Source organism: Lycium barbarum, chromosome 9, assembly GCF_019175385.1.
Source record: "Lycium barbarum isolate Lr01 chromosome 9, ASM1917538v2, whole genome shotgun sequence".
In the NCBI taxonomy this organism is placed as follows: Eukaryota; Viridiplantae; Streptophyta; class Magnoliopsida; order Solanales; family Solanaceae; genus Lycium; species Lycium barbarum.
This window is the reverse complement of record NC_083345.1, coordinates 113,867,914-113,933,320: the sequence shown is the minus strand read 5'-3', so window position 1 is coordinate 113,933,320 and position 65,407 is coordinate 113,867,914. Positions and strand designations below refer to the sequence as shown.

Genomic DNA, 65,407 nt, shown 5'->3' with positions numbered 1-65,407 from the left:
AAATTTCTTTGTATCACATCTAATGATTTGACGAGACTGTGCTATATCAGTTGTTGAAAAACTTAATTAACAACACAAGGATCGCAAGTAAATTAATAGACGATGATAAAGAACACTAAGGGCACTAACCTCGTTCTAAGATTGAAGGAGACATAATCTTCAAAGTCTGAATACTGCTCTTTATTTTGTCTTCTCATAGATAAGGTTGAAAAGAAAAGAACATAGTATCTTGACTTAGGGACCACTTCCTTATATAGTATGTTTGAGTGCCTTTTCAAATTTAAACTGTACCTTTTTAATAAGTCTCCATCAGACACCAAAAAAAGGCTAATGAGTTTCTATTTATTATTTAAAGTAACCCCATACTAATTGATATTTACTATATAAGTCTAAATATTTTAATACTTTATTAGATCTTAAAATGAACTCCTTTAATGATAGTATATCTTCTATAAATATATTAAATATATGAGTCCACTAAATAGAGAATTTCTAATATGTATAAACACTTAATGATGATAAAAGTGATTTTCAAATTGATTTGTGAAGTACAAACTACTTTTCCAAAATAAAAAACACTTATGATTATTTTTTTTATTTTTTTAAGCTTGACCAAACAAGCTGAAAAAGTGCTTAAATAACAATTTGATGAGAGCTTATAAGGTTAGTCTAATAAGTACTTAATTCTAATAAAAGAGAAGTAAAATTTACTTGGCATAGGTTCCATTATTACCTATTTATGGAACATAACTAAACTTTTCAATAATTATATTTAGTAGCTAAAATATATCATATTTACTTCATATAGCTACCATGTTTTTACCACTCATCTGATAACTTCCCACTCCCCTAAATTTAAGCAAAAAAAAAAACGTGTCTCTCTCCTACCTCCTAAATACACGCCATTATTCACCATATCCATTACTTTCCTCCAATTTCAAATCAGTTTTTCAATTATTCAACTTCCTTTTTTATCTCTAATTAACTATTCATTGATTTCTCTCACGTTTCAAATCTAATTCCCAAAATAAAGTAAGATTTTATACATATTTTTATTTTTTACCGTGTATTTAACCTATATTTTGGGTGTTTTTTTTTTTCGTTTGAATCAGGAATGCAAGTCTAAGTAATTAACTATCAGTGTTTGTTCTTGGTTGTTTTTTCTTAGATTCAATTGGAATGACTAAGAAAGCTGCTACTCCGATGAGAAATACATGTATAGAACCCGAATGTGCAATTCCTAATTTTTCTTTGGGAATTTCTCAACATGAAACTGCCATTGCAGGCTCTTATGCTGAGAATCGTTCAAAAAGAATTAACGATCCTAGGTGTTCTAAGAAATATGTTGATTCGAAGAGTAAACAACAAGAAAAATTGAAAAATGTTTCTCAAATGGAGAAACAAAAGAAGAGAAAGGCTGGTGACAATGTTGTTAATGTTAGGGGCAAAAAAATTGCTAAAGCCAAACGTAATGTGGATGAGGATGATGATGAAGAGGTATATTTTTGTTGTATTTTCAGTATATTTAGTTCTTTTTTTTTTTAGTTCAGTTATTACAGATCTGTGAATTAACCAGATCTATATTATATGTGCATTTTAAGTATATTTCTGTGTTTTTTTTACACATGTTTCTTCAGTTATTTTGTGTGTATTTTTCTTCACCATAACTGTGATTTTTAAGATTTTTAAGTACATTCAGTTATTTTTGTCTATATTTTGTTGACAGTTATTACAGTGATTTTTAAGATTTTTAAGTACATTCAGTTATTATTTTGTTGACAGTTATTTTGTGTATATTTTTAAGTACATTCAATCGATATATGTCAATCATACGTGTTTTTTGGCATTTTGTTTCAGGTATCTAAATTTTTGGTTACCAAGCACCCTGCTGTGGCACCATCTATGTGTAGATACACGAATGCTAATGTAATGCAAGATATTAGAGACAAACTAACAGATCCACAGATGGATATGTTTAGGAATTCTTGTTTTGGTAAATATCTTAGAATGCAGCAATTGGATGTACAAGCACAGATTTTTCGGTGCTTTATGGTCAAAGAACTTAAGGGCAGTACATATAGGTGCTTTACATTTGAAATAAATGGTAAAGTTCTGCGTTTTGGCCTTAGAGAATTTGCACTGATCACTGGGCTAGATTGTGTATCTGATGAAAATGATTTTGTTTATGATAACTCAAAATCGAATAGGCTTATGATTGAGTATTTTGGTAGAAATCAGGAGAACCAATTGCCAGTTAAAAGACACGAGCTTATTGAGTGTTTCAACAAGACTGTCTGGGATGATAAAGGGGATGACGCAGTCAAAATGACAATATTGTATTTCATAAATACGTGGGTACATTGTGGTGAACCGAACTCAACAAGCATACCAAGGATCCATTTTGATGTTGTAGAGGACGGGAGATATAATGAGTATCCTTGGGGTAAAGATTCGTTTAGAGAGTTGGTTGTAAGCATCGGGCAGAAATATGCTGGTTTTAAGAAATATTATAGGATTCATGGTTTGCCGCTTGCTATGCAAGTATGGTTGTATGAATGTTGCTCAAAAGTCCCGTCCACCATTGCAGTTAAGACGGGGAATTTAATTCCTAGAATTTTGAACTGGCGGACTACGGAAGGAAAACCAGAATTCAAGAGATTGATGGATGGCATGTTCAAAGACGATAAAAATCCGGTAAAACAGTCTTTTAACAGTTTTGTGTCTTTTACCATTTAACTGTTTTAATATGTTTGTTTTACATGCTATATGTTGATTATATTTTGTCTATATTTATGAAATAAGTCATTTGTGATCAATATATTTTGACTATATTTTCCTCATATTTTTAGTATGTTACCAATGTAGATATATACGGTAATATAGTTTCTATATTTTGTTGTTCATAGTCCTGTAGATTTGAGGAAGTTGTGCCAACACCCCATGAGTTGGAAACTCTTAAATTGCCTCCTGTTGCACATGACATACCAGACGTCAAACATGGAGTTGATGGTGTACATGGTACTGATTTGGTAGACGATGATTACGATAATTTTAGTACCACACCACCGCATCTGTCCAGTGGCAAACAGCAACAAAGGAGTGCCAACTCTGATTCCCCGCGAGGCAAGAAACGGACCATCACGGAAGGAATCTGGGATAAAAGGGACAAGGAAACCAGATGCACCTACAGCACCCCGAACAGATGAGTTTAAACTGATAAGGGAAGAGATTCGGATTTTCAAGAAAGAAGTAGGCGTTTTGTTTTCAATATGTTTTTTTTACTTCATATTGCTTGTGTCAAGTAATTAACAATTCTAATTCTATTTTTATCTTTCAAAACTGTAGGTGTTTGACTACATGGATAACAACTTCAAAAAGTTGTTAGATGCAATAAAGGGCAATCAAACACCAGATAAGGTAAAAATCTAACACTAAAAATGGAAATTATTTACTTTTTAAGTTATTTTGATATATTTATTGGAAGACTTTATATTTTCTTTTGGAAAATTTTAAAGGTCGGCGACACAATGTTAAAAGTTGACTTACATAGTGATGGTGGGATTTCTCAAGGCAATCAAAGTGGCGGTGCAGTAAAGCTTTCAACCAAAGAGAATCAAGGTGGTGGTGCCACTTCCGCGCAGAGGAGTCATCCAGTGGTACTCATTTTTTCTTTCACTTTTCTATATTTGCAGTATATTATTCAAAGTGAAAATATTGAATTTTTAGCTGTGTTTTTGTATTACCTATAGTGTATTTACATATATAGTTTTCACATGGTGATTTGTTAGTAGTGTTCTTTTTGATGTATCTATTTGTGCTATTTTTGTTATGATTGTGTTTATATATACTAGCAGTGCTATATTTGTTTTGGATTGATATTTTAATATTAGTTTTTCATATATGTTGTGGCTGTATTTTAATTGTATTTTGATTATTATGTTCAATGTTACTTATTCTGATTTCTGTTTACTATATTTCAGGCATATTTACCATATATTTTCTCTATATTTAACTGAAACTTTTAACTTTTAAAGCACTATTATATATGTGTATATGTGTATCTGTTTTGCTGATGCCTTTAAATTCATTTGAACCATGTTTTTATTGTTTTAGGTTGAGGGAGTTGGGTTGCCAATTAATGATCCGGTTTCTGTTGTTGATGTGGATAAAGAAACCGGAGTTAAAAGTGATGCACAAACAGATGGAGTGCCCATAACACCAATCCATTTAAATTTTGATGTAAGTACTGAAATGTGGCTTTTAAGTACTGAAATGTCATTTTGATAAGCAATAATTGACAAACACCAGTCGTTTTTTTCTTGTTTTTTATTTCAGGAATCTCAGCAAATCGGCGATATGGAGAATGCTAATGCTGAATTTACCGCATCAGAGGAAATGGTAGCGGACTTGCTAATCAACTGCCCTTTAGCATGTGTTATTCCTCTCGGTCCTCCTCCAGTACCACGCGATGATCAAACCGATTTGTCAAGTTTAAGGACTCCTCAGAATGTGGACAATAACCCGGTAACCATCTCTCAGTGGATGATTTCTGATTCTCAGATACCAATCCAACTTGGAGTACAACCAACAGCCGGACAAAGTTCAACTAATGAAACTGAACAGCAAGTTGGAGTACAACCGATAGTTGGCCACAGTTCAAGCGATGAAACTGGACAACAAGTTCCCGTACAACCAAATGCGGGCCAAAGCTCAAGTGGTGAGATTGCACAGTTTTCAAACTCTGAAAAATAGATCATTGTCCATCCAGGTGCTGCCCGAGAAAGGAAACCAAGCAAATATAACCTGTCCCCTTATTGTCCCAATTTCAGCTCAGCGGGTTCTTCTGCCAAAAATATCGGTCCTTGCATTTATCAGAAAAAACACCCATTTGTTGACCACCCTATAAATGCCCCGTTAGATACTTCGTTTCTTCAAGAATATCAAAAGTGGCTTGAGAAGGATCTGTTGAAATCATATGACAAAAGGTACTTATTGTCACAACTTGTTTTTTTAGTTTTCCAGAATTCAATTATCAATAAACTTAACGTATGTTCTTTCCATTGTTGATATACAGGAAGCCAAATGAAAATCATTACAGAAAGAACAAGGAAGGACTCGATCCTGCAGATGCCGAACTTCGGTTGCATTTAGGCGTTACAGCCGTAGCCGACAAAAACTGGTTCTACTTGTTATCTATGGATGGGCAACTTTGGACTGATGAGGTTTTGATATCTTTCTGCTTGTTATCTAATTTTTTTTATGTTTTATAATAGAATTACAATGTGATGTATCTAGAGTATATTTTTTACTATATTTGACATATATAGTAAAAAATATATTTCAGGCATATTTACCATATATTTTCTCTATATTTAACTGAATCTTTTAACTTTTAAAGCAGTACTATATATGTGTATATGTGTATCTGTTTTGCTGATGCCTTTAAATTCATTTGAACCATGTTTTTATTGTTTTAGGTTGAGGGAGTTGGGTTGCCAATTAATGATCCGGTTTCTGTTGTTGAAAATATATTTCAGGCATATTTACCATATATTTGTCCAATATATAACTGAAACTTTTAACTTTTAAAACAGTACTATATATTTGTATATGTGTATCTGTTTTGCTGATGCCTTTAAATTCATTTGAACCATGTTTTTATTGTTTTAGGTTGATGGAGTAGGCTTAGGTACTTATTGTCACAACTTGTATTTTTAGAATATTGTCATCATTATACTTGCACTATATTTAATATACAGACATTAATTTACTAGTTGAGCACAGTACTGTCCAGGTATACAAAATTGTATTTTTACTATGTTTAAGAGTATATTTCACTATATTTACTATATATACAACAATATTATTTTTGAACATAGTGTTGATTATAGTCACTGAATTGATGTTTTTACAGCATATTGATGTTATTTTCTACTACCTACGCAAGAAGGGGAAGTATCACAATAACAACAACTATAGATTCACCACTGCCAGCTGTATTTTTCACACTTTAGTTGCTGAAATTTACAAATCTTGGGAAAACCCTGATTCATCCACATGTGTCGCCAGTAAGGAAGATGAACTGTGTGAGTACATTAACGGGCACAGGCTGTTGGCTAATGTACCATGGTATACTGTTGACAACGTACTAATTCCTGTCAACATAAAAGAGGAAAATCACTGGATTTTGGTTGTGATATCATTCACTGACAGGTCTGCTCTCATCCAATGAAAAGACCATTCATTTTTCTACAAAATTTATATGTTTGTTTTTTTCTTATATTTTCTTTTTACAAACAGGTCCATCTACGTATACAACTCATACCGAGCTGCAGGGCATGATGCTGTCGTTAGAGTCGGAGTGAAAATGTTGGCTACTCTAGTGACACATAGTCTACAAATGACTGATTTCTATGAGAAGAAGGCGGATATAGATTTTGTCACACATCCTTCTTACAGAAATAGAGAACAGACCGACAACTTTGACATTGTGAATGTAGACAATCTCCCGCAACAAGCTCCCTCTAGCATGTAAGAATCTATTCCAATAAAAAACACAATAAATACATCTTTTTTTTCGTGGGTTTTGATAAGTAAATTTTTTGATCATTTTTGTTCCAGGGATTGTGGTGTGTATGTGGCAGCCTTCGCTGAATACTTGAGCTCAAGTGCAGTCATCCCAACCGAATTCGATGCAAAGTTACTCCGTATGAGATATGGTGCCCTTTTATGTGACTATGCATGGGATAAGTCAAACAACAATGCATCAAGTGATAACGAGCAGCCTCCAAGACCAATTAGACCGGTAGTTGATTACGATGCATAAAGAGGATCTTGATTAGGCCACCAATTCATTTGTGTTTTTGATTTTCATGTTGAACAATAGCATAGTTGGTTGCGACTTTTGTTGCTGTTTTTTCATTTTGGATATATTGTTTCATGTGTAGTAATCTTTTTTAGGATGATTAATATTGAACACCACCTTATGGTTTTTATATTGTTGTTTCTTTCAAGTATGTTATTTTTTCAATGCATAAATTCCATTTTTCATTATCTGTGAAATGTATTCATTTAACAAAGTAGTATATATAACCATTTAAATACAGTCGATATATACAGAAAATATAACTCAGATATATTCCATAAGTCTATTTTTAAAATTACAGTTTGTTACAAAATTTAAAATTTCATCTAAATACACTTCAAATATATGTAAAATATATATCAAATATAGTTAACAATAAACCAAAATAAGTATTATCTACCAGATCAGACAAAATACAACTAAAATATAGCCAAAATATATACGAAATACAACTATTAAATCATAAATCCAAAACAAAAGGTCAAATCAGTTAACATAGAGTAGACTTTCCAAATACCATTTAACCACCAATATAGCATTACATTGAAAAACATCGGATGTTCAACCATGTGAAATACAATCATACTAGAATAATATGAATTCAAGATGAATTCATTTTTTATTTTTAACTGAAATTTAAAGTAGAATTGTCTTAACAAATAAAATCAAAATGGACTTATTTATTCTTCTTATTGAGCGGCGGATTATCACACGAACGCCTATTATGACCAAGACGTCCACATTTACCGCAGGAATTTCTGCGTTTACCAATCATCAACTCCTGTAATGGCTTGTCCCTCTTCTTTTTTGGCCTCCCAGGGGGTCTCTTATAGATCGGTGGCATAACAACTTCATCTAATATACTTTTAGGAACTTTCCACTCGGTCTCATCGGGAAGAGGATCAACTGGCACATCATATGTGTTCACAACTGTTTCCGGCTTGAATAAATCCGAACAATATACATCAGCAGTCAAATTTTTATTCTTCAATACTGCCCATGCATGAGAACACGGTATCTCGTCCAGTTGGAACATCCTGCAGCTGCAAGTTTTCTTCTTCAAATCTATTATGAAACGCCTCGGTCCATCATTCACTGTGTAAACATATTCAGTTGACGCTTCAACCTGAGAACCATTTAACAAATAAACAAGCATTACCTGGGCAGTTTACCATATTGGGAATATATATAAATATACATTACATATAGTAAAAATATAGATTAAATTTTTGTGTTGCAAACAAAGATACCCTCATTCGTATTGATTTGTACTCGTTGATCGACAACATCTCTTGATACCGCCTCATCAGTGTTGTGAATGTGTAGGTACCATTTTTTCTATTTGTCCAATTCCATCTACCAAACATCTTCCTCACTTCTTCAAGGAAATCAAAAATATGTAACTCTCTTGTAGCAACCAGTTTTCCATTAATACATTTGGCTATATTCGAAGTCATTGTCCATCCTCTATTAACAGGTGAATAAAGCCTAGACCATTTATCTCTTCCAGCATCTTCTAGGTATCGTTTTACCCGAATATCAACATTCCCAATCTTCTCCATCAATTTATCGAACTCATCCTGGCTGTATGCTTTCGCTAGTGAATAAAATATAGGACTCAACACCTCACTGTTTGTTGTGTATTGCTTTGTCACATTTTTCCACAAATGCCATATACAAGCCAAATGAGGAACAGTAGGATACACCTTAGAAACTGCATGTATTATGCTTTCATGTCTGTCGGACACGACACACATATTTTGCCTAACACCATAAGCTTGCTTGAACAGTTCAAAGAACCACGTCCACGACTTATTATTCTCAGAATCTATCACACCATACGCTAGTGGTAGGATATTACCTACAAAAATCAGTATATATTTATAATATATTCAACACATATTTCAACTGAATTTGATCTCACACTGTATTTTTAGCACCATCATTTATAAAACAATAATATATATTTACAATATATTTACCTCATATTTACAGTGTATTTCAACATATAATATTCACAAATTTACACCAGCAATACATCCAGAGTATGTTTTTAGCAGCTTTATTTGCAAATCAATAAGCATAATGTTGTATTTATAAAAAAAACATTCATAGAATAGAATTACACATACCTGCTCCATCCAAAGTACTTGCCGACACAAATGTACCATTATACGTTGATTTAAGATGTGCACCATCCACTACAACTATTGGTCTACAACACTCGAATCCCTTTATGAATGCTTTGAGTGCTACAAACAAATACATAAACTCATTTTCTGGTGATTTATGCATTTTAACGAGCGATCCAGGATACGTTTTATCAAGTATGTATATATATGCCGGCAACTTCTTGTATGAATGAGCTGGATCACCTCTGAAATCTTTTATAGCCTTCTCTCTAGCTCTCCATGCCATCATATAAGAAACATCTACGCCGAATTCATTCTTAACATCATCTATTATATCCCCAGGTGTGACCTTCCTTTTATGGTTAGTTATTTTCGCCTTCACAACCGCTTCTCCAATAAACCAACTTGTTGCCTGCCTTTGTGAATACACCTTGTCCTTCAACGGACATGTATGTTCGTCATCGAAAGCTCTAACCCTGAACATTTCAGAATTCCCAATTCTCGACGCTCTGAATTTCCATTTACATTCCGGCGACCAACATGCCAGAGTGTAGCTACATAATACAATGCAAATAGTACATATTGAATCAATTAAATACAGTATAAATATACAAAAAATATATCAGAATATATTGCATCAAACATTTTTAAAATTAACAGTGTGCTAAATAAGTTAACAAATCATCTCAATACAGTACAAATATAACAAAAATACATTTGCACTTTCTGTTACCAGAATACATTTAGAAAATCATACCTTATAGCATTCGATCTCTCTGTTTTGAAATTGAATCTTTCACGAATTGCGTATTTCGTCATCACAATTTTCAAAGTTTCCTTATCCTGGTAAATTTGATCGACAAAAACTCCTTTCGCTTCCGGTTTCGAAATTACCAAATTGTTATCATTCCCAAACAAAACAACAACGTTTACAGTAGAATCACAAACTTTCATACCATCCCGATTCTCGCTATATCCAATTTGCAGCACATCATCTCCAATAATACGATTACCAGTTACACCATCCTCAACATCCAAATCATGAATACTAACGCACATTGGATACATCCCCAAAACTCTGTTTTCTCTCTTAAGCTCAACGTACACACGAACTCCCATATCGTTGTGTATTTCAATTGGTTGAAAATCGCCTTCAACAGTATATTTTATTGAAATAGTTTTCCTAACAGTATCCACGCCTAATTGATTTGTAATCGTACAAACTAATTCATCGTAATTGCAATTATCAATGAATACAACAGCATCAATTTTGTAATTCACAAAACAGTTCTGATCGTTTCAAAAACCAGAATGACGGATCAACGCAGTTACGCTTGTCATTATCCTGTTGTTTTCGAATACAACAATGTGTTATATTCAATTTAGCTGAAACAATTTCAGAAAAGACGAACAAAAAAAAAAAAGTTTGCAGTGAAAAAATCGTTACCTCAATTATGAACTCAACTTGATGAAATCAAATATATATTCGTCGTGATAATCAAGCTATGTTCACTGGTTTGATATTGTTATTTTTCAAAGGTTTTTCAACCTTTTTATTTTTGGTTAAAAATATGATTGTAAGGTTTGAATTCAATTTTTTTTGAATTTGTTAGCTGTTTGAATGAGATATGGAATCAGATATGGAATGGGAGGATATTTGCGTGAATCAGGGAACAATATAACTGATTCTAATTAAAATTGGAACAGATTTTGTTTCCATAAATATAACACTGTCAGTTAAACTCGCGTCTGTATTTCCGCTATATTTATGCTATATTTTGGTATACCCGTCTACTAGATAAATATAGGGTCATCTAGTTACGAATTGTAAATATAGCATATGTAGTTATAGGTTGTTAGAAAGAGTTAAAAGGTAGCTGTTTGTGAAAATTTTACTAAAGAGAAACCACCTATTGTTATTTCGTTTTCAGGAAAAATCCATGCATCCTTCAAGCTTCATATGCCAAATTATTGCGCCTTAACTGAAGCTTCTGTTGGAAACTTGGTAAAATCACAATAATAAATTATTATTTATTTGCAAAGTAAAATGACAGCACTTGAAAATATAAATATTATTATGATAATATTTTTAGTTAAGTCGTGCTAGGCAGTATCCTAACAAATTATGAAATATGTCTCCAGAACTAACAAGTCCATCTCTACATTTTAATTAAAGATCACAGAATTTAATTAACAAATTTTAAGAAAAATAAAAAAACTGTAAAAGAAAAGAGTAACAGCCAAAGAAAAGAATATGATGACGAGAGAAAATATGTAGCAACTTAAAGCTAATGATTTGCTTCTTTATGGTGGTTTCAATTGGCAATTGTTGGGGCTATTTATAGTAATGTTGAAATCGTGAAATCAAGATAAGTGGATTAACATTTGTAAATACTTCTTCATGCAATAGACACTTAAGCTTAGGAGCCGTTTGGACATGATTTAAAATCATGTTTGGATATGTAATTTGAATTTCTTAAATTGTATTTTTTTTTACAGACATAAAACCCCACAATTGTAAAAACCATCAAAACTTTACAATCTCAATTCTTACTAAATGAGCAAGTCATAGTTCACAAACAAAATTAAGACGCTACTAGAAGGCTAAAGAATAGTACATCAATTGATCAAACTTTAGTTCAATAAAATGAAAAATTAAACATGAGTTGTAGCGTAGCTGCTCTTTAATATAATTCTTCCACATAATTAGTAAGAGTGAATTTGTTATAAATATTTGATATAAATGGTTGGTAAAAATAATTGGTAAATATATCTACCAACTTATGAACTATTTTTATAAAATAAAATTATGGGTTTTACATTTAAAAAATTTGAAATCATAATTTAGAATTCCAAATCATGCATTTTTAAATGATTTGGAAGATGAAATCGCATGTACAAACACATAGTGTCTACTGTCTAAACACTTGCTGTACTTCAGAAGTTTACCCACGTAGCCACTTGAAATATCTTTTGAAACTAATTTTATAATATTAACAGTTTCAACTTTCAATTACATTAATCACAAACACACAAAGATCACTTTGCCTCCACAACACCTGCAATTTTTTGGCTACCAATGAAAATTCCACCAAAGAAACCTCATTTTTTCAAACCAATTCAGCCAGGTTTCAAGAATGGTCTTGTGAGTAAACCTTTCATTTATTTTTTCAATTTTTCTTTGTCTACTGTATGTTGTATGTATGATAAAACACTAAATTTTTATACCAACCTTTTATAATTGATTAACTGGGTAGAAAAATAGTATAGTTGCACTCTGAGGGTGTGGCCTAGTGATTAATGAAGTGGGTTGAGCTATGAGGTCTCATGTTCAATTTTCAGTAGAGACAAATGTTTTTTTCCCATCTGTTTTAGCCTTGATTAACAGAGCTACATCATACCTGTTGCTGGGTGGGAGTGGGAGGTGACACGTATCCTGTAAAATTAGTCGAAGTGTCCGCAAGCTGTTCCAGACATTGTTATATCTATAAGTGTTCAAATTAAATAGTTTACCACAACTTTACTAAAAACAGTAGTTTACTACAATCAGTAACTTTCCAGTAATTTCTAAAAACCAGAAAAATGTTAACGACAAAAATTAGATGAAATAGAAAATTTCCAAGCCCACAAGTTATCAAATCATTTGACCGAAGCCGAGCGATGACGACGGCGCGAGGCTATCCCTCTTCTCAACACTTTAAGAGCCAGAAGAGGTAGATTCTATATATAAGCACACAAGAAGTGCTTTCCCCAACCAAGTGTCACAAAGTGCCTTTGCAAAATGAAATTTATTTGAATTTCATTTCGCTCCATTTTATTTTTCCACCCTTTCCCAATTCATACTACACTCATCTTTAAAGCCGAATGGTTATAAAAAAAAAATAGTATAGTTTCAGCCTTTGAGGTCCTTAGAAAGAAAAATAGTAATAGTACTTATTTGGGGCAAATTTATGTTGTATTGCAGAAAATTCCTATAGGTTTCTTGAAGTATCTGAAGGGACACGACCATTTTAAACATGCAATACTGAAAAAGGCTGGTAAGAAATGGCTTGTGAAGGTGAATGGCCATCAATTCAAAGCGGGTTGGGCTGAATTTGTACAACAACATGATTTGCAGTTGGGAAATATATTGGTGTTTAGACATGAAGGAAACATGGAATTTGAGGTTTCCATCTTTGATTCAAGTCATTATGACAGAGAATATGCTGAGTATATGCAAGAAGAAGAAGAAGAAGAAACCAATAATGTTCAAGAGACTTCCCATAAATTTGCATTCAAAGGTGAATTTACTTTGGGCCCATTTATGATCTTCAAGTTTTCTATTTTTCTCTTCCTGTTATTTATGGAAATTATTTTTACGCAAGCTGTCATTATTAAAAAATTACTATTTTCCCACTGAAAAATGTTTAGTGGCATTCCCACTGAATGTCAGTGGGGAAAACCCTTAATAGTATTTTCACTTGAAAAAATCAGGAAGTTTCCACCATTCCAATGGAAACCTGTCCTCACTGTGCGTTTGTTCCATTAGAATGAGGTGGGAAAATTATGTTTTATAACACAAATTTTCACTGAATGTCGGTGGTGAAATACCTCTGTTTCTAGTATTGTGCAATAGAAACTACATAAATCAAATGATGCTTAATTTGTAACAAAAAAAAAAAAAAACTAATTTGAATTAGCCAAAAGGTGTGTTGGTTACTCCCTATGTCTCAATTTATGTGACATTTTTTGTTTTTCGAGATTCAAATTATATAAATTTTGACCTAACATTTTAAAATGTATTTTTTCATCATATTGACATTAGAGGAGTTGCAACTTATAATATTTTTTCATATAGTTTTTGATTATTTAAATTTTAATTTTAAAATATTAAGTTGATCTAATCCAATTTAGCTTAATAGATTAGTCAAATTGACTTTAGGGAAGCGAGAAGTGCCACATAAACTGGGACGGGGGAGTATAATTTAAATGTTGATAATTTTTTAGAAGTGTAGTTTGTCATATTTAATTTCTTGAGTATGCAACAGAAAAACCAAGCCCCAACATCAAGTTGTCAAAGAAGGCTTCTTCCCATGTAGAAGCTGCTACTCATAACAAGTCTTTTGGTCATTCTCGGTTTGAATACACTATTACAGAATATTGCCTTTCGAGTTATCGCTTGGTAAGTCTCAAACTCATTGTTTCTTGTGAACTCTTCAAGAATCGTCAGACTATTTATAGGATGAATGGGTTACACAATCAGGTCGCCTCTTAGATAATTACAAGTAAATATCTATGATAAGCATCAATTAGTTACATGGTAAAAATGATAACTAATTCGTTATCACATGTAAAACTAGACTGATACTCCGTCTCATTTTAACGGTTGTTTTTGCTCTTTTCAAGCCATTAAGAAAAATAATATATACAGGGTATAGTTTACTAAGTTGCCTCTATTTATTATTTTTTTTTTAATTTTTTTTTTTTTTAAGAATTGAGCAATCTTAAAAAGGACTACTTCTTTAATGTTACGGTTATAGTTGGCAACAATTGCCAACTTTGATCTTGAATTCCTGAAGTGACACTTATTTTGGGACAATTTTTTAAGCTAAAGCGACAACGAAAATGGGATGGAGGGAGTATTATAAAAACCTTTACAATGTCAATGTATGTAAATTAAATTCCTTTTGTCATTTTTTTCTTCGTAAAATGGTTGTACACCGTGTCAGTTCCTTCCTCAACAATTCACATATGCAAATGGTCTCACCAATAAGAAGTGTGGTTTGATTATAAGAGATGAAAGTCAAAGGTCATGGAATTTAAAGCTAGTTTGTTGGGAAACTCGAGCCTATATTGGAGGTGGATGGCTCAAATTCATTGCTGATAATTGCTTAAAGGAGGGAGATCGTATTATGTTTGAGGTTGTTACTGATGGAGAGACACCAATATGGAGACGTTACTAATAGAAAAAGTCCATTGCAAAAGTTTCAAGGCAAGTTTTCTCACCTAACTAGCCTCTTATGTTTTTGATGATCTTTTTCATTGTCATATATGTGTATTATTTTGTGTAAATAAGTATTACGTCTTCGATAGAATATTTTTTCTTTTGTTTGGGTTCTGTAGTGTGTAGGACATTTTCTTTTACTTTTTCACCTAATAGAAATAAAAGAGGGCGTTATTCCATTATAAATGTTTCTGTTCGTATTTCATATCACTTGTTTCGATCAACATATTAGTTGTTTCCGTCTGTATTTTAGCACTCAAGGGTGTGACCTAGTGGTCAATGAAGTGGGTTGTAAACCACGAGGTCTCAGGTTCAAATCCCAGCGGAGATAAAAAACGTTAGGTGATTTCTTCCCATTTGTCCTAGCCAACGGTAGAGATGTTTTGTCTGTAAAGCGCTTTTCATGTAACTATATTAAAGGTTTATATATGACTGTTATTTCTTTTTTATTATAGGGTATCTTTTAGCTACTTCTCCTCGTTAGTAGAAGAGTGCTTTATCTTCATGGGATTTAAATCAAAGACTAAAGTGCAGTTTGCTATATGCATTCACTCAACAATGCAGCTTGAAGACTTTGTTATACTGAAAATTAATATTCAGGGGGCCTGTTAGTTAAATTTTTATAATTTGCGTGTTTTTAGAATCTAGTCAAGTTCAATTCCAAACCATAAAATTCATTTTGATATCATATTCTCTTTTTCTTAATAGCCTAAATGGAGCGACGTCCTCAGTGACAATTCATATATCGTACCACAATTTGAGTTTGGATTAAGGCATAGTAGTAGTTGTTGTTATTCTCATTTTCTTGATCAATTCCTTGCAAAATGATCTGGAATTCGGAAAAGAATTCAAGAGAGGAACCATATTTAGAAAGCGGCGTCCTAATTTTTGAAACTTCAATATGTTGTGTCTTCCTTTTTATCCTAATGGTTACACTTATCACGTTTTCTCTTTCTTTTTCTATGTTTTTCTGAATAAGCAGACATTATGAGAAAGCCCTCAAACACGAGTCTTCTCAATGCACAAGTAGCTACTTCAAATACTGGTGATGATGATCATCCTTATTTCATTTCAACTATTCAACCTTATTGCTTCAGAAAGAAAATTTTGGTAAGTTATTTGAACTGAATTTTGTTAGGGTTTAAGTTAATTATAGACAATAATGTAGGCAACTTAACCTGATGATGTAAGAAATTGTACACTATTAAGTGTACAGGAGTTAAACTCTTTTGTTTTAGTCCTTTTCTTTGCTTTTTTTTTTTTTTGACAACTGAAACTTAATCTACTCAGTGGAATATTTTTTTTCTTGCATTTTTGGCCCGTCTGACTGAAATTAATTACACGCGCTAGCCAAAATGTAAAAACCTATACGCTAATTATGTATATTATATGTATATTTTTGGTATATGATATGTATATGTATATTTGTACTTAATATTACAAAACCTATACATTTGCTGGCTATTATTCTTTTGAGCGGTTCAAAAATGTAATTATCCCTAAAGCGGTCATGGCTGCTACTTCTCGATTTTGTGGCAATCATCTTGGTCTTTTTCTGACTTTTATGGTAGTATCTTCCACTGGATTTTGCAAAGTCAAATGGGTTGATGAATAGAAAGTGTGAGATGATTCTGAAAGATGAAGCACAGAGATGTTGGTCAGTGTGGCTTGGGAGACTCGATTCACATCATTTTGGAATTATAAGTGGATGGAAAAAATTCCGCAAAGCAAATGGACTCCAAGTAGGAGATTCTTACAAGTTTGAACTCATCAAGAATGGGGAAATACCTATAGCACATTTCCATTGTAAGTTTTCTTTCAGTTCTAATATGCTTTTGTCGAGTTTAAGTTCTATGCTTTGATGGCATAATATAATATTTAAACAATTAGATCACTTATAAGGTAATTGCAAATAGATTTCTATAGTTTTATGATTTCTATATAACATTTCTCATAATCGATCATGTAACTATATTGCAAATAGTTCATGTCAATGGTCTTTACATATTTCGTTTTAGTTTGCAAATTATATAACATCACTAAGGATGTCATTTTGAACACACTACACAATGGAGCTCCTTAGCAGATTTTGTAACTATTTTCATATGAAATAATGATTTTGCAGGCAAATATTCTAGAAAGGTTGCAAAGAGAGAGGAACGTAGAAGCAAGTTGACTAAAAAGAAAACTGGTTGATCCAATGTATGGTGTATGACCTCAAAAACTATGCATGATGTTTCTGTAAATCCCCATGTAAAGTAAGTAAATGTCTGAGACTAGGAAGAAATGACTGACTAGCCGGCTTTTGTCCAAGCCTGATGACTCAGGATGGCTTGGTTGTGGTTGTATAAACTATGTGGATCATTTGCACCATATGGCCTTTTCTGGGGCCATTCTTTAAGTGTTGTCTCCATTTGTCCAATGTGCTAAAATTTGTCTCTAAAAGTAGTTGAATGAATTTTTCTTTGTACAGACTACCCTCTAAGCTAGTGGGGAACATAGATGGATTGGTTAATGATATGTTCTTGATGCATGATAGGACATATATAGGTAAATTTTTAAAATGACATGTTCCAATTGCTAAACAAGCATCCACACTCATAATTTTGGAATGTGGTTATTAGATGATCCAGATCATATCTCTTGCTATTGTATAATATCTCTTAAGTAATTCTGCTGCATACGCCTTGTCCTTGTGCTGAGGGCCTACCAGAAATAGCTTTTGTATCTCCCAAGGTAGGGGGTAAGGTCTGTGTATATTCTAAATTCTACCCTCTCCGAACCCCAATTTGTGGGATTTCACTAGGTGTGTTGTTGTGTTGTATACCTTGTGGTCCATTCTCGTGGTCCATTCTCTATGAAAGAAAATAATTTTTAAATGAATGCTGACTTTGCCCCACAATACCATATATCACCCCTTTAATTCTCCTTGAAATGATCTTTGAGATTACATATCTTGTATATACTTGTACAGCAGGGAATAGGTCTGAAGTCCCACATAGTTTCTGTCTGAGAAGTTTTTGGGATTAAAGGTACCAGTTACATAGTGTTATTGACAGCCCTAAGCAATTTGTTGTGTTGAAAGAACTCCTGTACAGCTTGATATATATCCCTTAGAACAATAACTCAGGCTTTTTTGAAAACAAAGTTGCATTAAACTCATCTATTACAGAGGCTTTATTGTCATTAATATCAAACAAAGCTGCTTTGATTCCCCCCATAGTTATCTCAGCACACATGTTCCTTTGTTGTGACTGTGATACTAGGACCTTGCCTCATAATATGCAGGTCTATTGAAGGCAGTCCATCTGAGGAAGACCCTAATAAAAAAACCTTATAGAACTATAGAATTTCCACTTCAATCTCCTTCTATGTCTGTAATGGACTTCCACTTTCCCCTTTCAGTACAGATATATGATTGATACTAGCTCTTGACTTCACGCAATTGAAGAAGTATTTGTGGTTAGAGCCACCCACCACCCTCCGTGCCCGTCGTGCCTTGGATGGTGATGCCGGTATTGCAGTGTTGGCACGGGGCTAGAAATGGTCTAGCGCACAGCCGTGGAGGACTATAGATGTAGAGCGTGGTGGTCAGTTATGATATTATTCAAGGAATGGGACTTGAGTCCCACATCGGTTATGGTGAGCTGAGGGCTTATATAGCCTTGGGCTCTCCCACCTCAATAGCTAGCTTTTGGGGTGTGGGCTTATATAGCTTTTTGATGAAGTATTTGTGGTTAGAGTGACCCACTGCCCTTCGCGCCTGTTGGGCCTTGGATGGTGACGCCGGTGTTGCAGTGTTGGCCCGGGGCTTGAGATGGTCTGGCGCACAGTCGTTCAGGACGAGGGGGAGCATGGTGGTCTGTAATGATATTATTGCAAGGAATGAGACTTGAGTCCCATTGGTTAAATGGTGAGCTGAGGGCTTATAGAGCCTTTGGCTCTCCCATCTCAATAGCTAGCTTTTGGGATGTGGTTCTCTTAGGGTTGTATCCCTGACCGCTGAATGTTCTGTTCCCAAACTGTAGCTACTATATGCAAGAACTTGTCATTCTCAGCTATTACATTAAGGAACCTGAAAGGCATTCCTCTCTGATCATTATTTGTGGCACATTCTAGACAGATAGGAGATTTTTTGGTCTGAGAATAAGTAGTTCTCAATGAAATGAGCAGTCAAATTTCCATGTTGTATCATCCATTGATCATTGCATAGGGCTCTATATCAATTCTACTCCATACATGTCTATTGGTCCAAGTAAAGAATCTCCAATGGACTTCATATCTGTCAGACACCGTGAATCACATGTTTGTCTAAACTCTCTTAACTTCAAATTCTGCAATAGGCTGTCCACCTATCTTGTATCCAGAAAAGAGTGGAGTGTTAAAATCACCAAACACACCATGACTCGGTAACATAGGATCAACAAAAACAACAACATATCCAGTGTAATTCCACAAGTGGGGTTTGGGGAGGGTAAATGGTAGACTGGTGCACTAAGCTCTCGCTATGCGCGGGGTCCGGCGAAGGGCCGGACTACAAGGGTCTATAGTACGCAACCCTTTTCTACAAGAGGCTGTTTCCACAGCTTGAATCTCTAACCTCCCGGTCACATGGCAGTAGCTTTACCAGTTACGCCAATACTCCCCTTCACTGCTATTTGTAAAAGACCACAACATGGTGCTTTTGTACTAGCAAGATTGTGCTAATGCTAATAGGAATAGAAAAATTTTGTAGGAAATTTTTTGCTGGACTAGTTTTCCTTCCTACTTGATTCTAACAGTTTTATGGTTAATGTATCATCTCTAATCATTATTTTGCACTTATTATTACAAATAATTTATCTAAAAGAGCAATTTCTTTTAATTACACGTATAACAGCTTGAACACTTTAAAGAATGTTACACAATATAGTGAACATTTTAAACCCTTTGGCTTCTTAACAGATTTTGAGCCCAAGACTTTTGTAACCCCAAAATAATTTTTTGGAACCAAAATAACCTATTAAAAAAAAAAAAGAACGTAATTAGGCTTCACGCACAGATTATGTGCGTAAAAGGATCAAAGTATAGTTTTTCACTAAAGTCCTTTTACGCACAGAATATGTGCGTAGAAGAGCCAAATATATCGGGCCCGTCGTCTTCCCCACTGGTCCCCCCGAATTCGAAAAATAAAATGAAAATCAGCCATTAAAGGTCCCTTTCCGAGGTCCCACGCGATCAAAAACATCGTTTTCTTGTTGATTTCCAACCCAAAAGTGGTATATTGAAGTTTAGGAATAAGTTTCTTCGCAATAAAGCGGTGTATAATTCAATTCAAAAACTCAAAATCAAAGCTTCAATCTAGGTATTTCACTACGATTTTTCTATTACATTATTAACCTAAGCATTACTATGTGGACGAAAAACAATACTTTTACGCACTTTTTTTGTGCGTAAAAGGGCTGTTTTCAGCCCGTTTTTCATTTTTTTTATTCATTTGTTGTTAATTGTTAATTTATTAACCTAAGCATTACTATTGTGTGAATATGGACAAAACAAAAATAATTTACGCACTTTTTTTGTGCGCAAAGGGGCTGTTTTCAGCCCGTTTTTTCATTTTTTTTTTTGTTTAGTTGTTGTTAATTTGTTAATTGTTTATTAGTTGCTTATTTAGTATTTGGTAATTGTTAGATTAGTTATTTCAATTGTTAGACTAGCTAATTAATTTTTAGTTTTTGTTAAGCCAATTGTTTATTTGTTAATAATTTGTTAATTATTTGATTAGTTAGTTTCTCGCTTTATTTAATAATTATATACTAATTAATTTTTTATTATTTGATTAGTTAGTTAATTGCTTATTTATTAATTATATGCTAATTGTTTGCTAGCTAATTGTTAATTTTTTGATTTGTTAATTATTAATCTTTATATCTTTAATTGTTAATTTATTTATTTGCTAATTAGAAATTGAAAATCCTTAATTTAGGATTCAATCCTTTGTATAATTTCTCGGTAAAAGATTACATAACTAATACGTATTAGATATTAATTAAAAAAATAATGATTAATTTATTTGTGCGTAAAAGGGCTGTTTTCAGCCCGTTTTTCATTTTTTTTAAATTTATTTTCTTCATTTGTTGTTAATTGTTAATTTATTAACCTAAGCATTACTATTGTGTGAATATGGACAAAACAAAATAAAATTACGCACTTTTTTTGTGCGCAAAGGGGCTGTTTTCAGCCCCTTTTTCCATTTTTTTTAATTTTTTTTTTTAGTTGTTGTTAATTGTTTATTAGTTGCTTATTTAGTATTTGGTAATTGTTAGATTAGTTATTTCAATTGTTAGACTAGCTATTTTTTTTTTTTTTAGTTTTTGTTAAGCCAATTGTTTATTTGTTAATTATTTGATTTGTTAGTTTCTCGCTTTATTTAATAATTATATGCTAATTAATTTTTTATTATTTGATTAGTTAGTTAATTGTTTATTTATTAATTATATGCTAATTGTTTGCTAGCTAATTGTTAATTTTTTGATTTGTTAATTATTAATCTTTATATCTTTAATTGTTAATTTATTTATTTGCTAATTAGAAATTGAAAATCCTTAGTTTAGGATTCAATCCTTTGTATAATTTCTTGGTAAAAGATTACATAACTAATACTAAGTATTAGAGATTAATTAAAAAAATAATGATTAATTTAAAATGCGTAAAAAATATACCACTTTAATCCTTACTTCATTTATTAATGATTAATTTAAAATGCCTAAAATAGATAGGACACCACCATGGAGCCGGGACCCTTCGACAACAGAGAAGTACTTTATCCACAGCATGAGCATAGGTCCCAGTATGTATAAGATGCACCGGTATCCTCTAGTAGAGTGGTTCGTACCCGTTTGTGGGAGTCAGCATGGGATATTCTAGAGGCTATTCCTTCACATCCCCGTGTTATAGATATACTACGTCGGGGCGGTATCTACCGGTGCATCGAGGTTGGTCGGCTTATGCACGATACGGCTCTAGTGACAGCTATGATTGAGCGCTGGCGACCGGAGACCCATACATTTCATCTCCGCATTGGCGAGGCTACCATCACCCTGCAGGATATCGAGGTGATTTATGGTCTACAGATTGATGGACATGCATTGTTCAGAGTGGAGCCTCCGGAGATGCTGCCATATCGCCAGGAGATGGCTAGCTCACTGGTTTCGAGCCTCTGCAGGGGGATATGCGTGGATGGAGTCGGTTGTTGCGGTCCTCCCTCCATGCTCACTTGCGCCTCGTAGATCTGCAGCATCCGATTGGCGAGGCGACGCTACAGGCTGATGTTGACCGACGTGCTCGTTCATATCTTCTCATCATATTCGGGGGCATCATGTTCCCGAACACGTCGGGTGCGAACATGAGTATTAGGTATCTGCTCTTTATTGAGGACCTAGAGCAGCTGGGATGTTATAGTTGGGGCGTCGCTGTCCTGGCTTACATGTACAGAGGATTTGATCAAGCCTCTATGGGCGAGAGGGTTGAGGTCGCTGCATTTAGCCCTCTTCTTCAGGTAATATATTTAAGTGTGTGTAGACAAAACACTAAATATAATTTTTCAAAACGACGATTGATAAATAATTTTTTTGATGACTATGACAGATATGGGTGTGGACTAGGTTGAGACCTTTTCAGCCCATAACTGCTCACCCTCCCGCTGACTATGTTGCTGAGGATATGCTGTTACATCCCGCATTTTCACAAGTTGGAAGGCGTACGAGTTCAATGACATTAGTAACGGAATAAGTTTGATGAATTTTGAAACTGTTATATATGGTCTTGATATGGTATTTTTTTTTAAAGTAAACCCCTTTTAGTAAATATTTGATAAGTATGATTTTCTATAGTTATTATTGTTACTACTTCTGGGATACATTTTTAATTATGTGTGCGGTATGAGGACATTTAGAAATGAGATTTTATTTGTTATGGGTACATAAATTATTTTCTCTTATAAAAATCTATCTTTTTCTATTATGAGAATTATTGAAGAATACGTATGATAGATATTTATATATGCACCATTGCTATATTATTACCGTATGAATACTATGTTACCAATTAGATATAGTGATTACTAGATGAAAATATAGAAGGAAGCATATGGTGCTTTTGTTTACAAGTGTAACATATAGAAGGTCCTTTTAGTTGGAAAATATGTATTATATATTAAATGCTAAGTGGGACAGCAAGGATGGAATAGCTACTATTAAAAGGTGTAGTGACTACGTGGATTAATGGTAGGCATTAATTTTAGTAAATATAAGGAACATTACATTGATAGGATAAGTGTTTCGTACTATTAGTGCGTGAATTTGTTAAAATTCCACATTTTTGTGCATTGGATTTGTCGTAAGTTAATTGACATAAGTTCAAGGACAATATTACTTATGACGTTATAAGTATTTATGCTATGTTTAACAAGTGATAAGTAAGTGTCGTGGAGGTTAAACGAATCGGAGAAAATAAGTTTTGTCAAAGTTTAGAAATTGAACAAGTTATAACGAACTATATGGAATTTTAATCACATTCAAGTATGCAAATAAAGAGATCATGGTATAAAAGTTTGAGGTCCCGAAATTATTTAAGACTCGAAAGTAAATGACGGTGATTGGAAATAATATTTTGTGTGTACAAAAAGGGACTGTGGACTACTGCTATGTCACATGATCATGACAATGACTATGGAGTGTATTAAAAATGATTACTTTATAAATGAATTGAGATTAAGAAATTAATTACTTGGGTAATTTATTAAATTAGTTTTAGTGGGAACAATTAATGAACTAGTGGCTTAATGTGGTAGCACTAGTCCACGTGGGTGCATGGGCTGAAGAGAAAGTGATGACTATTACCACCTATATGTATCTATCTAGACTTGTTGCAAAACACAAGGAATAATTGGGTGGGCCCCACTGCCATAAAGGTAAGTTTACTCACCTATTTTTCTTATATATCCTACTGAAGGTAAAGGAAATTTCAGATTTCAATTTTTAGGGAGGAGCAACGTACAATGCATTTTCTTTCTTTCTAAAGAATAAAGCAAAACATTATTTCTCTTTTGGAAAGAAAAATCATATGGAATTGGGGCAGCAACCTTCTTGCACGAGATTCATTCTCATATGAAATTACATATTCACATGGAGTATTTTAAACCAGCAACATGAATTCTTTTGGCAAGCATCAACATGTTTTATTCTATTTTAGGCAGATTGGGGAAAAAGGAAAATTTGAGGTGTGAAATTGTTGTAACATTCAAGTGATTAGCAAGGTTAAGAAGCCAAGTTGATTAAGGTAATGTTTGATCTCTTTTATACACATTTTGGAGGCAATTTTAACATGTATAAGTTTATGGATATATGATGGAAATAAAAAGTTGTGGATGTTGATGTTGAAAGATGAATTGAGCCGTGTAGGGGCTGCTCTAATTAGGCACGAAAAATTTATTTTAAGTTGTTGTTATCATGGATTATATGGCGAAAGGATTAGAAAGTTAAAGTTAAAATTTTGTTGATATGAACACGTTGTTGTTCGTGTTGAGTTGAAGGAATTGAAAATGTAATTGTATCCATATGTTGTTGTTGGTATTTCTGTGTTAACAGGAGAGCAATTGGAAATTTTGGACAGGTGAATATATAGGGGAAGTGCTGCCGGATTTTCGCTAAATTTTAGATAATAGAAAATCTTAAAAGAGAATATGTATAAGCTAGAATATAGGTTCGATAAGAAATAGGCTATGGATTTGTAAACTAGATAATATAGTTACTAACAATAACGTTACTTTTATATAAATAGGCTAAAAGAGCGACGAGATGAACGGGTTACGAATAGCCGCTAACAGGTATGTAAAGTGCAACCCTTCTTTCTTTTGGCATGCCTTAGTTTTCAATAGGCTATATCACGAGCCTCGAGGAAATTCCAAATTCGAAATCCGAGTACGTTATGATCCTTATATATATTCTTGGCATTCTTATGTATGATGTGATGAAATATGAACCATTATGTCTTCCAAAGCATTGATTTCCAAACTTTGTACAAAAAGTTGTTTTAAAGAATTCCGTAACTACGAAATGCCATATCTTTTGCATAAAGGCTCGGATTGCTCCAATATTTTTATAGGAGTTTGCATGATGTATAATGAGTATGTTTTCCATAGGCGGGCCCGACTCGGGTCAATGCCCGTTCGTGGGTCCCGCGACTTTCCTTTATGTAATTCAGACGACTTTTGAAAGGATTTGGTATGATTATCATTTCGAATTTCAAGTATGGTCATTTACTTATATTTGAGTCTATGATAGTGATTTTATGCATATGGTTACTCATGACTCTGCTCGTGCGTTCTGTTATATCTTTCGCCGGTTCTCGGGCCGGTTCTGTTGTCGTGCGCACTTTGATATACTCCGGAGTTATGTTGTGTTTATGGTTCACCGAGCTACTCGCAAAAAAGGGTCGGGTTCCACATATATTTGGTGTTATGCTGTGTATGGCGTTATGTTGTGATGTGATATGTGACGGGGATATGGAGATTTGAAACATTCTGGTGTTATGCTGTGTTATGGCGCCATCGACGGGCGGGCGACCATATTCTTCTGTACCTTATGCATGACTTATATTTTGAAAGTAAACATTTTGATATGTTGGATTTATACTTATGTTCTATACTACTATTTCGTTTATGCTTCAGATTTGTTCCTGTATTTTCTGCTTTGCATACTCAGTACATATTTCGTACTGACCCCCTTTTCTTCGGGGGGCTGCGTTTCATGCCCGCAGGTACAGACGCACAGTTTGGTGATCCACCAGTTTAGGACACCCTCTTCTGCTGTTTGGAGTGCTCCTCTTATTCCGGAGCCTACATTTTGGTATATATACTTGTTTGATGCATATGTATATATTTGTTCAGGGGTACGGCGGGGCCCTGTTCTGCCATATGTTTCTGTTGGTCTGTTTAGAGGTCTGTAGACGTATTTGTGGGTGTGTGTGCCTACTCCTGTACGGGTGTGTTTGGTATGATCCCATTCGTTATGGCAGCCTTGTCGGCGTGCATTCGTATATGTGTTTTGGGCCGTTGTGCCATTTGATAGCCTTGTCGGCTTTTGATACATTTGATAGCCTTGTCGGCTTTTGGTACATTTGATAGCCTTGTCGGCTTTTGATACATTTGACAGCCTTGCCGGATTTTTGATATATGTATATGCATATGGTTGCGTTTGAAATATGTCTAAGACAGTTTGATATAATTTGAGGCAGCGTGTGATATTTGTGCCTATATACGTTATCTGTATGTGATTAGATTTGGATAAGTGTGTTACGATTTGATATGTTTGTCTGTCTGGGTGTCCAAGTAGGGCACCAGTCGCGGCCCACGGGGTTGGGTCGTGACATATGCCATAGGCGCAGAGATGGTCGCGAGGCCGTACTAGAGGTGTGGAGACGCACCATGTCATTCTCCCGTTTAGGGATCAGTTAGACCGCATGACGGCCCCGAGGTAAGTTTTTTTGATTTAACATTAGTTTGTTATTTTTGTTAGTCTTTTATTGTTAACTAGTTGAAATCCTCTTATAGGCTTTCATATGGACGCAGTATTATCAGATTTTGGGTCAGCTGCCGGCGTTTTGTAGGGCTGGTGAGCACATGTGGACTGCACGGTGTTCATTGATCCATATTGACATCGTTGAGCATCATGCACCCGACCGTGTATTATGGCAGTTTAGGCATGTGCAGAACATACCCGCGGCTACACATTGGGAGCACTACCACTACACCAGGGACGAGCGTTCGATCGACAGTGCGGCATGGCGGGCGCGTATGCACCAGGAAGTCAATGCATGGAACGCGAGGATGACGACTCTAGCGGCGGTCGGACATGACACTCCGGTCCATGAGTATATGACTTGGTATATTCATATCACTCGCTCTTTGATTTCCAACCCCTCGACGCCGCGTCCTGATGGCCGAGGATATGCATCACTCTCAGGAGCGTACGAGGCGCTGGTAAGTTTATTCAATCATCGTCTTATTATGTATTACTTTATGAATTTATTCAATTCTTAAAATTTGCAAATATATGTAGCTACGGATGACTCTGATGATACGCCATGAGAGCATTCCCCTTACGGAGTCCGCCGACCCTGGGATAGCGGCATATGCGGCACAGATAGTTCATCTTACGGACACTGGTATGACACAGGCACAGGAGTGGCATCGTGTCGATGAGGATGTACCAGAGGGTGTTCCTGAGGGTGGTAGGGCTGATAGAGGTGGGCGGGCTGGCAGAGGTGGTCGGGTTGGCAGAGGTGATCTGGCTGGCGGAGGTGGTCGGGCTGGCAGAGGTCTAGTAGATGAGCCTGACGATATAGCCCGTCAGGCTCCGTCGGCTACAGATACCCCTTCTTCTTCCAGGCCGTCGACTTCACAGAGACCTGGATATACGCCAGAGATGTTCCCACATTGTGATCCTTGGGCATCATTTCCGCAGGTGCCAGTTGGTGATCTACATATGGGAGGCGGAGATGAGGACTTGGATATTATTTTCGATAACTACTTTCTTCGTTCTACAGCCGAGCCTACGGCACCATCTGCATCTCCGGCTCTGCGGGCCGCTCAGGACCCCTCTCACATGCCATCTCAGGAGCCCGTCGACACACAGGTTTGTTTTTTTTACAATAAAATAATTTATTAATTAATTATTTTATTAATCTAAACTAAATTATTTACATATATTATAGGTTCATTCTTCTGCGCCTGTGGACTCGTCTCCGCCTGTCCAGATTGACTCGTCTCCACCTCCAGCTACAGCTCTGGGTAGCGCTCAGGAGACAGTTGAGGAGCCAGCTAAGGATCCCTCTGACCAGCCATCTCAGGAGGCCGTCGACACACAGGTTTGTTTTTTTACAAAGAAATAATTTATTAAATAATTGTTTATATGTTATTTCATGTTTAGTTTATGAAACATTAAATTGTTTATATGTTATTTCAGGTTCATTCTTCTGCTCCTGTGGTCCAGTCTCCTCCGATTGAGTCATCTCCTGAGGCATCTACAAAGGCTACTCCGTTGGAGACTGCCGCCATCTCCCACAGGAAGCATATTTCACCAAGGGCCTGAAGAAGGGAAGAAAGGATGATCATGGCATAGATCATCCTGTCATTAAGAGGAGGAGAGAGGATCCTGATGATAGTGAGGGTGGTGGGGTTGGCCTTAGGCGTTAGGAGATTGTGTATTTGTAAATAAAATGTACATTTTATGTTAATATTATATAAATTTTTGGGTATTATTTTTTTTAATGATAATTAGTTATTTTAGTATTTATTGTCGATTATTAATAACTCATGCGACATCCTAGATTAATTAAAACCCTATAAAATATGACAATTAAACTTAAAGATAACAAGTTTCCAAACTTACTTCGGAACACTTTACAACCCCTAAAACGACGATCCAAACATACATGTATACTTGATGTAATGAGACGACATTATTGTATGCTAAAAAAAAATATTAAGTTCTATATAAAATATTTATATTCCGACGTTTTGAAACGTGACTAATCTTCGGTCAAAGTACCAAAAAAAACATAAAGATAACAAGTTTCCAAACTTACTTCGGAGCACTTTACAACTCCTAAAACGACGATCCAAACATATATGTATACCATATGTAATGAGCCGACATTATTGTATGCTAAAAAAGATATTAAGTTCTATATAAAATATTTATATTCCAGTGTTTTGAAACGTGACTAATTTTCAGTCAAAGTATGGAAAAAAGCTTAATTTTCAGTTTGATTTCCAAAGAATAAAGGCTGGGGCCGAGGCTCTTTTACGCACATATTATGTGCATAAAAGGACTTTAGTGAAAAACTACACTTTGGTCCTTTTACGCACATAATCTGTGCGTGAAGCCTATTTACATTTTTTTTTAATGAGTTATTTTGGTTCCAATTTTTTTTTTTTTTTGGGTTACAAAAGTCTTGGGCTCAACAGATTTTGCATCGACTTGCATAAACTAATGTTTTTTGTAAGAAAAAATAAGGGGGAGAATGGTGCATCATTCAAGGGGTTGACTGAACAATGATGCAGTTGGTAGGAAAAGGGAAATTGAAGCAATTGAATCTCTTTATCTCTCTAGGTAGCGGGTTGATCTAGAGTGTTGGTTATGGTTCACATCAACCCAGTAGCTTTTGCCCAAAATCCTATGTATATATTTAGAAATCTACTAAATAAGTACTCATTAAGACATTATATAATAGGGCAAACTACATAAATGACAAACATTTGGGCTTTAATCAAGCCACATAGCAGATGTTTCAATATTTACATTTTGTAGCAACAACCTAGCTACCAGCAGTTGTATACATTTTTTATTTTCGCCGTATTCATGAATACAAAAATAAATAAATTGTTGTTTCACTCTATTCATGAAAATGACTATCTTTATTCATAAATTGGCTTGTTGTATTCATAAATACAGCGAGTAAAAATGAATACATAAAACATATATACACCAATTTTTTTTTTAAAAAAACACATTTTCCGGTATGTATACAACAAATACAGGCGCATACAACATAGATACACCAAAATATTAACACTGTATACAACATAAGCACACCAAAAATTAACGAATACACTCAAATAGTGAATACAAGAAATAAAATTGACTATATTCATCTGTATACACTTCAAAATCACTGTATTCATTTATATACAACAAGATATTCTTCGAAAAAAGCGAAAAAATATTGTATATAGTGTACGTATACACAGATTTGAAAAAAAAACATTCGAAAAATATTATATGCAGTGTATGTATACACATAAATCTGGAAAAAAAAACTTCCGGTCAGATCTGAAAACTTTCGATCAGATCTGTGTATCAGATTTGAAAAATTCCGATCATTTTTTTTAATTTGTTATTGTTTTTCCAGGTGGTCTTCTCCGAAGAAACGCACCGGAGCTCCGACGAACTCCACCACGAACGAAATCTTTTTCGGTGTTCTTGTCAATGTTAATGGTTAGTAAAAGATTTCTGCGACAAATGAATTGGAGTTCTGGTGTGGCATTATGGATTGGAGTTCTGGTGTGTCAATGTTACACTTATCAAACAATATGGAATTTCGCCGGAGAAAGATAGCGGAGGGAGGACGGAGGGAGAACGACGGTGATGGTGGTTTTCACCGGAGCTCCGGCGAGTGTGGAGGAGGAGAAGATGTTAGAGAGAGAGTGTGTGTGGAGGAGAGTGTTGTAAATGTTAGAGAAAGAGGGGATGAGGAGAAGAAGTTATGCATTTTACTGTATTAGTTACTAAATGATATTAATATACAAATGTTTGCTATGAGAAGTAATTAAGTTAAACTATAGCTAATAAATGTCATTACCATTAGAAGTTTGTCACGCCATGTAGTTTTTCCTATGTAATATACACACACACACATTGTTATAAAAGCAAGAAGCCCCAAAATGAAATGTTGATAGACTTTTTTACCAACAATAACATATCCAGTGTAAAGGGTAAAAAATAAATATGTTAATCAACATTTTTGTCCTTTAAAAATAAATTTTAATTCAATTATTTTCCTAATATTTAAGATTTTAAAATGAACTCAAAATTTAAGCTGTTAAATCTTTTCTTATTTGAGCTATGCAGGAAATCCTAATAATTAGAATTTTAAAATCATTACGAATCAGCCTTATATAAATCCTTTCTTTATAAAATCTTTCAAATACATTACTTCACGTTGTTGTGTGTTCTATATATCACCGTATGTTATAGTCCGGCTTAAGGACCTGACAAAATATAACTCATTTTCATATCAATTGATTGTAAGCTTTTATTATGTAAATCAAAAGTCATCCGTTTGAGGGTGAGGATTCACATTTATAGAGTTTTTTTCATAGATTATGCTAAAACCCATGCATGTGTTTATGTATAGTTAGATTTCCTCGGTTGCACAAAACTTATTTAACAACTATGCCAAATTGGTATCAAACTGCTTATGTAAAAGAGATTAAAGAAAGGATTATAGATTTTACATTTAATTGGTGTAGATTCATTTACTTATAAGTTACGAGAATAATTTTATAGATATCTTCTCAGGTTCTGCTTGGATATTTTCTCAGATTTTGCTTCGTAACAATAACCTTTTTTTGTACTCTATGATATCACACTTACTTTTTTTAGTTTGATTTTTTCTGCAACAATTTTATAAAAACATTTATTAATAATGCAAAATATTATATTATCATATTTTCACCATTTTTAATATACTCAACCGGCAATTTCACCCTTTTTCCCATCAAATTCCTAGATCCCATTTTCAACCAAAAATATTGAAAAATTTGATGAGTTCAAGGTTGACATTCATGCTAATTAAGAAGAATTATTCCTAGAGGTAATCATGATTAGTCTCTAATCGTGGCTAGTTCTTTAACAATCTTGTATATCTCCTATCTTTCAATTAGTGGTGCTTATCGGTCGGTTCGGTTTTGTGAATTATCGGGTCGGTTTATCGGTTTTTGATTTGTAAATACGCTAAACCAAAACCAAACTGCTGAGATATTCCTTATGCTTTTCTTTGTTTTTCAACTTATAGCATTCAGAATAATATGACCTTTCTTATGACAATATTTGCATACTACATTTCTGTATCTAGACTTTGACCTTGATTTAGACCTCTCACTACTTGATTCTTTCTTATCAGATCTACTTCATACCCCTTGGGTTGCACCCGTTTCTCCAGTAATTTCTCTATCTATCTGTTCCTTTGATTTTAAGATAGATTTGATTTTCCTATAAGAGATCTTATCCTTTCCATCAAGCATAGTATCTCTTATATGCTTAAAAGACCGGGGTAAGGAAATAAGCAATAACACGGCTTGATCCTCACTGTTGACACCTAATTTTGGCTCGCCGTGCTTAAAATTAACGTTTCGGGTGGTCCCGATTCGTTAAAGAGCACGAAATAGCTTTTTACACATTTGTTTTTACATTTTTGATGATTTATTGATAATTGTCCTCATTTTAGGAGTTTTATCAATTTATTGTCATTTTTCAAGAATCATTATTTTTGCACATGTACAGCGAATACTACCATTTTTTGTGCAATTAATAATTGTTTCTTAATTTTATAGCAGTACATTTTTATATCTTATACATTAATATTTATATTTATATTTTATACTTACATTATTATTTAACTATATTTTAGTACAGTCCGTCAGTGCAGAGAAAACCGGAGCAATTAATTTTTAAATGCAGAGCAAAAATTCGATCAATTCAAGGTCTCGTCACCTTTTTAAAAGTTGACATTTGAGGTGATGGGTTGGGTTCTTGATCCATTGGTTAGTACATTTTTAAACATTAGTTAAAAAGAGGTAAAGAGGACAAGGGGGTGCATTCTTTTATTTTTTTGACAAAAGAGGGTGTTCATTGATATTATAAGAAAAGGGAGGGGTTTAATTTTATTTTTCATCTTTTGTATTCATTTGCACAACACACACAACACACAATTTTCAGATTTTTTTCCTTCCTCTCTCTAAACATTTTCTCTTCCCCTCCTCTTCACAAAAAAAAAAAAAAAAAAAAAAAAAAAAAACCGCCGACGCCCCACGCCGGAGCTCCGACGCTCCAAACCACCTCCACCACCAGCCGTGAACCCCCACTGCCCCACAACTTCCTCTTCCTCTCCAACCAAACAGCCGCCACCACTACTCCCAAAACAGCTGCCACACCGCCGCCCTCCTCCTCTTTCCCCCTTCTTGTCCTTCACGCCGGAACCTCCACCACCACACGACACAAACCGCCTTCACCTCCAACCATACCCACGAACCACCAGCCCACAACACCACCATTTTCATCTCCTCCACAACCCCCACTGCCCGCTCCGGCGAGCCCACGACGCCGGAGCAGTCGACGAACCACCGCACAGCCACCACAGCCCCACTCCTTTTCCCCTTTTCTTCCCGCTGCCCTTTTCCCCTCCAACTCCAACTCCGACGAAATCCGCTATCCTCACCACCACGACGCCGCCAAAACAATCCCCCCTTCGGCTTCATTTTGCTACTCCGGTGAACCAGAGCAGCCGCCACATTAAGTCCGGCGAGCTTCATCATTTTGCCCGATTCATGACTGATTCTTCAACTATTTTTACAATTTTTGGTTAAGTCTTGATCGATGCTCTATTGTGCTATGATCTTTCTATGTTTTTGACTCGTCTTGTAATTTTCTAGCTACTGTTGGCTTTTCCAGGTCTCACCGGAGCTTCGTCTCCGGCATATCTTGCTCGCTGATAAAACATTGCTTCTACTGCTTTGTTGCATTTTTGTTATTAGTTACATTTTATTTATCCATATTTTCGCTTCTGCTAACATTTGTTACTATGGGGTTCTTTTTGTGACCATTAGTTACTAACACCTCAATTACTATTGTTGCACCCTGTTTTGCTACTCTACAGACTAGTTTTACATAATCTTTTACTAAATACACATTGGTTTTGTGCCCGGAAAATACTTCCGGCGGCCAACGACACTTTTATCCTTTTTACCATTTATTTAAACTCATTTGGGAGAATACTAAACCCAAATGGCCGATGAAGAAATTTTCGTCGATTTCCAAAGCCTCCCATGTACAAAAGACGGGCTCTTTATTTTAAGTTTATTCATTATTTATTTAATTCATCCGATAGTTATTTATTCTCTTACTAAAATTTTTACTAAGTGTTCATACAAGTACCCGGAGATACATCCCGAAGACGACACTCGGAAGGAGCCCGAAGACTTCATCGAATCACTGTTTGTATTTACTTTCCTCATTTTTTTTTATAACTGTACAAAACATAAACTCATAGTATAGTGGAAACTTTATTTTTTGGAATGATAGGTTGATATATTTATTTACTTGTCGCCTTGTTTGTTAAACTTAAAATTGTCATTCGCTTTAGGCAAGACTTAGGCCGTCAATACTTTCATAACTAGATTAAATTGACTTGGTATAAATACTTTGTTAAATAAATTCACACTTTTGACGATTAGAAAAACATACTAGTCCATCCTTTATTTTATATTCTTTAATACACATTTTTTACAACATACATTTTACATTCTTTCGTACACACTAATATACCTTTTATTCAAGTTAAATCCACATTATTGACGCTAGGTATTTATTAGGCTGTCCATTTACAATCTTTTATTATTTAAAGACATTATATCTTTTCACTCATTTTTATACATAATTTCTTATATTTATTTTTTACCAATACTTTTTTACAATTCGTTTGTTCCCTATTCTTTTGGTAGGATATTCATTAAACAAACACTCTTTTACGAAACGGTAGATATAAGTCAAATCGACTTCACTTTTTCTGAATTCCTTTATTATATAGGCTCTTTACACCAACGAATACTCGGGGATTCCTTTTACATTCTTTATTCACTGATATACCTAGTTATACAATTCTTCATATATTTTATGTTTGATATACACCTTTATAATTGAAATACATTTTTATATGCTTAATATACATACATTTTTTATACATAGACACACAGTCTTTATTATATTTGATATACCTATTTTACATACTCTTATATCTTTTATACATTCTTTATATAGTTGTATACATTCTTTATACTAACGGATATATATTCTTTATACCAACAAATACACTTTTATACTTACGAGGTACATTCTCTTTTATATATTCTTTTTTAATATTCATACTCTTATATATTCTTTTTTAATATTCATACTTTATAAACACTTGATACTTGATATAAATACATTTTTATACACTGTATATACTTAGTATATTATCACTTAGTGTAACTTTTCATGAAGTCATAACATTTTGAAAACATGTAATAATAATGATAAACAGATAGATAACCCCCCCTCTAGTGTTCAGTTAACCTAAGTTTAAGGACTGTCTTCGGACAGGCTTTGAGGGATGCTTAATACCTTCCCCTCGAGGTAAATAAAACCCTTATCTAGAATCTCATAGGTTTCGTGGACTAAAAATGGAGTAGACACATAAATACATATAGGTTTTCTGATTTCCCTTAAAAATTAGGTGGCGACTCTAACCCTTTTATACCAGTTAGAAGAACCGGAAAGTTGCAAACTATCTTGGACCCGTTCAAAATAGGGCGTAACACTCATCGTTAACTTCAACATCTATATTACTAAAATCCATAAGAATGGAATCAAATGCATCAAGATTTGAGAGTACAGAAGTACCTTCAACCATTCGAAATGTGTAAAGCTTTTGCTTCAGATAAAGTCTATTTTCCACTGTTCTCTTCATATACCGGATTTTTAGTTTTTCCCACATGCCTTTGGCTGTAGTTTCAGCAGATACTTCATGTAAAATCTCATTTAAGAGATTTAAAACAATACTTGATTTTGCCTTTTTGTCTATGATGGCAAACTCCCGGTCTCTCATACTTTCTGGCTTCTTCTCTTTTCATTCGAGCGCCACATCTAAGCTTTTTCCTTCCAGCGCCACATCTAAGCCGTCCTTAATTAGGATAGCCTCCATCTTTAATTGCCACATCCCAAAGTTTGCACTTCGGTCAAATTTCTTTGGTTTCTTACTCCACCCACCCACAAAACTTGTTGCAAAACTGGGTAACTTGTTGTGTTTATCCAACAAGAGTAAAGACTTGTTCAACAACTGTGTCACTTGCTGCAACAAATACTACAATTGTTGCAATAGATACTACACTTGCTGCAACAGATATTACAGTTGTTGCAACAAATACTACTTGATTCACCCATATTTAGTGATCAACAAAGGGAATCAATGATATTTAGTTATAAACAAAGGAAATCAACGCTATTTAGTGATCAGTATATAATACTTAATCAATTTGATGGTATTTTGAGTAAGGAAAGATGATCTACTAAGTCATTATGCACTGTAAACTACTTGATTCACCCATATTTAGTGATAAACAAAGAAAATCAATGATATTTAGTGATCAATGTATAATACTTAATCAATTTGATGTACTTTGAGTCAGGAACGATGATCTACTAAGTCAGTATGAACTAAATCGAGTGATCATTAGAGTCAATTGATGTTAACTACTTGATTCACCCATATTTAGTGATAAACAAAGGAAATTAACGATATTTAATGATCAATGTATAATACTTAATCAATTTGATGTATTTTAATCAGAAAAGATGATTTACTAAGTCAGTATACACTAAATCGAGTGATCATTAGAGTGAATTGATGTGAACTACTTGATTCACTCACATTTAGTGATAAACAAAGAAAATCAATGATATTTAGTGATCAATGTATAATACTTAATCAATTTGATGTACTTTGAGTCAGGAAAGATGATCTACTAAGTTAGTATGCACTAAATCGAGTGATCATTAGAGTCAATTGATGTGAACTACTTGATTCACCCATATTTAGTGATAAACAAAGTAAATTAACGATATTTAATGATCAATGTATAATACTTAATCAATTTGATGTATTTTAATCAGAAAAGATGATTTACTAAGTCAGTATGCACTAAATCGAGTGATCATTAGATTGAATTGATGTGAATTACTTAATTCACCCATATTTAATAATACAAAGGAAATTAATCATATTTAGTGATCAATGTATAATACTTAATCAATTTGATCTATTTTGAGTCAAGAGAGATGATCTACTAAGTCAGTATGCACTAAATCGAGTGATCATTAGAGTGATTTGATGCGAACTACTTGATTCACCCATATTTAGTGTTAAACAAAGGAAATAAATGGTATTTAGTGATGAATATATATATATATATATATATATATATATATATATATATATATATATATATATCTACTAACTTCTTTAATGGATTAGATAGTAATTTCATGGATTAGATGGGCAATTCTAAGTGTATTCTTCCTAAATCGAGTGATCATTAGAGTGATTTGATATGTAGTACTTTATTCAACCATATTTAGTGATAAAAAATTAATTCAATGTTATTCAGTATAAACAAAGAAGTTCAATGTGATCAATATCGTGAATATGTTGCAACAATGGAGGAGTTGTTGCAACATACGAGATACTGCTACTGCAACATATGAGTAGGTTGTTGCAACATATGAGATACCTGCTTCAACATATGAGTAAGTTGTTGCAATAATTCAAACAAGGTGATTAATTTGTTGTAACAACTACGCAACTTGCTTAAATATCTGATCCATCTGTTGAAACAGATTAGTAACTTGTTGCAACTTCTTCAACAGATGTATGATTTGTTGCAACAATTAACTCATCTGTTGAGACATTTTTTAGTTTTTGTAATAGTTTAATTGTTTGATTTTTTCCAACTAGGTGAGTAATTTGTTGCAACAACTAAGCAACTTGTTTAAAAAAATTAGTAACTTATTGAAACAGATTAGTAACTTATTGAAACAAATTGGTCACTTGTTGCAACTTCTTCAACAACTGTATGCATATGTTGCAACAATTAGTAAGCAAAATAAATAAGTTCATAAATAGAAATTGTTCAACAACTACCTTGGCTTCAAATACCACAACTAGTCAAAATAAATAAGTTCATAAACATCATTCACAAATACTATAAAGGACAAAAAAAAAACAGAAATTATTAAACAATCACCTTGGCTCCAAATACCACAACTTAAGTAATAATTTGTTCATCAACTGCCTTTTGGGGTGTAGCAGATTTCCTTGATGTGCTCCATCTCCTTCATTTCCATCATTAGTTTCTTCATCTTCTAGTTCTTCTTCACTTTCTTCATTTGTATCTACTACTTCTTGGCTCTGTTCTTCATTTCTTTCTGAGGATTGATTGTCAGTTTGGCTGTCAATTTGACTATATTTTTCCTCAACATTTGCTGATTCATAAATAGATTGTCTACTTGTTGCAACAAGTGTAGAACTTGTTGCACTACACTTATTGCAACAACTACAAATCTGTTGGATATCTTTTACAAATAGAACCAAATAACTAAAGTTATGTCCAACAGATTGGTAATTGTTGCAACAGATTGTCTCCTTGTTGCAACAAGTGTAGAACTTGTTGCAACAACTACAAATCTGTAGGATATCTTCTACAAACAGAAGAAAATAACTGAAGCTATGTCCAACAGATTTGTAGTTGTTGCAACAGATTGTCTACTTGTTACAACAAGTGTAGAGCTTGTTGCAACAACTACAAATCTGTTGGATATCTTCTACAAACAGAAGTAAATAACTGAAGCTATGTCCAATAGATTAGTGAGTCGTTGCAACAGATTGTCTACTTATTGCAAAAAGTGTAGAACTTATTGCAACAATTACAAAGCTGTTGGTTATCTTCTACAAACAGAACCAGATAAATACCAAGACAAGAACAAAAACCGATATGTTGGATATATTTCCTAAACCTGAATCATATCAGGACAACAACAGAAAAACCATCTATTTCACTATGAACACATAACAACAACAACCTGGATTTTATCCATACTTTTCCTAAACAAAAATAAAATAAAATTCAGAACTTCCTTTCAAGATTTTTTTTGTTTTTGGAGTGGGTGGAGGATGCGAAAAACCAAAAATAAAAAAAATTCAAAACTTTTTTTTAAAAACAATTTTTTTTAGGGTGGGTGGGGGAAGTAAGAAACCAAGAAAAAAAAATCAAAACTTCATTTCAAGAAAAATCATTTTTTTGGTGGTGGTGGTGGTGGTGGTTTGGGTTGGGGTGGGGGTGGGGGGGGGGAGGGTGGTGCAAAAAAACAAAAACAAAAACTTTGCAAAACCTCTTTTTTTGGAAGGGTGGCGGGTGCCAAAAAACAAAAAGAAAAACTTTTCTAAATTTTTTTTAAAAAATATTTTTTTTGAGGTGGGGGGGGGGGGGGGGGGGAGTGGGTGTGGGGTGGGAATAGGAGGAGTGAGAGCTGTTAAAAAAAATCAAAACTTTTATTAATTTTTTTTTTTGGGTGGGGTGGTGGGGAGGGTTGCAGGATGAGGAGAGTAGGGGGGAATCAAAACTTAAAAAAAGAAAAACATTTTAGGTGGAGGGTGGCTGGTGAAAAAGCAAATAAAAATTTAAAACTTTAAAAAAAAAAATTGGGGGTTCGGGGAGGGGTGGGAGGAGGAGGAAAGGGGCTGGTGAAAAAACAAATAAAAAATATTAAAACTTGTTTTTAAAAAAAATTGGGGGGAGGGGTGGGCAGAGGAGAAACAGGGCTGGTGGATTTTTTAAGATTAAGTTGAGGTCTTTTTGTATTTTGTAAAAGATTAAAAAGTTTTAAAAATTATTATTCAGTCTCATTTTAACTTAATCACATTTTTAAGATAAGTTTGACTTTGGCTGATCAAACTTGTCACCATTTTTAATTAGTGAACTTATTTATTTTTCCCACTTACAGGAGGATCTCATTTATGACTTTATTTTCTTTCTTTACATCCCATAATTTTCCTTCTAGTTTTCAAGCAGAAGGTTCCCTATTAGATGTTTCCTCTTAGTTTCCAAGCAAAAGGTTCCCTATTAGATGCTTCCTCCTAGTTTCCAAGCAAAAGGTTCCCTATTAGATGTTTCCTCCTAGTTTCCAAGCAAAAAATCCCTGTTAGACTTTCAAAACCAAAAAACAAAAAAGAATTGCAACACATTCCTGACTTTTCATTCGACCTTCCATTGTTCCTCCATCACTAGAGAGAACATCAAGTTCATCAAAGCAAAGGACGTGATGGTCGGCTTTGAACAAGAGACTGAAATGCTTACGGAGCAACTTGTGACAGGACCTCGGGAATTAGATTTGATCTCTATTTTTGGAATGCCAGGACTAGGCAAAACAACTTTAGCTAAGAAATTGTATAATCATGAAGCAATTTACAATCGCTTCGATATTCGCTTGTGGTGTTGCTCTTCCCAATCTTATGATAAGAGAGCTCTCTTATTTCAATTATTGGGTCTTATTTCTGAGCTTGATGATAGTACTAAAAATATGAGTAATGATGAACTAGCTGAGAAGCTATACAAACATTTGAAGAGAAAGAGGTACCTCATTGTTGTGGATGATATTTGGAGTCATGAGGTATGGGATGATATAAAGAGACCATTTCCAGATGATGATAACGGAAGTAGGATTATTTTAACTACCAGACTTGAATCAATCGCCACATATGCCATGATCTCTTCGAATCCTCATCACCTTCGTTTGTTCACTGAAGAAGAAAGTTGGATGCTAATGAAGGAGAAGGTATTCAAAGAAGACAACTATTGTCCTCAAGAAATCGAGGAGATTGGTAAGCAAATAGCGAGAAAGTGTGGAGGATTACCCCTTGCAGTTGTACTGGTAGCTGGTCTTCTTGCAAAACATGATCATAAGAAAGTAATTTACTGGCAAGACGTCGCTGAAAGTTTGAAGTCAAAAATGCAAGGTTGCATGGATATAATTGAATCGAGTTACCAACACCTGCCCATTCATTTGAAAAAATGCTTTCTCTACTTTGCTTCATTTCTAGAGGAACAGAAAGTTCCTGTTCAAAAACTGATACGATTATGGATCGCCAAAATTTTTGTTGAAGCCAGTACTGGATCGAAGAGCTTAGAGATGGTTGCAATGGATTACTTGATGGATTTAATTAGGAGCAACCTAGTGATGGTGGCTAAACTAAATTTCTCAGGGGAGCTCAAAGCCGTCCATATTCATGACTTAATACACGAATTTACCCTGATGAAAGCTAAAAGTGGCAACTTTTCGCTGAGGATACATGATCAGTGGTAAGTAAAATCAATTTAATTATAGTTCTAGCTTCTTCTTGTTTATTATGAGAATTAAATAATGCTCAGGCACTTACTCTCCTCCTCCTTGAACCAGTATGATTATATGTCCATCTTCCAGAGGCAGTTCCGGACGTCTGAATATCGTAGCACCAGCTTGTGAAGTTAGTTTTGGACGAAATATCACCACCTTACGATTCAGTCCCAGTGTAAATTCTCCTTTGGTTGATTTAGCTTTGACTGGATCCTGGAAACACCTGAGAGTATTAGATTTGAGTTCCGTAAAGCTGCGTAAGACACTTGTAGATGCATTACAATATCTGATTCATTTGAAGTATTCGGAGCTGCGGTATTCTGATTACATTCCGTTTCCTATATGCAACCTGACGGAGCTACAGACATTTATAGTGACTGGAATCTATCGTAAAGACTGCATTCCAAATTCCATTTGGGATATGAGAAGCTTGAGGCATCTTCATATAAGTAGTATATATGCCTGTCAACTATTACAGGATCTTGACAACTTAATAACCTGTTCCAATCTGGTTATTTTTCCTGGGGTGTGTTACAAGAAATTTATGAAAAGATTACCCAATCTTGAAAAGCTCAGTTGTCGACTATATGGTTCTGGAAGAATCTCTTGTTAAAGCTAGTTAATGATTGAAGCTAGCTAAGTTGGTGTGAATGAGAAATGGAGGGAAAAAAATAATGGAAGGAAAATGAAGTTCAAAGCAAAGTTCCTTTGAAAAAGGAGCCTTGTACCACATTGGTGGTAAAAAGGGAAAGTTATGTGCTTATATTAGAAAGCACTTCCTCTAGCTCTTAAAGGGTCAAGAAGAGGGACTCCCCTCGCGCCGTCGTCGTCGCTCGGCTCGGATTTGGATTTGGATTTGGATTTGGTCAAATGATCTGATCGTTGCCACATTTGAGTTCGCCGAAGTCGTAGGCGTTTGAGGTACCGCCACTCCTACGACAGGTATATCCGTTATATCCTGGGAGGAAATAATCTGTAACCTCGGGTACAGTGAGGGGGTTAAATTCCTTAAGGACACACAGTGAATTCTGTGGTCTCGGATATTTTTATTCACACAGTTGCTGTTTTCATTTTCTACTTACTGGTTTTCTTTCCAGTTTCTAATTCTGCTTTACAACAGTTCTGAACACGGGAGGATAACAAGCTTAAGGAATTTATCAATTATTTCTGTGTTCACTTGTTGTTGTTTAACGATTACAGAACGTTATTTGGAAGAAAAAAAAATTGTTTTTCGTTAACATAAAACAGTGCTGTCCACAAAATAAAAGAAACTTGTGTCTTTGTTGTTTGCATGTAACGAACTTGTATGTTGCTTGGAGACTAAAATCTTCAGATTTTCTACTCCGGTTGAGATTAAAGTTTTCAGAATTTTCTACTCATTTGGATACTTGATTTGAAGATATAAAAACTTCATCAAGTATACAATATACAGTTTCCTACATTCTGTTTCAAGGTTTTAAATCAGTCTTGTGTAAACTTGATTCGGTTTGAAGAAATAAAATCTTCACCGTTGTGTATTATATTTATTGCTGTCAAAACAGATTCAGTTCGAACATTTTTTGAATTTAAACTGAGTCACTGTTTATTATATTTTTCTGTTGTTTCCTATGACAGAAATGGGAGACCAAATTCCAAATTTGAATGCTAATGCTACTGCTAATGCCACACCAGCCCTCGTGGTTGGTTCTACGAGCAATGTTGTGTCCTCCAGTCGTACCGCACCAGCACCGGCTCCGGCAGAGAAGCCCGGAAAATTCACCGGGATTGATTTCAAACGATGGCAACAAAAGATGTTCTTCTATTTAACTACTTTAAGCCTTCAAAAGTTTATTAAGGAGGATGTTCCGGTTCTGCCGGAATCAACACCTGAGAATGAACGTTTTGTTGTAACTGAGGCATGGAAGCACTCAGATTTTTTGTGCAAGAATTATATTCTTAGCGGACTTGAGGATGATCTTTACAACGTCTATAGCAATGTGGGAACATCAAAACAGCTATGGGATGCGTAGGAAAAGAAATATAAAACAGAAGATGCCGGACTAAAGAAGTTTATCGCTGCCAACTTTCTGGACTACAAAATGGTAGATGGCAAGTCTGTTGTTACTCAAGTTCAAGAGTTGCAGGTTATCATCCACGATCTCCTCGCTGAAGGTATAAATCTGGTTAATACCTTTGTCGAAAGTATTAGTACACTATTACTTACATATTGTTTGGTGTAGGTTTGGTGATTAGTGGGGCGTTTCAAGTTGCGGCAGTGATAGAGAAGTTGCCTCCTTCATGGAAGGACTTCAAAAATTACTTGAAACACAAGGGAAAGGAGATGACACTGGAAGATCTCATTGTTCGGTTGAGAATCGAGGAAGATAACAAGGCAGCGGAGAAGAAGGTAAATGGGAGATCAACCATAAGGGGAGCACATATTGTTGAAACTGCCCCAACTAATCTGAAAAAGAGGAAAAAGGCATCGGGACCAAGGAACTATCCCAACAAGAAGAAATTCAAGGGAAACTGCCACAATTGTGGAAAAATCGGACAGAAAGCTGCAGACTGTCGTGCTCCGAAGAAGGAAAAAAAGAAGGGTCAGGCTAATATGGTTGAAACAAACGATGAGGTTGATGACTTGTGCGCTATGTTGTCTGAGTGCAACCTAGTGGGAAATCCGAAGGAGTGGTGGATTGACTCTGGCGCCAGTCGCCACATTTGTGCTGTTAGAGAAGCCTTTGCTTCATATGCTCCCGCCGGGCCCGACGAGACCATTTACATGGGAAATTCTGCAACGGCCAAGATTGAAGGTTATGGAAAGATCCTGCTGAAGATGACCTCTGGCAAGGTGGTGACTCTCAACAACGTCTGTCATGTTCCTGAAATTAGGAAAAATCTAGTATCTACCGGACTTCTAGTAAAGAACGGTTTTAAGTGTGTTTATGTTTCTGACAAGGTTGTAATAAGTAAGAACGAGATGTACATAGGAAAAGGTTACCTTACAGAGGGCTTTTCAAACTGAATGTAATGGTTGTTGCTAATAATAATAAAGTTTCTGCTTCGTCTTACTTGATTGAGTCAAATGATTTATGGCATTCACGTTTAGGACATGTCAATTATAAAACCTTGCGAAAAATGATTAGTTTGGAAGTATTGCCTAAGTTTGAATGCAATCAATCAAAATGTCAAATCTGTGTTGAATCTAAGTATGTTAAACATCCTTATAAGTCAATTGAAAGGAATTCAAGTCCTTTAGACTTAATCCATACAGATATTTGTGACATGAAGTTAATCCCATCTCGCGGTGGAAAGAAGTACTTCATAACTTTTATTGACGATAGTACGCGGTATTGCTACGTTTATTTACTTAATAGTAAAGATGAAGCAATTGAAGCATTCAGGCAATACAAAACTGAAGTTGAGACTCAACTTAACAAAAAGATTAAAATGATAAGGAGTGATAGGGGCGGTGAATATGAATCTCCTTTTGAACAAATATGTTTGGAATATGGTATTATTCATCAAACGACTGCCCCTTACTCGCCACAATCAAACGGAATTGCAGAAAGGAAGAATAGAACACTAAAAGAAATGATGAATGCCCTGTTAATAAGTTCTGGGTTACCCCAGAACTTGTGGGGGGAAGCTATTCTAACAGCTAGCCGAATACTTAATCGAGTGCCCCATAGCAACACTAAATCAATTCCATACGAAAAGTGGAAAGGAAGGAAGCCCAATTTGGAATACTTCAAAGTGTGGGGGTGTTTGGCCAAGGTGCAAGTTCCTAAACCCAAAAGGGTAAAAATAGGACCTAAAACCGTTGATTGTGTTTTTATAGGATATGCCACAAATAGTAAGGCATATCGGTTTCTCGTTCACAAATCTGAAAATCCCGACATTCAGGTGAATATAGTAATTGAATCAGATAATGTTGACTTCTTTGAAACCATATATCCGTATAAAAAGGAATGTGAGTCGTCTAGAAAAGAATCTAAACGACCTCGGGAAGAAACAAAGGAAAATATTCCTGATAAGGAAAATCCAAGACGTAGCAAACGTCAAAGGACTGTTGACACCCAATTTTGTCCCGCCTCCCCTCCGAAATACCTATTTGCACGTGTGATATTTTGGAAATTTTTTAAAATATATATTTAGATTTTTACTATAATTATTAGTCTCTTATTAATACCCACGTTTTATTATTCTATTGCAATTATCATTTTATTATTAATTAGTATCATCATCATTATTATTATTTCTTATTATTAATAATTATTATTATTATTATTATTATTATTTCTTATTATTAATTATTATTATTATTTCTTATTATTAATTATTATTATTATTATTATTATTATTATTTCTTATTATTAATTTATTATTATTATTGTTATTAATTATTATCATTATTATTACTGCTATTTTGTTATTATCAATAATTGTTATTTGTTATTATTATTATTATTATTATTATTATTATTATTATTATTATTATTATTACTATTGTTATTACTATTACAATTATTATTATGTCATCAGCATTATTATTATTACCATTATCATTATTATTATTATTAGCAGTATTATTACCGCTATTTATTCGCTACTGTTATTTAGTATTATTGAAATTCGCATTTCTCAACGTTCTACCAGCTTCCGCATACACATCGCATTTTATTTCGCACATTTAAAATGATAGCGTTTATTTGTTGCACGGCCATTGCAACATCATATAATTTTATTATCCGGATCCTTTGTAATTACATATTTCCGTATTAGGTGATATTCTGGCACCCTTAGTACATCGTTAATCAAAATGGGTCTCTTATTCAAATTTAGAAGCCAAACTATCTCTTGCACTCGGTCCGTATTTTGATTTATCGAACCCCAAATCAAAGTCCAATTAACTCCTAAATAGTTTTTGGACTAGACCATATTTTTTATCTCAATTTTTAGACCAGTCCATGTTTTAATTCACTAGTCCATCCTTTTAATACCCAGTCTAAAATTTGACCCGGTCCACAAATGGACCGGGTCCGATCCATTTTTCACCCAAATAAGGGAAACCCTTTTTAGCGTTTCCCCTTCATTTTTCATCTTCCACCGCCGCACATCCCACCCCTTTCCCTCTCCTTTCCCGCTCCCTCTCCGCCGTTCCTCTCTCTCCTTCCCTTTCTTCCTTCTTCTCCGCTCCCCCACCATACGCTGTCCCCCACTCGTCTTGTCCCCCCCGCTCCTCCTTCTCTCTATTTCCTCAAACACAAAGTAAAAAAAAAAACCCTATAAAAGGGGCTCACAAGAACAGTTTAAAGGGAGGATTTTCGGATTGAGGTAATTCCCCCCCCCCCCCCCCCCCCAAAAAAAGGAGTTTTCGATTCAGGAAATCCCCCTAAGAATCAAGATTTCTTTTTCGAGTCAAAAACCCCCCCAAGAACCTGTCGGTTTCTTTTATTTCATGAAATTCCCCAAAGCAAGTTTTCAGCCGCACTAAATCCTCAAAATATTGAGCTTGTAGTAGTTGTGATAATCCAAAATATCGAGTCAAAAATATTAGAATATTCGTTTCCTGTTTTTTTTTTTTCGTCTGCCTTGTTTGTTGTTGTGAGTTTAAGCATCGCAATCTCTGATTTAGTAGTCTTCGAGTGTAGATTCGAGACATTCGCCCTATTTCGCTGCACCCGAAGAAGGTAAACCCCTTCCTTTAGCTGTTTTCTGTCTGGCTAAATTATTGTTCATACTGTTCATACTATGAGTTAGTCCTGTATTAGTAGTAAGCCTGATTAGGACAATTATGTTGTTGTTAGTTTTTAAACCATGATTGTATGCGCTAAAAAATCAGTCAGGTTTTAGTGGTATCTTTATCATTTGTAAAGTTTAATCATGTTTAGGAACATTTAATTCTTGCTTATGTATTAACTGGGGTCCTGTTTTAGTCGAAGATTCAAATATATTAAGTAATCGGTTCGATCGACATCACGCCTACTTTAGCCTCTGTTTGTGTATGACATGTTTTCATTTGCTTCATATCGTGTTGGTTTAGATAATATGATAATATTGGCAGATATTGTTCCAGTTCTGTTTTAGAATTAGTTTTGTCTAGTGCGAGTTTAATGCATTGTACTCTTTGATGGATAATTCGATCTTCAGTGTATTGTTTGAAGGATGCTTGTCTGTTGCTGCTTTAATATATCTGTGTGTTGATTTAAGTCAAAACAAAATTTATTAGAGATCCAGGGTATCCAATTAATGAGTCCAGTCTGTAGATTAGTTACATTCTGCTTAAGTTTTCATTGTATCAAAGTGAATTACGCATACTAGTTTGGTTGGTCCTTATCTCGCACTGGTTGTTTATCAGATTCAGTCTATGGTTCACTGATAAATGACAAGTAGGTTGAAATATATAAAGGTTGATTCAGTTTCAAATATATAAAATATCCATCACTATATCTAGCCTGATTCAGTTTCAATGAAGATAAATACACATCATCTGACTGGGTTGTTGAAATTAGTCTAAGCTGGAAATGACATGTCAAGATTCTCTCTTTTCCAGTCAGCTGTTGCTGGTAGGCTTTTAAAACAGTAGTAAAAATGACTCTAAATTCTAAGTCTTTAAATTTTAGACTGATCTGTTGCTGCTTGATAAATTCATTGTTATGGCTTATTGTTTTGGTTGCTGAGTCTTAAAAGGAAGAGTAAAGTTTAACCAGAGATGGGATCTTGAATCTTAAAACCATTAAAATGAATCATCTGATCACTGATCACTTAAAGTCTACCCTTCAAAAGCAAGACTGATTTCCTGTCCTTTGCCATATCTTTTTAGTTTATAGCATGTGCAAGTCTTGAAGTTACTTATATATTTCTTGGTATCATTTTGAACCGAGCTAAAACTTGGTGTTGTTCTTATATCATGCCTGAATAATTGAACCTTCCATGTACAAGTACACTTGGCATAACGTTGCCATAGGTTTCACTTTAGTAATATGTTGTGGGAAAGTTTACAAATGTGATGTTGATTGTGGAAAAATTGACTGCTGCTTTACTTTTGTCATTCTTCATATTTTTGTGGTTGTACATTGTAAGTATACCTCATATGAATATGTATACATGAAATATACCTAGATATACATAGTATACCTATAATCTAAGGAGTTGTTTTGAATTTGTGTTGTTACATGTTTAACCGTATCTATTGGTTAGATATTAATCCTTTTTTTTTTTTTTTTTGTGTTTGTTGCATGATCATCGCATACGAGTCCGAGAGACTCACCCACTTCCGCGTCCGATGTTGGGCTAAAGCCCAACGAAATTCCCTCCCGTGTCAGCCCAACAGCAATCCAGAAAAGGAGACTGCTAGGCCGAAGCCCAGCAGTGGCCTAGTAACAGCAGCAGTGGCCCAGCCAAAATAAGAGTTGCTGGGCCGAAGCCCAACAGCCCCAAATGGGCCAGCCCATTTGATACTTATTATCCCTTTATTTTATTTTATGCATTAAACTTGTACTATGCAACTAACCCTTTATACTGCTTTATTGTTTTTATTTTTTAGACGAATCTTAGCAAATTAACGGGGTTTAGTCTAGTAGTGGGTAGTTAAATCAATAATCAATGCCATAAGATTCACCCTCTTTCATTTTTGCATTTATCTATAATATTTGTAGTATTCACTTTCATTAGGTTAATTAATTTTGTTTAAAAGAGCATGACCACGTATTTGAATTAACGGAAACATGATTTATCTTTACTATTTTTAAATTTCAAACGTCATTTATATGCCAATATAAATTCCAGTATATTTTAAACTCTTCAACTTGAATCGATCATACATATTTAGCTAAGTATATTTAATAAGGAACAATAAAAGGGATAGAGTAAACTCACTAGCTATTTTGTATTTCATTTATCTTTTTAAAAAATGCAAAGTTAATTCATACTTCATCATTTGGTTTGTTTCAAATATATATAAAACATTGCCTTAACCCGCGTCTCCTTCTATTTTTATACAAATTATTATATTTCGTAAAACTAGTTTTGAATAGCATTATTCCATTCCCATTTAAACCATTAGCGACACTCATAACTTTATAGCACTTCAGAATATCCTTTTATACAAATTGTTAGTCTCGTTTTAAGTAGCGTTATTATTCGAAGCCTTTTACAAGTCCTATTATGAGTAGTATTTGAAATCCCTTTTTATGCAAAACATTATATTTCGTGAGTCTTATTTTCAGACAACATTACTATTCTCATTCAAAGTTTTAACAGTATTTATAAGTCTCATTTTTAGAAGCATTCCCTTTATGCAAATTATTATATCTTCCTACAAGTTAGTTCAAATGGCACTACTATATTTTACAAGTTATTTTCTTAAAATTCAAACCCTATATTTAACCTTAATTAATTAACCTAAGTTTGGTCGGATAACCGTAAGTTAACGGATTCTAAAGGATGCCTAACTCCTTCCCTTTAGGATAATATAGAACCCTTACCTAGAATCACACTGGTTAAGCAGACCATTAACAGAGGTTTAGTTTTAGCTTTACCTTAGTTAATATCTAGGTGTCCTAATTCACCGTAAAATCAATTAGGTGGCGACTCCTTAAAACAAAGCAATCTAGGAATCTCCAATATGTTGTACTCCGCTTCAACCCGGTTAAAATGGGGTATAACAAGGACGTCTACTTCCTTTGGACCAGAGTTTCTAACATTTTTGTTGGAAAATGAGCCTCGAACTTTCAATGAAGCTCTGTCTTCATCAGAAGCTCAATTTTGGAAAGAGGCAATCAATAGTGAGATAGAATCTATATTGGACAACCATACTTGGGAATTGGTTGATCTTCCTCCAGGGAATAAACCTTTAGGTTCCAAATGGATTTTCAAGCGGAAAATGAAAGCTGATGGTAGTATTGATAAATATAAGGCAAGACTAGTTGTTAAAGGATTTAGACAACGAGAAGGTCTTGATTACTTTGATATATACTCGCCGGTAACAAGGATTACATCTATTCGGGTGTTAGTAGCGTTAGCCGCCGTGTACGGTCTAGAAATCCATCAAATGGATGTGAAAACAGCCTTCCTAAATGGAGAGTTAGAGGAAGAAATTTACATGGAACAACCTGAAGGGTTTGTAGTTCCAAGGAAAGAGAAAAAGGTGTGTCGACTTGTTAAGTCTCTTTACGGACTAAAACAAGCACCCAAACAGTGGCATGCAAAATTTGACCATACGATGCTGTCAAATGGATTCAAGATAAATGAGTGTGATAAATGTGTCTACATTAAGAACACTCCTAACCACGTCGTCATTGTTTGTTTGTACGTGGATGATATGTTGATAATGAGTAACGACATTACTAACATAAATGCTACCAAGCGCATGCTTGCTAGCAAGTTTGATATAAAAGACTTAGGAGTTGCCGATTTAATTCTGGGAATTAAAATCCATAAGACTCCTCAAGGTCTACCATTGTCACAATCTCATTATATTGAAAAGGTACTTGAAAAGTTCAAATATTTGGACTTTAAAGTTGCAAAGACACCAATTGATATGAACCTTGCTCTTGCAAAGAATAAAGGTGAAAGTCACTCTCAATTGGATTATGCCAGAGTGTTGGGAAGTTTGATGTATATCATGAACTGTACGCGACCTGATATTGCGTGTGCTATAAGTAAACTAAGTCGCTACACTAGTAATCCCGACCAAATCATTGGCTGGCAATGAAACGAGTTTTGGGGTATTTGAAACATACTCAAAACTTTGCTTTGCATTATAATAGGTATCCTGCAGTTATTGAAGGATACAGTGATGCAAATTGGATCACCGGTTCAACTGAAACTAAATCCACAAGTGGATATGTTTTTACCATAGGTGGAGGAGCAATGTCTTGGAAGTCATCCAAACAGACATGTATCGCCCGCTCTACAATGGAATCTGAGTTCATAGCTTTAGACAAAGCCGGTGAAGAAGCTGAATGGCTCCGGAATTTCTTAGAAGACATTCCATTTTGGCCCAAACCGTTGGCTCCTATATGCATACATTGTGATAGCCAAGCGGCAATAGGAAGAGCCGGGAGCGTTTTGTACAACGGAAAGTCTCGTCACATACGACGAAGACATAATACCGTTAGACAACTACTCTCTAGTGGAATTATCACAATTGACTATGTTAAGTCAAGAGATAATGTGTCGGATCCACTAACTAAAGGCCTAACTAGAGAAGTGGTTGAAAGATCATCGAAAGAAATGGGACTTTGGCCGAGGACAAGTCATCGTGGCGGTAACTCTACCTAGAAGACTGGAGATCCCAAGATCTAGGTTCAAAGAGATCAAACAAAGTCATTGATGACGGTTCAACATTGTCACAATAACCTTTTGGTCCATTCTCGTGATGAGACAATGTTCAGTACCTGGATAAAGCATCATGGCTTTTTAATGGTTTCTAAGTTTGATACGGGGTATATCAAATAGTGTATCTATGGGATGACACATTTGGAAATCACCTATGTAAGTGTGAAGTGTAAGCCGCTTCAAGGAGAATTCTGTGAGGCCAATTCTCTACGCACTTATGAACCAGACAGTGTTCATGGCTGAAACGAACAAAACAATGAGAACCAAAGATGGTTAAAGGGTTAATTGTGTGACATGTGGTTGTCTAGGTATACACCAAAGCTCGACGGTTCAAAGATATCAAATCTACCGATTGACCGAGTATATCCGACATATGTTCACTACGGAAAGTTCAAAGAGAAATCTACTTATCCAGATGCGATTAATCCTTGCTTACGAATCGCACAGTATTTTTGTCATGCATGTTTTTCCATAATATAGCCATTCCCCATTCATGTGGGGGATTGTTAAAGCTAGTTAATGATTGAAGCTAGCTAAGTTGGTGTGAATGAGAAATGGAGGGAAAAAGATAATGGAAGGAAAATGAAGTTCAAAGCAAAGTTCCTTTGAAAAAAGAGCCTTGTACCACATTGGTGGTAGAAAGGGAAAGTTATGTGCTTATATTAGAAAGCACTTCCTCTAGCTCTTAAAGGGTCAAGAAGAGGGACTCCCCTCGCGCCGTCGTCGTCGCTCGGCTCGGCTTCGGATTTGGATTTGGATTTGGATTTGGTCAAATGATCTGATCGTTGCCACATTTGAGTTCGCCGAAGTCGTAGGCGTTTGAGGTACCGCCACTCCTACGACAGGTATATCCGTTATATCCTGGGAGGAAATAATCCGTAACCTCGGGTACAGTGAGGGGGTTAAATTCCTTAAGGACACACAGTGAATTCTGTGGTCTCGGATATTTGTTAATTTTATTCACACAGTTGCTGTTTTCATTTTCTACTTACTGGTTTTCTTTCCAGTTTCTAATTCTGCTTTACAACAGTTCTGAACACGGGAGGATAACATCTCTTCTTGCAATTTCTTTCCTTCTTTTGACTCTCTCAGACAACTCAAATCTCTCAAGATTGGTGTCTCTGAGTTTGCGCCAGTGGTGGATCCCAATGGTTTTGAAGACTTTACATTCCCATCAAACCTCAAGAAATTAACTCTGGTACTTGAGCTCCCTTGGAGTAAAATTTCAACCATTGGCAGATTATCCAACCTTGAAGTTCTGAAATTAGAGGGAAATGCTACTTTCGAAGGGAGAAAATGGGACGCTAAGGACGGGGAGTTTCCTAACCTTAAAGTTTTGAAACTAAAAAATCTAGGATTCTCAGAATGGACTGCCTCTGATGACTCATATCCAAACCTTCAGCAATTACTGGTGCAAAGTTGTTGGAACCTAGAGGAAATCCCTGAAAGTTTTGGGAGCAAGCGCACAATGCAACTGATTGAGATAAGATCATGTCGCGACTCTGTTGTAAATGCTGCCCTCAAAATTAAGGAAATACAAATCGAGGAGATGGGGAATTCTGAATTCGAGGTCATTGTTTTTAAGTGGAAGTCACAATCAAATCGTCTTCAGAGGGTTGTTTAGTTAGGTTTCTTTGTCTTGTATTTTTTTGAATTAGAATGGAAGGTGTATGCAATGCCCTCCGGTTATTGGCTTGATATAAGAGTTTAATCCCTACCATTAGATTGTATATAAACTAGTTTTCTCCTTGTCAGACACCCTCTTCAAGCTCAGATATATAGAGGTAAGGATCACTGGTCTTTTCTCTTTTAGTTTTCTCTTTTTTATTTGTTGACATATTGTTCATTTTCTGCCAGACTAGTAATATCCATGGTATTTCTTTCACTCATTTATAGCTTTTAAACTGCAGTTCTGCAAAAACTACTTCACCTTTTGCCTGAGATAAGTCAAGCTAGGTCTAATAAAATTGTCCGGAATTAGCTTTTCCACCATGAGGAAAGGAATGCTGGCTTTGGGTGTTATTAAATGGTTATTTACACAATTTAGTGCTATTGATTAACTAGCAATGTTAGACAGTGCAGGAAGATAGGCATTGGGCAATATTCATGATGTCTGCACCCGGAAAACCTCCAAGCAAGTCTGTTTGCCACCTTGAATTCTTTTTTCCTCAAAAGGCAAATGTTTTTCAGTAGTTCTTTCTCACTATTGGTAGATGTTAAAAGGTTTGAGTAGAAGGGAAGAAAAAGAAACTGCACCTAAATTAGTCCATATATTTCATAGAGTTGTACAGGTTGCCTTATGCTTCAGAACCTTCAGTCCTTGGTTCTTGTATTTATCTGTTAGTACTTTATAGTACTGAATCAAACCAAAAGTAGAATGAGTTAAGGAATTCCCCTTGTGTACTAACATCATATCATTCTCCTCATGCAACCCATGTTTGGTTCTGATCAGAGATGATACATAAATTGTGCAAAAGAATTCTTCATGGATGATTCAAGTGGTAAAGTACTAAGATTTGTCAGTTACAAAAAAGAAAGCTTTATAGTTGTATTTTTCTTAAAAAAAATTAATGTTAAAGTGAGTCTACAACATTAATAGTAATTCTTTTCACCGAGTTAATAGGGGAGAGGGAGGGGCAAATAATGTTATTATAGGTTAGCAATAACCAGGAGATCATTGAATTGCTAAGTTGGAGAGCCGGTACCTCCAACAGTACTGTCTAAATAGCTAGTTATGAATAGCTATAAATTTTGGAAAGAAACATTTAATCATGTGATAATTTTGAGTTAAAACATTATCAATGTTAGCATTGGTATTACATACATGTGTCAGCACAGCTAGCTAGGAATGTTGTGAATTCAAACAAGAGTCATTGGAGCATCAGTGAACACCATTATAATCCCAGGATAACTAATCCCAGGATTAGTTATACTGCTATTTTATCCCAACCAAACGTGAGATAAACTCATCTCAAATATAGTCACGGGATTATTTATCCTTATCCCTCGTACTAAACGAGCCCTTAGTCTCTAATCATTGCTAGTTCTTTAACAAATCTTGTATATATCTCCTATCTTTCAATTAGGGGTGCTTATCGGTCGGTTCAGTTTTGTGAATTATTGGGTTGGGTTAGCAGTTTTCGATTTGTAAATACGCTAAACCCAAACCAAACTGCTAAGATATTCGTTATCGGTCCTTTAACTGTTCGGTTTTCGTTTTAATCAATAAGAAAATGCTCCGCTATTTTTTTTACTTTCTCTTATTTTCATTTGTTCATATATACACTGCCTTCATGCATAAAGTCTACATAAATTACAAGACAAAAATTATAAAATGCAATGTAGCAATCTTTCAAAAATAAAAAAAGGGTAGCTCTTAGTTCATTTGTTTATAAACAAGGCCAACTTTTTCAGAAAAAACACCAGCAACAAGACAAACTATAAAATGTAGAAGAAAGCAGTAAGCAACAACAACACCAAGCCAACAACTTCAAAGATCCAAAACTAAGAGAACTTGTAAGCCGTAGTTTCGTTTGAGAAGTGAGGCAGAGAGGCATCGCAAGCCCTAGTTCGTATGAGAATTGAGAGGATATAATTAGAATAAGCGTGGCTGCGGTAAATAATTTACAAATAGGGTTTGAATTTAAAAATTATGATTTAAAGCCAATAATATATAATTAGGGATAAAATGTAATTTTAAAATTAAGCTTATTGGGTTATGGATTTTACCATTAACTAAATCCTTAAAATCGGAAACCGAACCGATAACCCAATAATTTTTGTTTTATAGAATTGTTTACAAACCGTTAACACAATAACCCATATCGATAAACCTATAGCGTTTTTATTGGTTCGATTTATCGGTTAAACCGGTTTTTGTACACCCCTACTTTCAATTCCTTGTTTGTCATATCTGGTCGTATCATTAGCATTGGCGTACTAGAGAACTCCTCGCTCTATTCTCGTATGCTACAACAAAAATTACAAATTTCAGGAGAAAAATCGGTCACATTTCTAGCATGTTTGGCCATGCTTCTAAAATCTGCATATTTTGAAAAAACATTGTTTCTAAAAATGCTTTTCAGGAAAAAAAAAAAGTTATGGTGAGAAGCAATTTGTGTTTGGCCAATTACATAAAAAAAAACTTTTTGAGCAACAATTAGTTTTTTATCAAACTTTTAAAAGTGCTTCTAAGTGTATTTTCTCATAAGTGTGCTTTTGGGGAAAAATAATTTTTTTAGCTTATAAAAAACAACTTCTGCTGTTCCTGTGAAATACTTATTTTCTCCCAAAAGTTTGGCTAAACACCGCACTTTTTTAAAATAAGCACTTTTGGCCTCACAAGATTTGGCTAAACAGGCTAGAAGTCGTGATTGTTTGCCACTTTCAAACGAAGAAAATAAAGGCAAAAGGGTCAGTGTAACTAAAAATTAATTATTTCAATCAAATTTCAGTCGTTCGATGAACAATAGAAGGGTCCAAAAAGTGGCCAACCCATCCAATTTTGAGTGTTTTTACGAATAATAAAAAGTGATTTACAAGAATAACTCCGAAGGTGGGTGATCTTGAATTTTGGACCCTGCTTATCCCATGTGTAAAACTTCAAATTTAGCAAGTTTTGACTGAAAGTTTGGCCATAAAAATTAAGGGGTCAAAGTTGAAGACTACCTATCTCCAAATGTAATTTCCTGGAATTAGTAAGGCTTTTTTTTTTTTTTCGTGGATTAGCCTTCATTTGGGGTGGTCTTTAATTTTTGTCCTTCAAATTGGTGGTCTTTAATTTTTTACCTTCACCTAATACCCCAAGGTTCAGGGTTCGAATCCCAGCTCAATAAAAAAAAAAAAAATCTCAAGGAAAATGTTTGAATTTGCAAGGCAGAGACAGAGTTTTGCAAAATTCTATCCATACAAAACTCTGCCTTATTTAGGCTAAAATTCTGCCTTAAGACAGAGTGACAAAACTCCGCCTTGCGAATTCAAACTCTAGCTTGCGAATTTTTCTTTAATTTTTAACTGAGCAGAAATTCGAATCTGAAACTAAGAGATTTTTAACGAAAGACAAAAATTGAAGACCGCCTATTTGAGGGACAAAAATTAAAGACCACCCCTAGCGAAGCACAATTCTGCAAATTGCCCATTAGTAAGAAGGGAATGAAAATAGGCCAAATTGAACAGAAACCCATACCCGAGCCCAATAGAAGAGAATAATAAACAAAAAGAAAACCCTAATTAGAACCACCAAAAACCCTTCTCTGAGCTGACATTTGCTCCTCGCCGCCACTCACCGGAATCACTCTGTATGTTTTCACTTTCTCTCTCTCTACCTAGTCGTAAATTCTTCTCTTTCTCTCTTTAATTATTAATAGCAAAAACAAAATTATAATGATTCTTTTTTTTTCTTTTTCGAAACTGGTAAATTTGTATTTATATGCATGTATAGTAGGAATTGAATCTCTTAAGGTTTTTCGTGTGTTTAATATTTTTATATTTTGAAACTTCGCCCCCACCCACCCCCCGCCCCCCAAAACCCCACACACCATGCCACCCCTCCCCCAAATGAAAATCCTTGATGTGTCACTGATTAAACTCCATTGATACAATGACAACAACTGACGATTAAGGTTGTATTTGGTAGGAAGGAAAATATTTTCTATAGAAAATGTTTTCTTGAAAAATAAGTAAGTTTCTTACTTATTCTCTGTAAGTAAGTAAAAAAAAAAATTATTTCAAGAGCATTTATATGTAATCTAGCAAATTATTGTGAGAGTGGGATGAGGTGGGGAGGAAACGGTAAGCTTGGAATGTTACTTATTGAATTTGTTTTTTCTACTTTTATTAGAGAAGTCATTTTTCTCATTTTTAAGGAACTTATTTTCTTAGAGAAAATGTTTTCTAAAACATTTTGACCAACCAAACATGAGAAAATTGCAAAAAAATTTCCGAAAAATGTTTTCCTTCATACCGCACACACCCTAAGCCTTAGACTAATTTCTACGATCCACTAGCTATCGTGCTCTCGTCGAATAAATGGCTCATGTACATATTTTGTGTTAATATTACTAACATGATTCGATTTATTTTTTCAAATAAAGATTTTCCTATCAGCTTACTATATTGATGTTAAAATCAAATCAGACAACTACAAGATGTTTCATGTAACAAATCACTTTGGTATTTAAGCTCTATAAAATCTTTCTCGGTTTCCACACTATAAAAGAAATGTAGAAGTATCCAGAAATCATTAAATATTATAACACAAAATATCGATAGGTAAGTTCAAATTGCTTTTTATCATATTTAAGATGGATCATTTGAATTAATCAGTAATATTATTCTAAGTTTTAATCCCTCTAATTTTCTTTTCTCTAGTCATGCAAAATTTTAAAATGAGTTGAATCGACAAATATTTCTAATAAATTGAGATATAGAGTCGAGAAAAGGACCAAAATCATCCATAATGTTTGGGTTTGGATCAAAATCATACATATTCTTTCACATGGTGCACTAATAGTACATTATGTTTGCATAAGTGGTGCACTTTTAGTCACAATCCCAAATAAATTTAACGGAAAAGAACAAAAATGCCCCTGAACTTTTAGAAAAGGTATAAAAATACCCTTTATTCATCTATTTTGCTAAAACTACCCCTCAATTCAACTTTTTGGCTCATTTATTCCCCTTGACTAACGGACAACACTATTTTTTTTTTTAAAAAAAATAAATTGCACATGACATTTTATTACTGAAAAATTAATTTATTCTTTTAAAAAGAAATCTGAAACCTTGGAATTTTTTTAAATTTGGAAAACTTTTTTTTAACGAGTAAAACCTTGACTAACGGACAACACTAATTTATTTATTTTTTTTAAAAAATTAAATTGCACATGACATTTTATTACTGAAAAATTGATTTATTCTTTTAAAAAGAAATCTGAAACCTTGGAATTTTTTTAAATTTGGAAAACTTTTTTTTTAACGAGTAAAACCTTGACTAACGGACAACACTAATTTATTTATTTTTTTTAAAAAATTAAATTGCACATGACATTTTATTACTGAAAAATTGATTTATTCTTTTAAAAAGAAATCTGAAAAATCGTTATTTGTAGAATAAGGAAAAATAATTTTTCAACGTCCATTTTTTAAAAAAACAAATGTAGTAAGCCTTTTATATATATATATATATATATATATATATATATATATATATATATATATATATATATATATATATATATATAAACAGAATTGGATTTTCATTAAAACATGTGGAATTTTTTTAAGTTTGGAAAAAAAAATTTAACGGGTGGAAACCCCATTTTTGTTTTTAGAAAATTCAATTTTTAAATCTGAAAAACTAATTTTTTTTTTTAAGTAAAATGTGCAAAACTAATACTCCATAATTTTCTTCTAGATTTAAAAAAAGATAGTTTTCTGGTTTTTTTTTTAAACACTGTTTTTCCATAAAAAATTTAATTTTTTCAGATTTTTATAAAAATCCAATTTTTCACATTTTGAAAAGAAAAAAAATTAGTGTTGTCCGTTAGTCAAGGTTTTACTCGTTAAAAAAAAGTTTTCCAAATTTAAAAAAATTCCAAGGTTTCAGATTTCTTTTTAAAAGAATAAATAAATTTTTCAGTAATAAAATGTCATGTGCAATTTAATTTTTTTTTTTTAAAAAAAATTAGTGTTGTCCGTTAGTCAAGGGGAATAAATGAGCCAAAAAGTTGAATTGAGGGGTAGTTTTAGCAAAATAGATGAATAAAGGGTATTTTTATACCTTTTCTAAAAGTTCAGGAGCATTTTTGTTCTTTTCCGTTAAATTTATTTGGGATTGTGACTAAAAGTGCACCACTTATGCAAACATAATGTACTATTAGTGCACCATATGAAAGAATATGTATGATTTTGATCCAAACCCAAACATTATGGATGATTTTGGTCCTTTTCTCTATAGAGTCACTCAATAATAGTTTGAATTTCTCCAAACACGTTGAGTATCTTAGTGTTAAGCACGTAAACTATAAACAAGAGACATTGAATTGGTCAAAAGTAGTCGCCTAAAGTAACAGATATAACAAAATTGCAATAGTTTAGATGATGTCTCGATTTTGATTAATTAAGCAACAAAAAGTTTTGGAACTCTTGGATCGTATTTGCACTAAATTTCAAGCTCGATAGATGGTAATGAACACTTCTCCATAATTTTGAATGCGGAGAATTCAATAGATAGGTGAACTCAATCACAAAAGGATGTGACGGGATGGATGAGATACCTTTATCTCTAATCTGAAATCTCGAATTCGAGCCCTGAGAACAGAGAAATTCCTGACAAGGAGCATTTTCCCCTTAAATGAGCCTTACGCAACCTGAATCTCGGGTTTCCGAGTTCATGCCGCATAAGACCCATTAAAGGGTAAAACACTCCATACCAGAATTTTTTTCATTCTCGGGGCTCGAACCCGAGACCTCTTGTTAAAGATAGAGGAATCTTATCCATTCCACCACAATCCTTGGTGGTGACTTAGCATCATTGTAATGTATGTATTGACATATCATAGTGCCGTTGTTCATAAAAGAGTGACTAGTGCTCAGATGTACAAAGGGTTAGGGCATCAAATATAAATCCGGACATTTATTCTTGAGTGTTTCTTGTAAACCACTTTCTTTTCTTTTTTTCTATAATTTGAAATTAAAAATAATGACAGAGGAGTATAGACCGTTAAATAGTGTTGTGTAATTAATATGAGTAGAGATCTACTGCAATAATTAAGCAGTTTTAAGTGTACATCAACAACAAAGGGCCCTCTAATGTCACAGTAGACAAAGACTCGCTATACTTATGATAATATTAAGAGGTGCTTAAGGAAACTTCCGCGACATGCATGAGCCATTAAAAAAAAAACATCTTTGGTTTACAATTGGTAAAAATGACAGAAAATTCCACAAGCTGTATTTCATCCATTGTTATTTTCACCTTTTTCAACAATCTTAACATCAGGAATTTTTTCAAGTATTACAAGTTCTACAAGAAACTTAGTCAGCCAACAAAGGAAGCTTTACGTTTAATTATGTGAAGTTATCAATTTAATCAATCACGATCTGTATCAAAAAGTATAATTTCCTACTTCTAGTTCATAATCATGGAAAAGTGATATATTGTTAGTTTTGCATGTCCTATTCTTATGAGGTCCCCTGACGGTCACTCGGAAGCTTGTGATCATCCATTAAATGAATACAATTTGACAATGAAATTGCTATACCTTTTTAGATTTGGTAAGAAAAATGCTTTGCTCTATATATAACAGATTTTTTACAATTTACACCCGGTGTAATACCTTTCCTTCACGTTACTGTTTCGATATGAAAAAAAAAACTAAAAAAAATGAAAAGACTATTTTATTCAAAACCCCAAGTGTGAACTTTCTTCTCTTATGCAATTTTGAGCGGAAGAACTTCTGACTTCCCCCATAAGTGCTTAATCTTATGGTTGTCTAATATAAAACAGAAGCAAAAGTTCCGGAAAGTCAAATTCGACATTGCAATTGTAAAAATCGAAGTTCCTGTTCTGAAAGTGAAAGTGGAGTGAAATGAAAGTCGGCGTTAAGCTGGATAGCTCTGTAGATATCTAAAATGCAATAGGGACAACTATTTCGGTTGCTATTTTGAAGATTAAAGAGCGCGACCTAAAAAACAAAAACAACGAGACCCGGTAGTAGCAATGTATCCTTTCCCTCTTGACTATGGACTCAGTCTCTCGGGTATCTACTCCTTGCCTGACATTTTACATTCCTCTTTGACTGGTAGTAAAAAGAAAGGACATGTTTCGGTGCTCTCAACCTAGTTTGGATCGTTTGACTATATATGATTTTGAGTTCTTTACGATCATAAGTTTGATAACGAGGGTCCAAATCAGGATCTTCATCCCGCCTTATTTATTAACTAAGTTAAGGAGAATCAAAATTTTCATAAGATATAGGTATAGCTCTGGAGATGAGATTGGATTCGCGTCATCTCAACCCCAGTAAATGGTGAATCAAAATCAAATGACCTAGTAATATCTTCAACCTGCCCATGTCTTACCCTTGAGACAAGCGTTCAAAATAGCAGTGAATAATGACGTAATAAATCACCTATACAAGTAAGCTTCTAAATCAAAGTATCAAATAAAATACACATATAAGCTCAAATTACTGAATAAACTGCTAAACAAATAAACTTCATGTTGTTGCTGCTAAATAATTGTTATGGAGCATTGGGTTCGGTAACATACATCTCTTATCGAGCTTTGGTGCATTAGCCGATTGTCTATCTGTTAAAATGATGAATTTGAATCAATATTGAGTAAAATCTAATGAGGATTTGAGTGTATTTTGTCATTTTTTGAGTGTAAATATAAGTTTAATATATTTGGCTGATTGTATTTTTGGGAAAAATAGATATATTTGACTGTATGTGGTGTTTGAATGATATGAATACAACCAAATGCAGCCAATACAATTTAAAAAAAAAAAGAAGAAGAAGGATACATCAATATATAAAATATACAACTCAGTCAAATACATGTGACATGGGATAAGGTTGATACAACTGAACAATATATCCAAATACATTGAAATATAGTGAAAACAAAAGGATTATCAGTTTATAAATACAATGAAATACACAACTCGTTCGTGTATTTAAAAGATTTTATTCCACTCTGTTTTTATCATACATGTATTTAAAAACACGAAAATACAGTCGAAACAACATAAAAGGTAGTTACGGTTTGTGTTTCACGATTTTGTATTTCTATGTGTTTCAAAACGCTGAAATACAGCCGCTAGGACATTTGTATTTCGCTGTATTTCAAAACGATGAAATACAGCAGCTGAGACATTAAAGGTAGCTACGATTTGTAATTACCAAACTTGTAGCTATATATTGTTAGAAGCTTATAAAAGGTAACTGTTTATGTAAGTTTCTCTAAAAAATAACTTTAAAATCATTAAGAATCACGTAAATTTGGTATGTCATTTAAACTTTTTGCCCTATTTTATGTTCGGCTTATTTTTGTCCTCAAGGCAAACAATTTTTTTGCGGAGCATAAATTTATATTTTTACATCATAGTATCTCACAAGTTATGGCTCACGTTCTTAGACTTATGCCTCGCTAGACATAAGATCTATTTTGAAGAGTAAAAATTAAAGGAGAATTACAACCAAACTCCATTCGTCCATCTAGTATACAAAATATGTATACACAATGTATAGAGTAGTGTATAGTTTATATTAAAATATACATATGCTATACATACCTATACACTACTTATACATTCGAAGCATATAGGTAGTGTATACTTTGACCATAAAGTTCCCCAAAAATTAAAGACCAGTCTATTTCATCAAAGTAAGAAGGGAATGAAAATGGGCCAAATTGAATAGCAACCCATACCCATACCCGAGCCCAATTTCCTATTGCATTGCTAAAGAAGAGAAAAATAAACAAAAAGAAAACCCTAATTAGAACCACCAAAAACCCTTCTCTGAGCTGACATTTGCTCCTCGCCGCCACTCACCGCAATCACTCTGTATGTTTCCACTTTCTCTCTCTCTACCTAGTCGTAAATTCTTCTCTTTCTCTCTTAAATTATTAATAGCAAAAACAAAATTATAATGATTAATGCTGTGTTTTGCTTCTGTTTCTCTTTATTCCTTGTGATTTTCTTCAATAAGTAGATTAAGTACTTGCATTGCCTTAGTAAGTTTTCCAATTTGAGTGTAATAATTTGGAGTCTACCTTTATTTGCAGTGATAGCGTTATTCGGAAAATGGCGAGTTTATTATCACAGAATATAACTCAATCAATCGGGGATGAAAAGTCTAAAAGCGAGAAAAAAGTTAATAGGAAGAGAAAGAAAGAAGAGAATAAAGAAGTAGAAGTCGAGGAGGAGATGGAAATGAAAAAGCTTGAGAACTTATTGTTCGGTTCCTTATATAACCCTGTTGGTTTCGGGAAAGACGATGGAGGAGACGATTCTGCTATGTTCTTTGTGGACCGGGTCGCGGATAGTGCGTTGTCTGTTTATGAGGGGGAACCACAGGTGGTGCAAGAAGGTATGGCGGAAGTGGAGAAAGAGCGGAAACCTGTGTGGGTAGATGAAGAAGAAGAGAAGACTAGTATAAAAATAGCGAGTGTGAACAGATTGAGGAAGCTGAGGAAAGAAGAGGGCGAGGATGTGATATCTGGTTCGACGTACGTGGAAAGACTAAGGGCTCAACATGCTAAACTTAATCCAGGCACCGAATGGGCCCGAATTGATTCTCAAGGGAGAAGCTATAGTTCTGATGAAGATTCTGACGATGAAGGTAAACATACTGAGGGCTTATTGGCCGATGATATTCTTCAATCAAACGAAGATCTTGTTGTCAAAAGTCGCACGAAATTGTTACCTGGGCTTCTTGAATATTCGAGACTGGTTGATGCAAATGCAGTTGATCCATCAAATGCACCGATAAATTCTGTTGAGTTCCACAGGAATTCTCAGTTGCTCCTTGTTGGTGGATTGGATAAAAAACTCAGGTTTTTCCAGATTGATGGGAAACGTAACACGAAGATACAAAGCATCTTTCTTGAGGATTTTCCAATTAAAAAGGCGTCTTTTTTGCCCAATGGGTCTCAAGTTATTGTATCAGGAAGAAGAAAGTTCTTTCATGTACTAGACTTGGTCAAAGCAAGTGTAGATAAAGTAGGTCCTCTAGTTGGCAGGGAAGAAAAGAGCCTTGAAAGTTTTGAGGTTTCTCCTGATTCAGGTACAATTGCTTTTCTTGGTAATGAAGGATATATTTTGCTAGTTTCCTCCAAAACAAAGGAGCTAATTGGGACACTAAAAATGAACGGAACTGTACGCTCCGTGACATTCACTGATGACGGACGACAATTACTGAGCTCTGGTGGAGATGGACAGATTTACCATTGGGATTTGAGAACAAGGACTTGCATTCATAAAGGTGTAGATGAAGGATCCATAAATGGTACAGCTCTTTGTGCTTCGCCAAATGGAAGTTTGTTTGCTTCTGGTTCAGACAGTGGAATCGTAAATATTTATAACAGACAAGAGTTTTTAGGGGGAAAGAGAAAACCAATCAAGGCAATTGAGAATCTGACCACGAAAGTGGATTTTATGAAATTTAACCATGATGCTCAAATATTAGCCATCAGTTCTAGCATGAAGAAAAACAGCTCAAAGCTAATTCACATTCCATCATTTACAGTTTTTTCAAACTGGCCCTCTGCAAATCGGGCTGTGCACTATCCTCGCTGCTTGGATTTTAGTCCTCACGGAGGATTCATGGCTACGGGAAATGCTGAAGGAAAAGTGTTACTGTACAAGTTGCATCATTACCATGATGCATAGTTAGTTTGGATACTGTTGGCATTATGAGCCAGAAATGTTTTTGTTAGTGTAGTATGAGTTCAAAGGCATGATTTATTTTTTTCCCTTTCAGTTTTCTGATGTAATAGTATTTTTCCATGTATGGCAAGATTATATCTATGATTTGGTTAATTTTGGTAAGGAGCTTTCTCCTCTTATTTTTAACACAGAATTCCTCTGTTGGCCTTCCCTGTTTGTGGCAAAAGCAGATGTCTTACTGTTTAACAGTTGTATTTGTATATGAGTCCTGTATATCTGTTGCATATCTTTTACCATTAAATCACATACTATCCCCCCACCCACCCCCACCCACCCAAAAAAAAGAAAAAAGAAGAATGTTTCCACAGCAGTTTATCTTCCTGGTTTTGGGCAGGAACTTTCTGAATGATGTGTTTGATGCATTGCTACTTGATTCAAAATACAATTTAAAGAGCTGATGCAATGCAGTTTATGTGTGTGAATCAAATGCTGCTTTGGTATTCCAAATGACAAAGCTAATTACCTTATGTTTATGGTTAAAAATTCAGGGGGGGTTGGTTTCTGATTGGTGTGCTCCAAGACAATAGTCTTCCAGATTTTAATTTCTATAACCAGTAGCCAGATATTCTTTGCATCACCTTTGCAACATTTTCCCTATTTAACTTCATTATACATGCATTTTTTGTGAATAATTCATAGAAAATCTATCACAGGATCAAATCTCAGGTGAGGAAAAGAGCAAAATTGACAAACAAAACTCAGGGAGTTGCTGTACAGAAAGCCAAGGAGACAACTTAACAAAACAAACCACATCACAGGTATATTTACTAATCATCATGAGTTCAGGGATTTATGTAAATTCAGCTTATGGTACAATGCCGGTATTTGCTCTGCAGGAGTTT

General features: G+C 34.5%; 5 protein-coding genes across 6 annotated transcripts; 3 read left to right on the top strand and 2 right to left on the bottom strand.

The window, feature by feature from the left end:
* Positions 1–7,396: 7,396 nt before the first annotated feature.
* Positions 7,397–8,254, bottom strand: LOC132608731 (uncharacterized). Its single transcript, XM_060322466.1, has 2 exons — positions 8,116–8,254; positions 7,397–7,991 (listed from the first exon to the last, which is right to left on the bottom strand). Exons 1-2 carry the CDS (start codon positions 8,230–8,232, stop codon positions 7,542–7,544), a joined length of 567 nt encoding a protein of 188 aa, XP_060178449.1. The 5' UTR covers positions 8,233–8,254; the 3' UTR covers positions 7,397–7,541.
* Positions 8,255–8,853: 599 nt separating this feature from the next.
* LOC132611489 (uncharacterized) lies at positions 8,854–10,215 on the bottom strand. The gene is made up of 2 exons (XM_060325907.1): positions 9,755–10,215; positions 8,854–9,551 (listed from the first exon to the last, which is right to left on the bottom strand). Exons 1-2 carry the CDS (start codon positions 10,114–10,116, stop codon positions 8,975–8,977), a joined length of 939 nt encoding a protein of 312 aa, XP_060181890.1. The 5' UTR covers positions 10,117–10,215; the 3' UTR covers positions 8,854–8,974.
* Positions 10,216–12,033: 1,818 nt separating this feature from the next.
* Positions 12,034–17,422, top strand: LOC132611488 (B3 domain-containing protein REM5-like). 2 transcript variants are annotated; one of them, XR_009571695.1, is made up of 7 exons: positions 12,034–12,142; positions 12,962–13,277; positions 14,025–14,158; positions 14,706–14,968; positions 15,963–16,090; positions 16,552–16,786; positions 17,106–17,422. XR_009571695.1 is itself a non-coding variant. In XM_060325906.1 (5 exons), the coding sequence occupies exons 1-4, from the start codon at positions 12,077–12,079 to the stop codon at positions 14,937–14,939; spliced, it is 750 nt and encodes a 249-aa protein (XP_060181889.1). In that variant the 5' UTR covers positions 12,034–12,076; the 3' UTR covers positions 14,940–14,968; positions 15,963–16,534. The 2 variants fall into 2 exon arrangements, 1 of the variants encoding a protein (XP_060181889.1); XM_060325906.1 differs by lacking the exons at positions 16,552–16,786; positions 17,106–17,422 and having other exon boundaries at positions 15,963–16,534.
* Positions 17,423–39,658: 22,236 nt separating this feature from the next.
* LOC132611487 (putative late blight resistance protein homolog R1A-10) lies at positions 39,659–42,145 on the top strand. Its single transcript, XM_060325905.1, has 2 exons — positions 39,659–40,751; positions 40,849–42,145. Exons 1-2 carry the CDS (start codon positions 39,715–39,717, stop codon positions 41,396–41,398), a joined length of 1,587 nt encoding a protein of 528 aa, XP_060181888.1. The 5' UTR covers positions 39,659–39,714; the 3' UTR covers positions 41,399–42,145.
* Positions 42,146–62,553: 20,408 nt separating this feature from the next.
* LOC132609493 (U3 small nucleolar RNA-associated protein 18 homolog) lies at positions 62,554–64,715 on the top strand. The gene is made up of 2 exons (XM_060323495.1): positions 62,554–62,681; positions 62,903–64,715. The coding sequence occupies exon 2, from the start codon at positions 62,922–62,924 to the stop codon at positions 64,506–64,508; it is 1,587 nt and encodes a 528-aa protein (XP_060179478.1). The 5' UTR covers positions 62,554–62,681; positions 62,903–62,921; the 3' UTR covers positions 64,509–64,715.
* Positions 64,716–65,407: the final 692 nt, after the last annotated feature.

Excerpts from the sequence above, each read along its gene's own strand:
- LOC132608731 (XM_060322466.1), bottom strand. The coding sequence starts at position 8,232 with ATGTTTGGTAGATGGAATTGGACAAATAGAAAAAATGGTACCTACACA. Across the intron at positions 7,992-8,115 it reads ACAAATCAATACGAATGAGG|GTTGAAGCGTCAACTGAATA; the intron begins GTATCTTTGTTT and ends AATGGTTCTCAG.
- LOC132611489 (XM_060325907.1), bottom strand. The coding sequence starts at position 10,116 with ATGGGAGTTCGTGTGTACGTTGAGCTTAAGAGAGAAAACAGAGTTTTG. Across the intron at positions 9,552-9,754 it reads GAGAGATCGAATGCTATAAG|CTACACTCTGGCATGTTGGT; the intron begins GTATGATTTTCT and ends TGTATTATGTAG.
- LOC132611488 (XM_060325906.1), top strand. The coding sequence starts at position 12,077 with ATGAAAATTCCACCAAAGAAACCTCATTTTTTCAAACCAATTCAGCCA. Across the intron at positions 12,143-12,961 it reads CAGGTTTCAAGAATGGTCTT|AAAATTCCTATAGGTTTCTT; the intron begins GTGAGTAAACCT and ends GTTGTATTGCAG. Across the intron at positions 14,159-14,705 it reads GCCTTTCGAGTTATCGCTTG|TTCCTTCCTCAACAATTCAC; the intron begins GTAAGTCTCAAA and ends ACACCGTGTCAG.
- LOC132611487 (XM_060325905.1), top strand. The coding sequence starts at position 39,715 with ATGGTCGGCTTTGAACAAGAGACTGAAATGCTTACGGAGCAACTTGTG. Across the intron at positions 40,752-40,848 it reads CTGAGGATACATGATCAGTG|TATGATTATATGTCCATCTT; the intron begins GTAAGTAAAATC and ends TCCTTGAACCAG.
- LOC132609493 (XM_060323495.1), top strand. The coding sequence starts at position 62,922 with ATGGCGAGTTTATTATCACAGAATATAACTCAATCAATCGGGGATGAA.